This window comes from Solanum stenotomum, chromosome 4 (assembly GCF_019186545.1).
Source record: "Solanum stenotomum isolate F172 chromosome 4, ASM1918654v1, whole genome shotgun sequence".
Classification (NCBI taxonomy): domain Eukaryota; kingdom Viridiplantae; phylum Streptophyta; class Magnoliopsida; order Solanales; family Solanaceae; genus Solanum; species Solanum stenotomum.
The window spans coordinates 3,545,151-3,617,239 of NC_064285.1; the positions used below are offsets into that span (position 1 = coordinate 3,545,151).

The 72,089-nt window shown below is 32.2% G+C and overlaps 7 protein-coding genes and 1 pseudogene across 7 annotated transcripts in view; all 8 read right to left on the reverse strand.

Moving 5' to 3' along the window:
* LOC125862183 (triacylglycerol lipase OBL1-like) overlaps nucleotides 1–5,298 on the reverse strand; it is a 5,730-nt gene extending 432 nt beyond the window's left edge. The window contains exons 1-5 of the mRNA XM_049542195.1: nucleotides 4,958–5,298; nucleotides 3,065–3,258; nucleotides 2,932–2,965; nucleotides 944–1,575; nucleotides 1–51 (exon numbers count right to left, since the gene is read on the reverse strand). The exon at nucleotides 1–51 is cut by the window's left edge and continues 432 nt beyond it. Coding sequence (XP_049398152.1) covers nucleotides 1–51; nucleotides 944–1,575; nucleotides 2,932–2,965; nucleotides 3,065–3,258; nucleotides 4,958–5,273 — 1,227 coding nt within the window. The 5' untranslated portion in view covers nucleotides 5,274–5,298. The remainder of the gene's footprint in view (nucleotides 52–943; nucleotides 1,576–2,931; nucleotides 2,966–3,064; nucleotides 3,259–4,957) is intronic.
* An 8,685-nt stretch (nucleotides 5,299–13,983) lies between these two features.
* On the reverse strand, nucleotides 13,984–15,789 carry LOC125862645 (transcription factor HEC2-like). Its single transcript, XM_049542764.1, has 2 exons — nucleotides 15,115–15,789; nucleotides 13,984–14,366 (listed from the first exon to the last, which is right to left on the reverse strand). Exons 1-2 carry the CDS (start codon nucleotides 15,590–15,592, stop codon nucleotides 14,083–14,085), a joined length of 762 nt encoding a protein of 253 aa, XP_049398721.1. The 5' UTR covers nucleotides 15,593–15,789; the 3' UTR covers nucleotides 13,984–14,082.
* Nucleotides 15,790–22,170: 6,381 nt separating this feature from the next.
* On the reverse strand, nucleotides 22,171–24,836 carry LOC125862431 (subtilisin-like protease SBT3; annotated as a pseudogene).
* A 1,947-nt stretch (nucleotides 24,837–26,783) lies between these two features.
* Nucleotides 26,784–29,191, reverse strand: LOC125862201 (subtilisin-like protease SBT3). The gene has a single exon (XM_049542219.1). The coding sequence runs from the start codon at nucleotides 29,101–29,103 to the stop codon at nucleotides 26,854–26,856; it is 2,250 nt and encodes a 749-aa protein (XP_049398176.1). The 5' UTR covers nucleotides 29,104–29,191; the 3' UTR covers nucleotides 26,784–26,853.
* A 4,994-nt stretch (nucleotides 29,192–34,185) lies between these two features.
* LOC125861227 (probable serine/threonine-protein kinase At1g01540) lies at nucleotides 34,186–38,100 on the reverse strand. Its single transcript, XM_049541171.1, has 7 exons — nucleotides 37,233–38,100; nucleotides 36,437–36,541; nucleotides 36,168–36,290; nucleotides 35,887–36,057; nucleotides 35,656–35,785; nucleotides 35,351–35,560; nucleotides 34,186–34,734 (listed from the first exon to the last, which is right to left on the reverse strand). The coding sequence occupies exons 1-7, from the start codon at nucleotides 37,823–37,825 to the stop codon at nucleotides 34,552–34,554; spliced, it is 1,515 nt and encodes a 504-aa protein (XP_049397128.1). The 5' UTR covers nucleotides 37,826–38,100; the 3' UTR covers nucleotides 34,186–34,551.
* Nucleotides 38,101–44,388: 6,288 nt separating this feature from the next.
* LOC125861226 (probable E3 ubiquitin-protein ligase RHG1A) lies at nucleotides 44,389–49,715 on the reverse strand. Its single transcript, XM_049541170.1, has 7 exons — nucleotides 49,654–49,715; nucleotides 49,482–49,526; nucleotides 46,377–48,124; nucleotides 45,956–46,006; nucleotides 44,994–45,092; nucleotides 44,770–44,913; nucleotides 44,389–44,685 (listed from the first exon to the last, which is right to left on the reverse strand). The coding sequence occupies exons 3-7, from the start codon at nucleotides 48,030–48,032 to the stop codon at nucleotides 44,554–44,556; spliced, it is 2,082 nt and encodes a 693-aa protein (XP_049397127.1). The 5' UTR covers nucleotides 48,033–48,124; nucleotides 49,482–49,526; nucleotides 49,654–49,715; the 3' UTR covers nucleotides 44,389–44,553.
* Nucleotides 49,716–54,307: 4,592 nt separating this feature from the next.
* LOC125863133 (uncharacterized) lies at nucleotides 54,308–60,758 on the reverse strand. Its single transcript, XM_049543283.1, has 8 exons — nucleotides 60,508–60,758; nucleotides 59,321–59,379; nucleotides 58,957–59,083; nucleotides 56,783–56,931; nucleotides 56,142–56,249; nucleotides 55,912–56,031; nucleotides 55,110–55,283; nucleotides 54,308–54,701 (listed from the first exon to the last, which is right to left on the reverse strand). Exons 1-8 carry the CDS (start codon nucleotides 60,584–60,586, stop codon nucleotides 54,600–54,602), a joined length of 918 nt encoding a protein of 305 aa, XP_049399240.1. The 5' UTR covers nucleotides 60,587–60,758; the 3' UTR covers nucleotides 54,308–54,599.
* A 1,276-nt stretch (nucleotides 60,759–62,034) lies between these two features.
* On the reverse strand, nucleotides 62,035–66,604 carry LOC125861204 (polyadenylate-binding protein 2-like). The gene is made up of 9 exons (XM_049541149.1): nucleotides 66,007–66,604; nucleotides 64,980–65,098; nucleotides 63,966–64,622; nucleotides 63,807–63,884; nucleotides 63,631–63,720; nucleotides 63,230–63,367; nucleotides 62,866–63,042; nucleotides 62,559–62,762; nucleotides 62,035–62,482 (listed from the first exon to the last, which is right to left on the reverse strand). Exons 1-9 carry the CDS (start codon nucleotides 66,299–66,301, stop codon nucleotides 62,243–62,245), a joined length of 1,998 nt encoding a protein of 665 aa, XP_049397106.1. The 5' UTR covers nucleotides 66,302–66,604; the 3' UTR covers nucleotides 62,035–62,242.
* Nucleotides 66,605–72,089: the final 5,485 nt, after the last annotated feature.

The window sequence follows — 72,089 nt, forward strand, 5'->3', positions numbered from 1 at the left end:
TAAAACCCATAGCAATGAGAAGTAATTCTTGTTTGGTTCTTCCTCCAAAACCTGTAATTAGTAACAAATAAAGATATTTTTTTAATATTAGCTGTAAAAATATGATCTAAAATATTTTTTTATGTAGCTTCTAAATATGTAAAATTCATTTTAGAATTTTTTTTATAGTTAATGTTTGAATTAATGCAAAAAACTAAATATATTGACCCTCGTACTCTAATCTCCACTAGTTATGAATAGTGAGCGTAATGATTCTTCACACTCATTATCTTAAAATCCTAGATTCTACATTGATCGAGATCGATCATATAAGCATAGCAAGTCCTAGTTCCTTATTGATTGAGATCGATTATATAAGCATGACAAGAAAGAATAGTGAATGTAATGGTACTACTCCAAATCGATTATATTACGATTCTACACGTGTTATTGATTGAGATTGAATATAGTGACAGACTAGAAAGTTCCAATCATATAAGCATAATAACTCCTTGAAAGAAAAGTGAGTGTAATGATACATCACCAAATTCATTATCTTAAAAATCCTAGATTCCCCACTGATCGAGGTCGATCATGACTAGCTAGAAAGTTCCTATCATATAAGCATGACAAGTCTTTGAAAGATAGTGAATGTAATGGTACTACTCCAAAGTTATTATCTTAAAATCTTAGATTCATTACTGACCGAGATAGATGATTTTGAGAGACTAGAAAGTTTATGTAATATAAGAATGATAAATCCTTGAAATAATAATGATATAATGGTACTACTACTATGTATTTATTATTTAAAACTCCTAAATTGATCATACAGAGAGATTAGGAAGTTCCTACCATATAAGCATGACAAGTCCTTGCAAGAATAGTTGATATAATGGACTATATATTTATCATCTAAAACTCTTAAATCAATCATACTGTACAAACAGATTAGAAAGTTTACCTTGCCACAGTAGAGGCTATTGTAGAACAAACATGATCCAAAATGCTTGAAGAATAGAGTTTTGTCATCATAGGGCAATCTTGGCACCATATCATTGCAATAAACAAACCTATAATACTTCACATCAAATTTCTTCAATTTCTCCATCATGAATTTCCCAAATTGTTCATCTCCAACTCTTGGTTGGCCAAAAGTGTAAACTCCTTCCAATTTATCTAATAGCCACTCTTCTTCATGTAAAATTAATATTGATGCAAATAATATTGCTAATGCACCACCTAAACTATGTCCTGTTACTATAAACTTTGCTTTATCATGTTTGCTCAATATTTTCTTCAATTCTTCTCTTATTTTATAATATGCAAATTCTTTAGAATTACGATTATTTTGTTCTTGGGCTTCTTGGTTAATGTGTTTGGGCCATCCAATGGGCTTTTGTAACCCTAGGGCTTTCATAAAGCCTGCATGGATTTTACCAAGGCCTTCAAGTTCATACCATGACAAGTCTATATCTGTGATCCATGCATTTGCATTAAATGGGCTTGTCCCTCTAAATGCTACCACAATTAAATTTGGATCTTCAATTTTGTCTTGAAACATTATGGCTTGGGTTGAATATTGTTCCTCATAAGCTGCAAAAAATAATAATATATTTTAATTGTTACATCGGAGGTAAGGGAAGGGGAATAGGAGACGGGATTACGAGATGGGAGTCTAACCCTTACCAATAAGGTGAAAGGTTAGGCAGTCAATCAACTCAACTACAAAAGAAAAGTGAAAATCGAGTATGTTTGTGTTTTTGAAGAAAATATCTACATATACAGTATATCATTATAGGCAGGAATCAAAAATTCAAACAAGGGATTAAAGACTGCATTGAACAAGTTATACGTGTGCAAACTTTTTTAAAACGTATATATATGGTATATTTTTTTGTCGATGAAGGGAATTTAATTGAACTTCATTTATCGTACATAGCTTTGATAATGTATAATGATAGTATAAATAATTTTTTTTACCGTACATAATCTAATTTTGTATCCAAATTTAACTTTACTTTAGAAGAAGACCCAAACACTATTGTATTGGAAATAAAAATAAGTGAAAATCCAAAGAAGTTGGAGATTTTTAAAATAAAATCTTGATGTTCCGATCAACTCGGACGCATGATGCATCTCAACTAATTTTATGAAATACCTAACAGCTTCTATTGACAAAAAGTATCAAGTATTTTTTTTTAATAAATTAGTGTTGATCATGTCTTGACTCAAATTTAAAGTTTAATATTATTTTGAAATCAACATAGAGAGGTTGGTGGTAAAAGATCAAGGCGTTAGTTTTGGATCACTCAATAAAATATAGCAATATTTATTGTATTAAATTAATTTATGCTAGCTATTGCACATACATCAAAGTTTTGATTTCTTAATAATAACGCTAAACGTAAAAAATTAACACTAATTTTATCAAATAATTACAAGTAGCTACAACTAGATTTTAAAATTAATGTAATTAATGCACTTCGAGGACATCACTTCAAATCACCTAAAATGGAATCTTATACGTACTTAATTATATAATAAGTTTAAACTAATCACTATCTACCTAAATTACTAATTTTTTCACCAACCAGCATTTTATTTTACGTTTTCTAAGAAAAATAAAATGTTGTTTATAATTATTTTCTATTTTGAAATCTTCTTAATTAAGTTTGGTTGGTGTCTGAGCAATTTAAGAAAAAATAGAATACAAAAATACATTCACACATAAAAAAACTATTTTCATTTATCAGTATATATAAGTGAAATCTTATTCTAATTTGCACCTGAACGTAGTTGTTAAAAATACCTAATCAACTCATGAAAATAAGATTCGGTCTACTCACTGAAATTTAAACTGGTCATTTATTTGCTATGTTTATTTTCATCCATTTAAATTCAATCTTTCGTAACCATTCAATATATTTAAAGAGATAAAGATCGACTTACCATTCCAAAAATTATGCAACCCCAAGAAATGCATCTGCAGGAAAAAAGAAAAAACACAATTTGTGCACATTTTAATTAGTAAGTTTTTATTTTTTAAAAAATATTATAATTATTATAAAGAATAATAATTTACCTGCCAATGCTGTTGAATTACTGTCTTATTTAGTGCTTCATTTTCATAAGATAATTTAGCAGCCATAATTGACACGTGTCGATTATATCTTATATCCCCAATTTTTATTTTCTTGTCTAATTCCACCCTCAAATCAAGATTTCCGATCATCGACTTGAATTTTTCCGATGACTTTTCCGGCCTTACTACTTTTCCTACAATTGTACGATGAAATATACTATTTATATACACTAACAGTATTTAGAATTTATAATACTAGTGAATATTAAACAATGTATATAAAGAAAAAGATAATTAGTAGAAAATTAATTAATTATGAAATGCACGTCATGACATTTTCATTGTTCAACTTAATTTTGTTTCACTAATCTGGATTGTGGTGGGATGGTTGGAATCCCTCCACATACCCATAATCAGAAATCCCAAAATAAGAATTCAGATTTAATAGAACCCCAATACAAATATCAAATACTAGATAAAAAAAACTAAATTTTGTTTCGTAATATTTCAATTTGGTGAATTCTTTTTTCTTGTAGGATTATTGTAACATTTTGGAATCAATTACGAAGGCTAATATTATACTCTATAATTTTGCCCTACTAAAAAGAATATTACTCTAACTCTAATATTTCCATCATCGTCTATCAAAATAAAATTAAAAAATTAAGTCTAGTTTTCAGATATTATTTCCGTTTACTTTTACATATCCATTATTTCAAAAATAGATTTTCACTATTATTTGTCACTTTTAACATAAAAAAATATTATTATTTTTTCCTCTTTTGCCCTCAATGGAGTATTAATTATTTATTCCCCAAATCATTTATCAAGACTTGATATTATACATCAATTAATATAAATATTATAATAAAATATTCATATTAACTATTATTTCTTAAGAAACGTACAAACTTTAAAGTGAACAAGTAAAAATAAACTTTACGGAATATTATTCATAGCAAGTCAAAGAAGATTTATATTTTCAAACTTGTAAATGAGAATTAATGCATGTCGTGTTTAGGTACTATGCATGAATCATGCATTTTGATTTCATTTTACTTGCATGTCTATAAACTCTAAAAAAGCAATTTAATTTCTACCAGAAAAATTTAGAAAATATTCCATCATCTATGATAAATAAAAGAAGAAACAAATAAAACTTTATTAAAATTGAGAAATCTGAAAATGGAAGCATTTTAATTATGGGTACATATGATCAAACGTAAAACAAAAAAAATGGATCATTGTTTGAAAAAAAAATTAAAACGTTCAACAGTTGATATGATATGCCACATCATCTTTCCAGCACCAAAAAATCTATTTTCCAACTGAAATATAGTTCATTTTTGGGAAGATTGTATATATCAAGTGACATTGTTAATAATATAGTTTAACTAAGTTTTTTTTCTAAACCTAAGATAATCCACAGTCGCTAAATCTCTGCCCTTCGGGTGAGTACTGTGTAAACCCTCCACTATATAACAGCCTGCAAACCACACAGGGGATGTAAACCGCACTAGGCAAGCCCTATACAACAGGCTCGACTCAGAAGGCATTAAGGGGGGATTGATCCCGAATCATCCGTGTGGATAACCACCTTCCAAACCAACTGAGTCATCCCAAAGGACTAGTTTAACTAAGTTGATAAATCATCCAACACTAAAAAAAAACATGAACTTCCAAAAGGACATTCTTATGAAAATATAGTCTCAACAATGAAACTTTCGACATAAAATTCATCGCTGAAAAGACTAAATTATCGAAATTTCACCTTTTTTAATTTTTTAACAGTGACCATTTGATAACTCAACTTTGAATACCAATTGAAAGAAAATTAAAGAATATATATATATATATATATAATGATAATTAAAGTCGAAATAATGTACGTACCTTGTAATATATTGAAGAAAAGTTGAATAAAACCACCATTAAAAGAAGGATAATTCTGCAAGAGCTCAATAAAAGAACCTAAATTTTCCATAGGATTTTTGAACCAAAGCAATAATCTTTGCAACACAATGGAGATAAAAATGAGCCATCGCCGGCGAAAACCTCTTATCGTCGATGCAACTCCGATCGATGTATCGAAGAAATTTCTTTTATCTAAGTTACTAGAATAGAAAATACGAATAAAATCAAAGTAACTAGCATCTTGTGCCTTTAATTCAAAGTAATCTTTACAAAATTCTTCATTATTGTTAGCCATAGAATATAGTTTGTTGTAACTTAGAAGAAATATGTATGAATAGTTTTATATGATCATGATGTTCTCATTTGTCTATATTTATATAGTTGCATATGGTCTTAAAAGGTGTGTTTGGTAGGAAGAAGAAAAATGTTTTTGAGGAAAATAAGTCGTCATAGTTATCTTATTTATTTTCTAGTGTTTTGTAAATACATAAAAAAAAAAAAAGAATAACGGTCTAAAAAATACCCCAACTTTGGTCGGATTTGCTGTTGCGATACTAAACTTTCATAAAGACCTATTACCTCCCTAGACTATTTAATACAGTATTTTTTACCCACTGAACTATTTAATAGTGTATTTTAAAGGTATATATGTGCCCACGTGGACACATTACTATTTATGTTTTGCATTATTTTTTATATCCACGTGGGCAAATATATATGTTTAAAATACGATATTAAATAGTCTAGGGAGGTAATAGGTCCTCATGAAAGTTTAATATCGCAACAGCAAATCCGACCAAAGTTGGAGTATTTTTCAGACTCTTACCCCAAAAAAAATATTATTCTATATAAATATTTGATTATAGTTAAGGAAAATACTATGGTAGCGATGATTGTGGGGTCAGAGGCGGAGACAACATATATTGGTACATGTAACATGGTTCATCTGACTACTAAATATGAAATAATAGATGAACCAGTAACTTTAAAATATCGCGGATTCAACACCAAAAACTTTAAATACTAAACCTATAAAACTTAAATCTTGAACCAGTCGATAGAGAGTTGAAGGGTAGAGAGAAGACAATAATTAGCATGGAAAGTCATTTATGCATTTGTTTTCTCTATTTTCATTAAGGGAATTATTATTTTTTAAATATTTTAATCAACTAAATATAAGAAAATCAAAAATTATTTTCTAAAATATCATTTTTCACCATACCAAACACACCCTAATAGAGAGTTGAGATTTTCAATTAAGAAACACGGTTTACTAATTAATAATTCAAAATATAAATAATCTAATATCCACATTTATATAATTTTTAAAATACATGTTATTGTCAATTGTCAAAGTTTGAGTTAACGTAAATAAATTCCAAGTACACGCGATGTCTTACTTTGTCTTTGGTCTTGAGATTCAACTTTCAAGGACAATTTTAAATGTTCAAACTTATTGAAAAGTATATTTTATAAGAAGTGTTTTTCAAACAGAAAAAACTACTTTTTAAAAGTAGTTGTCTGCACGTATTTGGAAATTAATTTAAAGAAACATGTTTGTCAATATTACAACATTAATTTGTGCTTGGCCGAAATTTCAAAAATGCTTCTGGAAAAAAAAATTGAATTTTGTAAATCGATTTTTATTATTATTCAAAAAATAGTTTTTTTTTCTTTTGACTTAACAAATTACTCTATATAATAAATATTTCTTTAAAACTTTTTGAGAAGCCTACTATGATGATAATTCTTGATGTTTTTGAATAATGCTTTTTTGGACCGACATTTTAGAAATATAAATGTACCAAAGAAGAAAAGTAGCTGTAATATGCTAATATTAATTATGGCATTTGAAAGTTTACAATTGTAACTTTTATTTGTATATATTGATGACATATTGTAATTTAATCTTATTATTGCAAGTTGTAGCTAGCTAGATTGACCACTTCATCAAGCTATGATGATTGGTAGAATTTCAAAGGAACTCAATTGTGTATAGTGTTTCTTCTTTAATTCTTTTATGGTGGTTGACGAGTCACATATAGAATTATGATATTTTAGAGTGATTGACAAGTTTTTACTTCAATTTCATTATTATATACTATTTCTTTTCATACTTGTTTTTAGGGATAAGGATCTGAAAAATACCTCAACTTTAGTCAGATTTGTTGTTGCGATACTAAACTTTCATGAGGACCTATATACCTCTCTAGATTATTTAATACCGTATTTTAAACATATATATTTTCCCACGTGGACATAAAAATAATGCAAAATTATAAATAGTAATGTATCCATGTGGGCACATATATACCTTTCAAATACACTATTAAATAGTTCAGGGGGTAAAAAATACGGTATTAAATAGTCTAGGGAGGTAATAGGTCCTTATGAAAGTTCAGTATCGCAACAGCAAATCCGACCAAAGTTGAGATATTTTTCAGACGCTTATCCCTTGTTTTTATCATGATTTACTTGAGTAGAGCATTTATAGAAAAAAAACCTCTCAATCTTCACAAGATAAGAATAAGATTGTGTATATATCATTCTGCTCAGATTTCACTTATAGAATAATACTAAATATGTTATTATTTTTATCGACGGAATGGCCGGGACAGTGAGGTGGTTAGTGTTAATTAACTCAATATGCTTAGTTGTTAATTTCGTTGAAAAAGTTAACTTTTACCTTTGATTCTTTTTCAACTTCAATTTTCAAACTTTCATTAGAAAATTAAGTTTTAATAGGACAGAGGGATGTAACTACTTGTTAGGCATAAAAAAAAAATTGACATTTCTTATTGAATAAAAAATTCAAGATGGCTTTGGGGTTGTTAAATCGTACATGAGTTAATTGTTGACTTGTATTTTCAGATTTAATTAAAATATTTATTATTTTATCATTGGAAACATCTTGGCAATTACTAAGAAGCTAACTTGTAGTTATTGTAGGACCATTCATCCTTAATAAGATATCTCGAGTTGTAGTCCTGAAAATGAAAACTACCAAAGCTATTCTCTTTAACAAATCTTACCGTCTCTGAATTAATGAAGCTCAAAATGAATATCAAAGAAAAAAAAATCTATTGCGCCTCGTCGTAAAATATTTCCGTACGTGCACTCTTTTAAAGTAAGAAAAATAATAGCTACCAGAAAATAGACCAAAGAAGCATTCCAACTTTAATTCCAAAACAAAACAAAATAAAAGTCCTCTACCATTTTTGTTTTCAATTTAATTACTATATATAAAGTTCAAAAAATTACTATAGTAGTATTCTTTTTCTGTGTTATATTATTATCTATAAGCGACAAAATTAAAATTCTGAATCGACCTCTGATTACACGATTACATCCTCGTTTGGTCATTGGATTCTGGCCTAACACTATTTACAGGTAGATTACTTCCAATAATATAGTCACAATTTTACTTCTGGAATTCTTTTTTTTTTTCCTTCAGGTGGCAATTATAAGACTATGAAAAGAAATAGACATTGAATCTTTTTTTTCTTTCTCTTTTTTGATAAATAAACATTGAATCTAACTCAATAAAAAAAAAACTAGTTTAAAAGAAGAGAATTGTCTAGTTATACAAGGAGATTCATATCTAACGCCCCTCATATCACACACCCAAGAGTTGATATCTAGTGCGTAGACGATATGACATGAAATTCAACTTCTGATTAAGAAATTGAAATAAACCTAGGCTCTGATGCCATGATTAAAAATGAATGTTGAGTTTAACTCAACTCATAAGTTAGCTCATGATGATGTGAGGATTGCCCAAGATCATGTTAGTAGGATCACTTTGAAATTTCAAATAGTGTGGAATCGAAAAATCTAAATAAAACACGAGTTTATGATGGTTGTTCGAACTCGTGTTATCTAAAGAATACCTAATTAATTTTGGGGAACTTACATAAATCTCATTAGTTTAGGAGCTAATTATTTAAATATACTCTAGTTTGCAATATTACATATCTTACTAGATTTTGGTGTCTCCGGATACGTCCAAATACATGTATCTTGGATAAATGAGGTCAAATTTAGGTGTAATTTGTTCTAGATACATTGTTTCCATGTAGATTCGTATGTATCTGGGATATATATCATATCTCGCTTGCCAGGCTTCACCCCGCACAAGCGTAGTTCACCATCTTTCGGGCCCCGACATGTATGTTCACACTTGAACCCTTCTCAGAAGATCAAGGTCGGACAGCGGTGCACCCCTCAGGAGGATCCTACCAATCAGCTTCCTTACACCTTACGGGGTTACACGCCCGTTGATCGCAAACATGTAAGACTTCTTGGTCTGTGTTTCAAGACGGGTCGAATAGGGAGTCTGCATGCTAGTGTCTCGAGCACACATATGTTGTAGCACACCATAGGCACGCGCTCCCTACCATAATCAAGGAGACAACGTTTTACAGGCGTATCAATAGCCTGGGATTTGGCCTTCCCCCAATCCAAGCTAGTCCAAGCCCCGAGTTGATCAGTGGACCGACTCATCATTGTTCGACATCTGACCGTAGCACATCACTGGTCACCATCTGTTTCCCTCTCGACAATTACAAACACTCTTTGATTCTCTTTTCAAAGTCTTTTTCATCTTTTCCTCATGGTACTTATTTTAAGTCCCACCATTTTCTTAAGGCATACTTTCGTATTTATGAGCCAACTTTTATGAATTAATCGACTTTCTTGATTTTTTTTCGTGTGTATTAGCCTATAGATCTGGCACCTCGAAGCTTCCAAAAAAAATTTAAATTTTTTTTATGAGGACCTCTGTAATGAGTTGGGGAAGCACTGCTTATAGTTCCGCCATTTTCTTAAGGCATATTTTCTCATTTACGAGCTAGCTTTTAAGAATTAATCGAATTTCTTGGTTTTTAGTGCATATTAGTCATGGATCTGGCGCCTTGGAGCACAAAAAAAAATTCTGAAAAAATTTTATGAGGACCTCTGTTATGACTTGAGGAAGCATTGTGTATAGTCCCACCATTTTTTTTACGACATATTTTCGCATTTACGAGCCAACTTTTAGGAATTAGCCGAATTTCTTAGTTTTTCGGGTGTGTTAGCCCATGTATCTGGCACCTTGGAGCACCCAAAAAAAATTCCTGAAAAAACTTTATGAGGACCTCCATCGTGAGTTGGGGAAGCATTGCGTATAGTCCCACCATTTTTAAGGCATATTTTCGCATTTACAAGCCAACTTTTAGGAATTAGCCGGCTTTCTTGGTTTTTCGTGTGTATTAGCCCATGGATCTGGCGCTCAGATATATGTGAATCACTCCAGATACATGTATCCAGTGTGATTAACATGTATCTGAGATACATATGAATCTCGGTCTTTTCTCGCTCACCTCTCTCCTTATTTTGTGTATCTAGTAGCAAAAATACATGTATCTAAGTGTAAAATACGTAGGAAACTCTTAATTAGTGATAAGATATGTAATATATTTAAAATATAAGTAATAATAGTATAGATGGTAGTGAAGTATGTCTGTAATTTTTACTTCAATTTTTGGGCTCTCACAAGACAGGCCCATAGTAATATGTCATTTTCAAAAGGTCCAGCTTTTCTAATTGGGCTTTTTCAAGCCTTTTTATGATATTGTGCATTTAACATTTTCCTTGTGAAATAGAAAAAGGTCAAACATTAATGGGAATATCCATTTGGTAAAAATATAATTACCCAAAAATGAGAAAATAATAGTGACTTTATTTACTTCCATTGTTGTATACTCCTTCCGTTCATTCTTACTTAGCCATTTTGGNATAAGATGTTATTTAATACATATAATATGTGGTTCCTATAATTTATACAATAGAAAAAGGTCAAACATTAATGGGAATATCCATTTGGTAAAAATATAATAACCCAAAAATGAGAAAATAATAGTGACTTTATTTACTTCCATTGTTGTATACTCCTTCCGTTCATTCTTACTTAGCCATTTTGGATTTTGCATGTCTCAGAAGAAAATAAAGATTAATATGAATATTATACGTTAATAATGATGTATAGTCTTAAGTCATGACAAATGATTTGGAGAATAAGTAATTAATGTTATCGATAAAATATGAAAAGCTAATATGTCTTTTCTCTTAAGTCTTTATGATACGAGAAAAATAACAAGTAAAAGTGAATGTTTTTAGCAAGTAGGGTGTTCAAATGTACATCATCAATGTAGCATATAAACTTCTTCTTGCACATTTGATATAAGTTTCTTGTGTTCACTATTTTGCCTNATATGTCTTTTCTTTTAAGTCTTTATGATATGAGAAAAATAACAAGTAAAAGTGAATGTTTTTAGCAAGTAGGGTGTTCAAATGTGCATCATCAATGTAGCATATAAACTTCTTCATGCACATTTGATATAAGTTTCTTGTGTTCACTATTTTGCCTTTTTACTTAATAAAAAAAATTATTATTTTCTTATCTGATACTTAATAACATTAAGAATGTAGTAAATTTAATCCTAAGCTTGAAAGTTATTATTTAATTTTTCATATTTTCAACTTTGTCTAATATTTTAGAATTTTCAAATAAATTACTCAAGTCATCATATATGGCAATAAGATTTTGACAACAAGATCAATATGGTGTATTAACACAAATGCCTACCTTGAATAATACAAATGTTCAACTTGAATGATACAAATAGGTTCTTTCTTGACATGTTCAATGGCCCTACATAAATAAAGACAAAAAATATAAGAATATTTTTATTAGTCATGAATATTAAAATAAATAAATTAGAAAAAAATGCTTACCTCTTGTTGTTGTTACTGGCCAACACTAGCATACCCTTATAACCCAGAATTGTCAATCCAAAGCAAACAATACTCAAAACATAAAAAAAATGAACTCAAAGTCATTCAATAGATTAACAATAAGAGATTAGTGACAATAAAAATTTCTAATGAACACTATTATTCCTAAAGGTGGGTAAATCATATCATATAGTTTTGTTTGAACATACTTATTACGGTTAGGAATGTGTCTAGTAAGGAGTTCCTACTAAAATATTTTCAACCCAAACATTAAAGCATTAGGTTGTTGGTTAAAGTGTTGTTGACCCAAAGGAGGATTGTTATCAAAATATAAACAACATAATTTATATACTTAATTGAGGATGAATGAAATTATTCCAAATATAGTCTCTATATAATAATAATAATAATAATAATAATAATAATAATAATAATAATAATAATAAATATATTTTGGATACATGCATCAATAGTACATTATAATCATGTCAAGAGAGTGTAGACTAATATATACAATGCCTTCTTAAATATATTTTTTTTATATACAAACTCAAGAGCCATGAGGCATATACATATTAAAAGAAAATTTTGTTCATTACATAAACACACAAATCAATTTCTTTTTTGTTTTGTATTGGACTTTTTTAATTTTTAAAATCTACTTTCATTCTCTCTCTTTTTCTTTTGTTGGTGGGTGTGCATAATGAAATGATACCTTATTTAATTTATTGAACTTATTGAAATTTTAAAAAAATAAATCATTTTATTAGTTATAGTTACTAGTAAAGTTCAATTTTTATGCTTATGATTTTAGAGTGTTTTACCTTGGTTGATAAGATGCAATATAGTAGGGGCAGATTTATAATTGAATTTATTAATTCATGAAAATTCACTAATTTTGATTCAAAGTCTATATTTATTTATTAAGATCAAAGTTGTTGATGTTGGATTGTAATAACCATATTGACAAGAATTTATCTTTACTTAATATTATATAATTAATTTATTCAGAATCTAATAAGCAATGAAATTATAGTTCAAATCTATAAACTTAATAATATTAATCTATCCTTAAATTATAGCCTCTTTTGATGATTTGAACAATATATAGGATTTAGCTTGTTCAATTGTGTTGCAACATAGACCTTAAAATCACTTCTATTTTTTAAAATGTTAGATCTTCATACTATATTATTCGCGCTTCATGAGTTGATTTTTGAAGCTGAGTTAGTAACTCAGTTCATTATACTTTTTCTAATTTAACGTATGATTAAAAAATATTTCAACTATGGTATGACGGAGATATCCACGTAGGATCAATCATTGGCCACATAGATCCTGTTCATTTAGCAAACCAAATGATAAAACGACATCGTTTCATGGTTCATAAATGTTACAAAACAATATCATTAAAAAAAATTACAATATCATAAAAGACCACCGCCAAAAATGTCAGTCATTCACGTGGACTTCTTCTGCATTAACACTTATATATTAAGATTCGATTAAATTTAAATTTATTTATTGCGTAACTCATTTTTTGAACAATACCTCTAACATGATTTCTTCCATTCTCAAGAGTTCAAGCCGAGATATCCTATTAAGAATGAAAAAAAGATTAATAGTTCTTCACTTGGAATCACACCCTCCATGTTGGGTGGAATAATTGAGATTTTTTGTGGCTATTAGTATAGAATTAATATTAAGTAAATTATATTTTTATTTACTTAGTTATATTCTTAACACAAATTATTACATTCATAAACGGAAGTAGATTTACAATTTCTAGAACATACCTGCATTACTTATAAAATATGAGGAAAAAAGAAGTCTGAAGTGAGAATATATCCGTAGCTATTACTTTAAAAAAATAACTCAATATTCAATTAAGTGTATCATCAACTTTTTTGAATCATAAGGGCTATAGTAGTCTTAATAATATTAGATTAATTCTAAAAAATTCACACGTAAAAACACATTCACTATATAAAAACATGGTTATGAACTTTTATTATTTCTCTAGTAGTACAACTTGCATGCTATATATAAACTTAAACTTTATAATTATATATCATAAGAAGTGACTCTACTTTTTAAAACAAAAGTACAAGCCCAATTGGAAATGCACCATCACCGAGAGTTAGTTGAGTTATGAAAATCCCTTGAGAGAAGGAACACTTTTCTAAGCAAAGAAAACGCCTCTCTAAAAGAAAAACTTTTTCTTCTGTATTTGATATTATCCTTTCTATTTTACTACCCCACACGAATTTATACTAAAAACAAGAACTCATTATTGAATATTTGTCACTCAAACATAACTATCTAGATATCTAGGGTTGAACACTTTGATGACAAGGGTAATAATAATTACTACTTAATGACATTGGCATATGTCTATTAATTTCAACTTTTTCAAGAGATTGAACTTGCTTCTTCAAGAATTTCATGTAATGAATTGCTTCATCTAACATTGATGCTGTGTCCATTTTTGTTCCACCTGGTACTAATCTTTGTAGTATCCTTATTTTTTCACTTATCTTTTCTCTCCTATGGCGCGCCGCCACGCTTTGAGGGTCGCTCGATATCTTCACGTTCCTTCTCTTGGGCGCTTTTACTGATCGATGATCCACAAATAATATCCATGTAGAAAAAATAACCAATATTGATATCAAGATATGGTTAACAATGAGAATAAAAAAGTCAACAAATATCTCGACTTTCACATCAACGAAAAAACCACTAGTGCAAATAGAAATTGATGTTCATTGATAAAAGATTGGTTGATATATTTATGTTCCTTCTCTTGGTGCTTTTACTAATCAGCCAGAAATAATTAATATTCACCATAAATAACATGGAAAAATAACCAATATCTATCAAGATATCATTAAAAATGAGAATAAAAAAAAAAGAAACAAGTTAACATATATCTTGATTCTCACATAAATAAAAAAAAAAACCACTACTAGAAAAAACAAAAATTAATGAGGATTGACGAGAGGGAGTTGCTCGGATGGTAAGCATCCCTCACTTTCAACCCGAAGGTTGCGAGTTTGAATCACCAAGAGAGCAAAAGGGGTGGGAGCTCCTAAAGAGGAAAAAAATAATTAATGAGGGTCAAATTCAATAGTCAAACAACAAAATTTGGTGATAATCCCCAATAGTAAATTAGCAACACATTAAAAAGACAAATTAGTTAATGGCTGTTTTCATTTTTTGATAGTGGTATGAATGGAAAGATGCCATGAACTATCAAGCCTCTAAATGCAAGTTGCACCTAAAGTCATTAGCCTGAGGGCACGTTTATCTGAGCGTCACGGAAATATAGATAGAACCACACACAAGGACAACAAAATTCTTACCTGATGATGGATCGATTTGAATTGGTTGCATTGCAGCTATTCTAAAAATCATCTCTCTCATAGCCACCATAGAATTTCGCTTCAATGTATGTGAAGGAAATGTACTCAAATGCGAGGCAATGGATACTTGTTCTTTATAGTTACCTTTAACAGAAGTACTCCACTTCCCATTACTACGACTCGAATTTTCCAAAAAAGGAAGGGTTATTGAAGATTCTTGATGAATTATTTGAGGAGATCTAGAGTCATTGAATGGAATGGTAGATGATGGCACATTGTTCAAAAATGTGGATGGTGAATTATGATGATCGATAATTTCAAAGAAATTATTACGATTAATATTATTATTATTGTTGTTGTTGTTATTGCTTCGTCGTGGACTATAGTCCAACATTGGCATTTCATTTTCCATTTGCATCATGAACATTTCCATTTGATCTTCACAAGGTGAGGATTTGAGCAAGTCAATATTATCCATATATATGACTTTTTCTCCTTTATAGAGTAAAGAAAAGAAAAAGATTATTGATGTTTGTTATTGGAAAGAGCAGAATGTACGCAGATCGAAAGTTTGATGATAATTAAAGCAAAAGATCTAACAACTACTATAGTCTATTTGATTTTTTTGGAGATGAAATATTGAGAGGGAAATAAAATAGTGATATATATTGGGAACGGACTATAATAAAGCTCATTGGGAATGCTATATATAACAACTTGTAAGGAAATTATTATTATTATTGTTATTATTATGATTATTATTATTATTATTGATTATATAGTACGCTGTTTTAATATTTTATATTATATACTGATGTAGCACTACGAAAGTTGGTAAACCCTCCGTCCACTTTTACTTTTAAATTTTATATACTAAAAAAAATTGTCCACTTTTACTTGTTGAATTTGAAAAATTATATCATTTTATTCTTATTTTACCTTTTATTATTAAATATAATTCATATCATAATATTTAAATAATTTATAATAATTAATAAAAATAATATAATAAAATAATTATTTTATCTATTGCTTTGTAAGAGATATCACTACTAAAATATAAGGAATTAACGGTGGATAAAATTCTGTTGTTAAACAACAAAAATTGTATGTCAATCCATTTAGCTATGAATTAGTGATAGATTATAAAAAATTCAATTGGTTAGAAGTTTTTTAACAACGAATTAATTTAGGATTATCCATAAATTTTGTAGTTAATTTTATGTTTTTCTATAGTAAATATGTCAATTAAACATGAATAAATAATTATGGACGGAGGGGAATAAATATCTACCACACTATACTCTAAAAAGACACTATACATTCTTCTTTCATTTTAATTTATGTGATATAATTACTTTTTAGTCTGTTACACTTTATATATATATAACTTGAAATCATTTTTGAATATGTAAGTCAGAGAACATTACCTTTATAATATTCGAAGCATCTTTGACTAACTAAAAATAATTGGAAAATTACTCTCCTCTGAAGAAAATTATATTTCCAAAAAAAGAAAAGCTACTCTTTATCCCTAATTACTTGTCCACTTTTGAATTGACACAATTAAGAAAATAATTAATGACATAGTGAATTCATCATTTTACCCCTATTAATTATGAAGTGGATGAAAAGTTCTACATTTCTCAAAGTAATTAGTCATTTAATTGAGGATATAATAGGTAAAAAGAATTTATCCTTTCTTAATTTGTCAAAATGGACAAGTAATTAGGAACAACTATAAAAGAAAAAATGGACAAGTAATTAAGAACAGAGGGAGTAAAGATCACCCAGGGACGGCTCAACGTAATTGGGGGCTTAAAGCAAAATTTCAATTGAGGCCTAACAAATTTCATATATATTTATTTTAAAAATTATTTTTATAACTATTTAGATGCAAATTATTACTTAATTATTTTTATAAATGATTTTTTCGAGTACTTCTTTTTATTTAAAATGATTAGTTTTAGATAAAATTTTATCAATTAACGTTGAAAAATATTATTTTATTAAAGCAATCATTATATGAATTGTTAGCACAATTCTATAAGCAATAAGTTTGACAAACTTTAAGCAAAAATGAGTTTTAAAAAATAAATATTGTGAATGTTAAAAAAGAAATATAATATATATATATATATATATATATATATACTTTTTATTATAAATAATTAATTTTTTTAATAAAAAAATAACATATAATTTGTTCTTGATAAAAATTTGAGGCATTCCAAAATTGGAGGCCTAAGGTACATGCCTTAACTTTTATAAGGCAGAGCTGCCCTGAGATCACCTGAAAAAGGTACGAAAAATGAAAACATTTTTTTTTAATAATTTATAATAAGAAATATATAGAAGCCCACCATCTGGGATAGGTCAGATCTACATAAGTGCTTTTGATGCATTGAACGGTATAAATATTACTACCAAAATTAATCTACATTCATGGAACAATGTACAGTCTAAGTTTTTGCATTTAAGTATTACAGTTCTTGCATCTCAATTTATATGATTTTATTCGAAAAAAAGTCAAATGTTATTTAAGTCGCAACTTTTTTTCATTTGTAAAAGAAGAGTAGCTTAGTGTACAAAATATATCGTGTAAGTAAGATCTGGGGAAGGATTACACCTTAAAAGATGTGATGTAGATAATTTATCATAATACAAATATTAGTTACGGCTTTCACTACTCAAACTTATAATCTCTAAATCTTACGAAAATAACTTTTCTGAGATTGCACTTTTTACATATTTCTAATTTTAAATATTTAAATTGTCAGTAATTATAACTTATAATATAATTTTAAAATATTAATTTTACTTTTAAAAAATATAAAAATTTAACCCTTTAAATAAAACGATACAATATAAAGTGAGACGGACTTTCTTCTAACTTAAAACCCCACTCACATGAGAGAAGTCAGAGAGATCTCATGCAGTCATGTCATGCCAGGGACGGCTGGTAAGGGTTAAAAAAAAAAGCATTGGCCTTATTTTAGGGGGGGCTATTTTTTAGTTAATTAGGTAGAATTACACTTAAAAAAAATAAAAAATTTAGAACTAAGACAATAAATGAAAATGGCATTAATGAAGTGATAGATATGACAATTACTTTTTATCTTTCCAATAAAAATTGTGTACTTTTTTTTTAATGTACAAGTTATTTTATTTTATTTTTACCTTATTCTTTTTCTATATTTTTATATATTCTATCCTCATATCTTCTTCTCTTCTATTTCTTCTCACTTTCTCTTTTCTAATCTTACATCTCTCTTATTAAAGCTTAAGAATTTACTTGTTCTATGGATAGTTAATATTTTAAATTTATAATTTTTTAATATTTTTTAAGGCCTCTAAGTTGATTGTGGCCTTAGGCCACCAACGGGTTTGAGCCGCCCTTGAGTCATGCTCACCTCATGATAATATATACCCCAATGTAAATGAGTCAACTCATTGGCGATGATACCTCTGAACTTAACACAAATTATGAATTTATTTTTGAATTATCGATAGCGCTTTAAAAACACTTATTACTTAATTAACTAAACTTAAATACATTCATGATATAGCAAGTAGTCTCAAATTCTTTTAGGAACATGAGGCTCTTAATAATAAATAGTCGAGAGCAGTATTGAAAATATATACTCCTAAATTTGACGAGAATTTAAGGGTGTATTTCACTTATGTTGTAATATCAGGGTGTATTTAAGTTTAGTTAGTCAAGTAGAAAAGTGTTTTTAAAGTTGTTAATATCAAGTATAAAACTAATAATTTACATCAAATTGAGGAATATTTTCGATAAATATGTCTTATTTTTATAATGATAGATTATAGCTGGAAATTAGCTTACATTTTTGGGAACGCATTTCGTGGAGGATTATGTTTTGCCATGACTACTAGTACTCGGCTAGGGGTGTCAAATGGACGGGTTGGGTTGAAATTGAAGATATTAAAATGGGTTGAGATAGAAATCGGGTTGGGTCTTGACCCACCCAAGTTTACTTTAGACTCAAATGGGTTGGGTTCAAATGGGCTAAAAACGGGTTGGGTCTTGACCAGCCCAATTTGACCCGATTAATCTCAATAATTTTAACATAGTGATATTTAACTTTTATAATCACAATTCGAATTTCCGCTCAAGATTTTTTTTTAAAGTAACAAATGGATAGATAAATCCTAAAAGATGTTAAATATATAATAATTCATACCTTTAATATAGGAACATATCTTAGTAAAGAGTTTTAAAACGGGTTAAAATTGGAGATTGAATTGGGCTCAATTAAGGATTTTCTTAAAATTGTTAGGCTTGAATGAGTTGAGATTGAACCCAATTCAAATTATCTTGAGTCCAACCCATAAAATTTGGGCGGGTTACCTACGTTTGGGTTCATTTTTGACACCCCTAAGTACTCCTATTAACTTATGTGTANCTCAAGATTTATTTTTTTAAAGTAACAAATGGATAGATAAATCCTAAAAGATGTTAAATATATAATAATTCATACCTTTAATATAGGAACATATCTTAGTAAAGAGTTTTAAAACGGGTTGAAATTGGAGATTGAATTGGGCTCAATTGAGGATTTTCTTAAAATTGTTAGGCATGAATGAGTTGAGATTGAACCCAATTCAAATTATCTTGAGTCCAACCCATAAAATTTGGGCGGGTTACCTACGTTTGGGTTCATTTTTGACACCCCTAAGTACTCCTATTAACTTATGTGTAAAAATCAAATTGGACATGTGGACATATTAGAAAACGAACGATATATGATAAGAAGAATATAGGTTAAAAATAATTTAAAATGAAATTGATTTTGATAATTCTATACATGAAAGATTTGGAGTCGAGACATATCAGGATTAGTGTGTCATATCACGAAAATCTATCTAACTCCGATAGCACGAGTTGAAACACCAGAATGTGATCGGATAAGACAGAGTTGAGATAAGTTCAAAGGTTCAATCAATGTGGAAGAGTTCGAGATCTCTAATAAACCATCATTGATGAACATTGTATAGATACGATCAATTCAATTTAAGATCCGATGCTAACACTGTTTCAGACCATAAAGACTTTTAAAGATTCGTCTCAAAGAAAGGAAAACACTAACCTCATTTAGAAGTTACTTACTTTCCTGGCTAATCGTTAATTTTCACGTGATATATATGAGACCACAAAATTCAAAAATACTAAACACGAATAAAATATTACTATAATTTATGAATAACGACATGACTAAAGAGACGTTATGTTTTCTCTGCAAGAGAACGGGTTCGATTTGGATAAAAAGAAGTCTGAATACACAGATTTTGTTGTTGGAACGTTGATTCTTTTTATTCATAATTATTTACTTTATATTATCGCTATTGCACTACCTTATCTTATCTTCCCCACAATCTTAACTTTCAGTCTCCTTTTTAAATTTATTTAAAATTAAATATAATGTCATCGTAATATTTAACACTATTAGATCACCTTTATGTGTTGTAATATTTCGATTGACTTACACAAACTTAATAGGATTGTTAATATGAATAACATGTAGTTATCGACGATTGATATTGTAAAAATTCTATTGTGTAAATTAAATAATGATGTCACATAAATTAGAACGAACGATTTGCTATCGAAAGTCATAAGTGGTCCTATTGTCTATCTTCTTTTTCCGCATGATTTTCTTGTCTTCAATTGTGAGCTAGGGATTGAATCATTATTGACATATTGACCAATCAAACAATCACAAGAGATTATGCATGCCACTTGTCGATCNACTGACTTTTAAGCCAGTTTGACCAGCTTAAAAGCCCATCCAAACAGGCTCTTAGGTAGGTTCGCTTTGTTCACCTCAATTTGTGTCTTATTTGAGACTAAAAGTAGATGGGATAGCTTCCACGACTCTACCATCCAATTAATTTGGTGTTCTGTTTCGAATTCGAGCTTCAGGTTCAAGAAAAATGAAGTCATAATAAAGTAACATGCGATTACATTTTAAGTAGTCATATTGTGTAAATATTTGGTACACTGATAGAGGTGGCTAATTAATAGAATTGATGGCCTAAAGCCAAACCATAAAATAAAATTTTTAGGACAAACTTTAAGTTACACTCATAACAAACATTGCAATTAAAGTAATAATACATTACAATACAATAAGCTTGTCATCGCTCCCAACATGATTTTTTCTATTTTCAGAAATTCGATCCCTAGACATATAACTAAAAATAAAGAGATTTCAACCATCCCACAGTGTCGGTATATATACACTGTCCTGCCTCTCATCAGAGAATCCATTACATCCTATATGCATTGACACATCATGTTAATATATTAGAAAGTGAAAGTTAATCAATCATAATACTTGGAAGCACACGATCAGAGGCGGAATCAAGATTTGAACTTTATGAGTTCTAAACTCTATGATAGCGAAAACAGGTGTTAGTAATTGAATTCTGAATTTAATTTTTGTATATATTTAGTGAATTATTAATACAAATATTAAATTTGAACTAAAGCTACTAAGTCCGACATGTACTCCTTCTGTTCCACTTTACATGTCTTTTTTTTACTGAACACGAAGTTTTAAAAGGGAAAGAAGACTTTTAAATTTGTGGTCTTGAACTAAAGGTTACATACATACTCGTAGACTTAAACATGTGATGTTATTCCTATAAGGTAGTATCATTAAGAGAGAAATGAAATGTTGAATCAAAAAGCTACTAAGCATAGAAAAGTGATATTCTTTTTGTTTTAGACTAAAAAGAAAAGTAAGACTCGTATCAGTATCTAGAGCTTTAGTGGCTTCAACAAGAAGCAGAACTGTAGGATCCATCAACAGAGCCTGGAAAGTTACAAATCCAAGAGAGGTGTGGTCTTCTCATAAGGGAAATTACAGGCACAAGATGGTAAAAATGACATGAATTACTCCTTTGTTTCAATTTGGGTGCTTGGTTTTGACTTGGCGAGGAGTTTAAGAAATTAAAGAAGATTTTTGAATCTTGTGATCTTAAACTAAATATATGTGGAATATACCAAAACTCTCATTAATCTTGTGGTTATAAACATGCAACGTGAAAAGTTAGAGTTAAAGAATTGTCAAAAGAGGAAAGTGACATTCTTTTTGAAACAGACTAAAAAGGGAAGTAAGAGGAACAATGTTCCCCCGTTCGAGTCACACCAAAGAAGGCTATTTCCTATAAGAACTATAATTCATAAGCAGGAACTAAGTTCTCAATGGACATTAAATGTAACTCAACTCTGAAACATGCATAAGGTGACTAAACAGATTCTCTCTCAGACGAGCAATGGTCCTTTTGATGACTGAAGAAAACAGCCATGACATATGTTACTACAGAGGATCCATTCTTATGGTAGTTGCAACAATGGGACTTTTTACAACATATTTACCACTAGTTTCATCCCAACTCAAAGATCCATAAACCAGATAATTATCTACTAACAATGGACCTTCTATCCTTAGCTTATAGTTTTGTTTTTCATACTTCTCTTTGAAAACCAACTTGTGTGGTGCAACACTAACTTTATATTTATCCATTGGGGTCAATTTTGCTGTGTATGTTGACATACCATCTCCAAGATTAGTCACTGTCCTCTGGAATTCTTGTATCCGTTTAGTATTGAAATAGCCAATGAAAGATGGATAGTTTAAGTCCAATGATGGATTGGAACAGGAATATGAAGAGGATCTTGTAATGGCTTTTATCTGTTGGGATGTGAAATCTAGACCACAGAGGAGATTTATGTAGTCTTCTGGTGTATAAGTCCGGGGTCCAGTGCCTTATTTGGATTGATATGGCCAGCTCCCATGGCTAGGGGATTAGCATTGTTGTCTCTACCGATATCTCGGATGGGCCCTTGTGTACGTGTTGTCTAATGCATCGGCTGTGGTCATCATGGCCGAGGGGATCGCAGCAGGGCTCCATTTGGGGTGTACCCCTTTCAGAAGTGCTGCTACACCAGCAGCATGTGGGCATGATATCGACGTACCAGATATAATGTTGAAGTTACTGAATAGCTCTCGAGAGTTAATTTCAGTAACCGGTAATTTCTGAGGCCACAAGCTAATATCAAGGCTCCAGGAGCCATCAGGTCAGGTTTGAGGATAAAGGGGCAACTTTGTGATGGTCCCTTGAGCTGTAGCTAGCAACTTTTGATGCTGGTTTAGCACCAAGGTGTGTCACTTGAAATTCGAGTCTTGCTTTAGGCGAAGGACTATTCTTGATGTACTCCAAAACTCTATGACCATCTTGAAAGTTCATAAACATAGCCGGGAACAATCTTTGGAGGTAGAATTCCAAGTCAGTGGTGTTTGTTATGAATACGCCACCCGAAACGTTTGAGTTTCTTACATTATACACTTGATCACTTATTGATCCATTCGCGTCATAGCAGACAACGATTTTGTATGCATTTTTCTCAAGTTCCTTCTCCTCTAGGCATGTGTTGAGAAAAACGATGGAGCTATCACTTGAAGTGGAATTCCCGGGGTAGATAAACCAGTAACTGAAACTCCATTGCCTAGAGTTAGTGTCCCAAGAAAATTGCGGTCGACTGTGCCAGCAGCAACAGTGAGAACCCAAGGTGTTCCATTATGCAAACTCTCATCATCAGGCCCATCATTTCCTGCTGAAGTGGAAACAAATATACCTTTCTCCATTGCAGCAAATGCAGCAATAGCTATCGGATCATCATATAGCGGAACCCCATCTATGCCTAATGACAAGGATAATACATCCACTCCATCCTCAATTGCCTGATCAATTGCAGCCAGAATATCAGATAGCATAGAACCTTCATCCCACAAAGCCTTGTACATTGCCACATGTGCCTTTGGTGCCATGCCTGTAGCAGCACTGGGGCCATAGCCAAAATAAGATGCAGATTCAACATGACATCTTGCAGCTGTAGAAGACGTGTGAGTTCCATGCCCTGTCTGAATTCATCCCGATGGTAATATTCGGATTGCTAGCAAGTAGGCCTTTGTTGAAGTAACGCGCGCCAATGAGTTTCTTGTTGCACAAAGAGGAATTAAATTGAGTTCCACTTTCACATTCACCTTTCCATCTTGATGGAACATCAGTCATCCCATTATCATTATAACTTTTACTCTCTGGCTAAACTCCTGTGTCCACCAAACCAATTATTACATCTCTACCATAATCTGACTTTGGCCATGCACCAGAATTGGAATTCAGGCCAAAGGAATTGAGACGTATGAGTCGTGTCAATTTTAACTGTCATGTCCCTAGTTGAAGAAAGATATCCTTGAGAATTCTTGATAACTTGTAGCTCAGAAGGAGACAGAATTGCACTAAAACCATGAATGGCATTAGTGTAAGCATATACAAGGGAATTTCTGTTACTAGCATAATCAAGATTCGAACTATCTGATACCGAAGAAAGAGTGGACAAGTACCAACTATGATGACTAGAAAAAGCTTTTGGCATGGCTGACAAATCCATATGAATTATATAAGTTTCTGACTGAGACATGGAAATTGGAAACAAGATAGAGAAGAACCATAAACACAATGCTACACAATTAGCCATATTGTTGAAAAATGAAATGGAAGTTGGTATATTTTCCTGAACATAAGTTAGTTAACTTATTTAGAGAAGTGAGAAGCCAAAGTATTCCCTTTATAACAACTTCTCAATCAGTTACCATATTTTATATATATTGAACTTACAACTTGCAAGTCAAAGAAAGCTTCTAATAATTCCCAACTCTGCTTCAATCTAAAAGGAACTGTCTTTGCCATTGCCTCATCTATCATGTCAAAGTTGCTTTAGTTACACTTCCCCCCATCCCTAAGTATACGTCATACTTTTCCTTTTAGTTTGTCCCAAAAAAATATCATACTCTATTGTGGCATAATATACTCTATCCAAATTCTGCAAAAGCTATGCGTGTTTGAGGATCCGATAAATTGTGGCAATAATTTTGGAAAGTTCAAGCAACATAAGTCATACTTCCTTATTTAGAAACACTTTAACTTGAGATGATTTATAGTCATACAGATCATACGATTCAAAGTTTTTTCTTTTTTTGTTTAAATTATATATATGCTCAATCAACACCATTATATAAACTGAGACGGAGTGAGTAATAAGTTCTAAGTTAAGCATCATGATTGAAAAGAAGAGTTAAAACATTTGTGTATGATTTGAATAATCAAAATAAAACTTCATCCTTCAACCATGTAACCAAAACTGTGTTCCAAATTCTATAGATAAATAGCACCACCACCACCACCAATATCAACAACAACAACATATTCAGTAAAATCCCACCAAATAGGGTCTGGAGAATATAAAGTGTACACAGACTTTACCACTACCTTGGACTGTTTTCAAAAGTGGAATACCATATTATGAACAAAACTTAGTAGTCCACGTTCAGGGTGTCAAATGAACGGATTGGATTAAAATGGACTGATCTGATAAATGGACAGGTTAATAACTTGCACAAATTAACTTGAGCTAAAATGGATTTGGCTGAAATGAGCTAAAAACTGGATTGGGTTAATGACCCTATTATCTGAGTCATGTTGTCCACCAGTTGTAGAAAATTGAAGGGATAATATATAAGAAATGTATATATTTATATACATAATATGTCAAGTTTTAGCATTTCTAGATAGATTCATATTAAAATATTATCAAATGAATTGGTGATTAAATCTTGTTTGTTATGGTGGGAATTAGTCTTTAACTCAGTGAAAAGAAATACATAATTTTACTTCACATTTATTCATTAATCTTTAGTATTATTGTCTTACTACAGAGGATTGATTTTTATGGTAGTTGCAACAATGGGACTATTTACTACATATTTTGAACTTGCAAGTTAAAAGGAAGTCCTCAATAATTCCAACTTTGCTTCACTCTAAAAGGAACTTCCTTTACCATTGCCCCATCTATCATGTCAAAAATTTGCTTTAGTTGTATTCCTTCCGTCTCATATTATGTGTTATACTTTTCTTTTTAGTCTATCCCAAAAGAATGTCTAACTGTATTGTGTGTCGGATACTCCAAAAGCTATTCATTTTTGAGGATTTGACATGACTCCGGCAGCCATTTTGTAAGGTTCCAGCAACATAACTCATAACCCTCAATCATGAAACCAAAGATAAAGACAGGACTGTATCCTGTATCCATCGTTCGTAAAGCCATAGCCACTAAAACTAACTTCCAAATTCTATAGGTAAAAAGTATTAGTCATTCAAAGGTGCTCAACTGGTTTAAATATTGAAGGTGCTACTTTTAGATTGGATGCTCAATCAATCTCTATCTTTATATGTTATTAGTCATTTTCAATATGAATATATAATGTTTGGAGCACTGGTTGCTTGAGCACCTAGTAGCCACCATTGTAAGTCCTTCCATTGGTCATCAAAGTTTTAGAATATACATATATGTTATGCTTTACAACTTGCTTAAGGGTTATCTAGTCATCTTATTTACTGTGATATACATCCTTTTTTAATCTGTATGAACAAAATACAAATGTTTGGATTATTATTTGCCTCATTGTCAATAATTCAATCTTATATGTTTTGAGTTCAAAATTAATCCTACTGTTAAAAATGGAGAAAAATAATCATTTGAATATTTCATGCATCAATCAGCAAGTTAAGTCTTTAACTAAGTGGGGAAAAAAGGCATAATTTTACTTCACAATTATTCATTAGACAGTGTCTTAATCAGTTCTGTTCTCACAGAGGTTCCACTCTTATGGTAGTGGCAACAATAGGACTTTTTACAACATATTTACCACTAGTTTCAACCCAACTCAAAGAACCATAAACAAGATAATTATCTACTAACAATGGACCTTCTATCCTAAGCTTGTAGCTTTGTTTTTCATACTTCTCTTTGAAAACCAACTTGTCAGGTGCAACACTAACTGTATATTTACCCATTGGGGTCAATTTAGCTGTGTATGTTGACTGACCATCTCCAAGATTAGTCACTGTCCTGTTGAATTCTTGTATCCGTTTCGGATCAGACTTGCTGCTGTTGAAGTTGAAATAGCCAATGAAAGATGGATAGTTTAAGTCCAATGAAGGTTTGGAACATGAATAAGAGGAGGATCTTGTGATGGATTTTATCTGTTTGGATGTGAAATCTAGACCACAGAGGAGATTTACGTAGTCTTCTGGTGTAGCATCGTAGATAAGTCCGGGGTCCAGTGCCTTATTTGGATTGATATGGCCAGCTCCCATGGCAAGGGGAGTAGCAGCATTGTTATCTCTACCGATGTCTCGGATGGGCCCTTGTGTGTTGTCTAATGAATCGGCTGTGGTCATCATGGCCGAGCGGATGGCAGCAGGGCTCCATTTGGGGTGTACCCCTTTCAGAAGTGCTGCTACACCAGCAGCATGAGGACATGACATCGACGTACCAGATATAATATTGAAGTAACTGAATAGCTCTCGAGAGTTAATTTTAGCTACTGCTAATTTTTGAGGCCATGATGCTAATATCAAGGCGCCCGGAGCCATGAGGTCAGGTTTGAGAATAGAAGGGCAGCTTCCTGATGGTCCCCTTGAGCTGTAGCTAGCAACTTTTGGTGCTGGTTTAGCACCAAGATGAGTCACTTGAAATTCGAGTCTTGCTTTAGGCGAATGACTACTCTTGATGTACTTCAAAACTTCATCACCATCTTGAAAGTTCAAAAATATAGCTGGAAATTCACTTTGGAGGTAGAATTCCAAGTCAGTAGTGTTTGTTATGAAGACACCACCCGAAACGTTTGAATTTCTTATATTGTACACTTGATCACTTATTGATCCATTCGCATCATAGCAGACAGCGATTTTGTATGCATTTTTATTCAGCTCCTTATCATCTAGGCATGAGTTGAGGAAAACGATGGAGCTGCCGCTTGAACTTGAATTCCCGGGGTAGAGGGATAAACCTGTGACTGAAACTCCATTGCCTAGAGTTAGTGTCCCAAGAAATTCGCGATCGACTGTGCCAGCAGCCATAGTGAGAACCCAAGGTGTTCCATTATGCAAACTCTCAATATCAGGCCCTTCATTTCCTGCTGAAGTGGAAACAAATATACCTTTCTCCACTGCAGCAAATGCAGCAATAGCTATCGGATCATCATATAGCTGACGACCATCTATGCCTAATGACAACGATATTACATCCACTCCATCCTCAATTGCCTGATCAATTGCAGCCAGAATATCAGATAACATAGAACCTTCATCCCACAAAGCCTTGTACATTGCCACATGAGCCTTTGGTGCCATCCCAGTAGCAGCACCAGGGGCATATCCAAAATAAGACGCAGACTCAACACGACTTCCTGCAGCTGTGGTAGACGTATGAGTTCCATGCCCCTCCGTATCACGAGCTGAATTCATCTCAATGGTAATATTCGGATTGCTAGCAATTAGTCCTTTGTTGAAGTAACGCGCACCAATGAGCTTCTTGTTACACAAAGAGGAATTAAACTGAGTTCCACTTTCACATTCACCTTTCCATCTTGATGGAACATCAGTCATCCCATTATCATTATAACTTTTACTCTCTGGCCACACCCCTGTATCAACCAAACCAATTATAACATCTCTACCATAATCTGACTTTGGCCATGCACCAGAATTGGAATTCAGGCCAAGGAATTGTGACGTATGAGTCGTGTCGATTTTAACTGTCATGTCCTTAGTTGAAGAAAGATAACCTTGAGACTTCTTGATAACTTGTAGCTCAGAAGGAGTAAGACTTGCACTAAAACCATGAATAGCATTAGTGTAAGCATATACAAGGGAACCATGATATGAGCTATCTGATATAGAAGCAAGAGTAGACAAGTACCAACTATGATGACTAGAAAAAGCTTTTGGCATGGCTGACAAATCCATATGGATGATATAAGTTTCTGACTTAGACATAGTAAATGGAAATAAAATAGCAAGAAAACAGAAGCATAAGGCAATATAGTTAGCCATTTTTTTGAAGAAATGAAATAGAAGTTGGGATATATATTCTTGAACATAAGTTAGTTTACTTATATAGAGTATTTAGAGGAATAAGACCCTCTCATCAAACATCTCAATCAGTTTCTTTCATATATTGAAATTGCAACTTGCAAGTTATAAAGAAAGTTTGCAATAATTCCAAACTCTGCTTCACTCTAAAAGGAACTTTCTTTGCCATTCATATATCATGTCAAAATTGCTTTAGTTTTACTCCTTCCATCCTAAATTATAAATCGTATTTTTCTTTTTAGTCTGTCCTTGAATAGTATCATACTCTACATTGCTCGGAATAAATCCGATACTCTAAAAGGTATATATATTTATTAGAGAAGTATTGATGGCACAAACTATTAGTTTCCTCCCCGAACCTTAAAAACACTCTTCTACTTGACTAACTAAACTTAGATACACTCCTGATCTGTCATATGACATAGTAAGTAGTCTCAAACTCTTGTAGGAGCATGGTTGAAAGCACCCTTAAACTTGGCGAGAATTTAGGGGTGTATTTCACTCATATTGTAAGATCGAGGGTGTATTTAAGTTCAGTTAATCAAGTAAAGGGGTGTTTTAAACTTTTAAGGCTGTCAATAGTTTGGGGAAGAAACTAATAATTTGCGTCGAGTTTAGAGGTGTTTTCATCTCTTTATATTTATTGATGATCCGACACGGATGAGATGATTTATAACCACACAAACATCTAAAAGTCATTCTTTCTTTTTTAAACTACATATCCAGTTAAATACTGTCACATAAATTACGACGACAGAGTGATAAATTTTAATTATGTAGCATATGATTGATCACAAGAGTTAACATTTGTGTAATGATTTGAATAATCATTATAAATTTATTTGCAACTCAATCATAGAGCCAAATATACATAAATGAGTATATCTTGTATCCATCATAGGTAAAACCATAGCCACTAAAACTGACTTCCAAATTTCTATAGATAAAAAGTAGCACCCAAAGTATTATATTCAGTGGTCCATAAACTTAAGCTGACGATCTAGATGACAAAGGAGGGCCAATCGAAAAAATCGTAAGCAGATTCAGAATTTCAACTTTTAAAACGTTTTACTCATAAATGTGTTTGAAATTTAGTATGTAGGAATTTACTAGTTTTCTTAACACATACGTAAGGTCTAGGCTAAGTTAATGCGCCCCAGGAAATAATTGGTTACGTGGTGCTTAAACGTTTTAATTTATGTGTCCTAATTTATAGTACGAATGTCAAACTTGTTTAAAAACTGACTTTTAGTATAACTCAATCTCAAAAGCTAGTTCATGTAGTTCTAACTCGTTCCTTTTTTATCTGATACAAGACTTTTCAACAAAATTAACTAACTTTCGATGTGAATTTAGACATTAAATCCTCAACTTTTTAAAATAAAATTTTAACATTTAAAAATTACTATAAGCCATGATAGTTAAGCATTAAAAATATTTTTAAAATCTTGATGAAAGAAAATATTATTTAACTCTTCAAATAATAAACAGGACATATTATTGGAAACAGTTTGGAGTACTTTAGTTAGCTTAGCCAAACTAGCTTTTGTCCTTTAGCCAATTTATTGGACACACATTTAACAATTCTAATTCATCAACATAGGTTCTGGTCGGATATTTGTGATCTCTCCATCCATAACAAGAGATTTCATGTTCGAATCCTAAGAATGAAAATAATAATCTTGTTGAGAGAATCATCCTCAGAAACGGACCTCTTACGATGCATGAATTTGAATTTTAATTATACTCCAATACGGATATCAAACATCGTATAAAAAAACAAATAAAAACAAATGCCTATCATTTTCATGTTATATTGTTAGTTATTATTATGTTCACATGTAGAGAATGACATCAAGATTCTTGTAATGGACAAAAATAATTATAGAATTATGGCATTAATTGCCTTAATAAGACCATACAAACTAATATATTTTTTTATAAATAGAAAAATTATTGGAGACCACCCATATGTTTTTTATCTTTGATAAATATAATTCAGAGTGACTTTTTATTGGCCAAAAAATAATTAGGTACAACCAGACTTTTATCTTTCAAAAAGTTTCCACTAGTAACATGAATTTCTGTAATTTAAGAAGACTTTAAGTCAATTTGTTATAAAAGCAGTAAACAAAAAAAAGTTTTTCAACTTTTGGTAGTGATATTATTTTAGAAACTTCTTGGAGAAAAATTGGGTGTAACATAGTAAAAGGAATATTATTGGATTATGAGTCATTCAATTGTTATCATTATGAATAGAAGAAGAAAAATTGCAAAATGTTAGTCACATGTATTTTTAAAAATTGATGTATAACAAGACCCCTCAAGTCAAATCATGTCCATACATGAAGAAAAACAAAGGAAAGTTTGGCATGAATATTTGATAACTAATCAGTAGCGCGGCTCAATAAAATTGGAGGCCTGAATTCAATTTTAATAAAAGATATTTTTTTTCTGCTTAATATATTTTGAAAGAAAAAATAACATATAAATCTGTTATAAGTTTAAATTGGGTCTCATATCTTCTTTTAACTACATATTTCAGGTTCGAGCCTTAAGAATTAAAAAGATCTTGTTTGGGAGCACTTTTCTATTTAGTCGACTTTGTGTGTCTCAAAATTGAACTAATCAAACAATTCAATATAGATATCAAACATCAGCCTCCAAAATTTGGGTGCATAAATCCCTTGCTTTAGCGGCTTGACCCTCTAGACAGTCTCGGTAACAACAATAATATATTCAATGTAATCTTACAAAGTAAGATCCGAAAAGGATAGTGTGTACACAATCTTACCAGGGACGGATGCAGTTTAAATATAGCAAGTTTCATCTGAAATTAGTACTTTTAACGCAGGGTATAATTTTATGTTTGAAAAATTACAATAAATATTGGATATAAACTCATAACTTTAAGAATATGATGAGTTTGAAACTAAAAATCTATAAAACTGAATATTTTGTATGACAGAAAAATATTCTTTTAAAAGAGAAATTTTCACACATTATTATTATTATGAAATATCAATCTAATACTCAATATTTATAAAAAGGTTTGATTGTTATACACTTATCATCAATCTTTAATAAATAAAATAACTCGAGAAATACTTTTTCATTTATCAATCAAACGTCAAAAACACCAAAAAAGCAATTTCCTAAAATTGACACAACATGTGAACCTCGTCCCATTATTAAAAGCAAAGTGTGGTAATAATGCCTTCTCTTTTTCAAGAAATATCGTCAATCTTTTTCATTCATGGATTCTAACCGAGTTTCAAATTCAACTTTTATATATATATTTGGTGATTTTTATAATAATAGCAATATATAATTTGAACAAAAATTATTGGATTTAGTCCAAATGTATGTCAGCTTCTAGCTCCGCCCTTAATACTTTTTCAACCAAATTACCATTGATGAATATTGACACCTCTCTACCCTAATCAAAGTCATTTCATTCAACAATCATAACTAGTATTTTTGAAATTGCTAATTAAAAGATTCATAGAATTACCACAACTAATTTCCAATTAAGTTGTTGGTGATTGAAGCTTTACCAACCTTGGTGAATAGTTTCATCTTCCTAATAATGGAAGGAAAATGAAAAATAAGAAAAAGCGCAAAACACAAATGAAGATGATGTTAACTCAATAAGATATTTGAAGATACAACTCCCTCTTGTTTGGAAAGGAGTGCAAATGTTACCACAGACAAAAAGCTCTAAGATCCATCGGGGCTTTAATGAAGAAATACACAAATAGAGAAAAAAAACAAAAATATGAAGTGTAGTACAGGACTAAACAAAGGAAAGAAAGATACAATAAAAGTGAAATATCAATTGTTTAGTGTCATCTAAAACATCTGCTAAGTGAGGCAAAACGGTCAACATGTTTTTGCACCTGCTTAGGCCGCTTTAAGTACGCCTTTGACAACACTGGTGAATTTCAAGATAAAAGAAAAAAAACCAAAGCAGAAAATGACAACAAAATAAGAACAACTCGCCATGTTGATTAGACAAACCCAGAGAAATATATTTCTAAAGCAATTGAAACTCAGCTTACATCTTCACTACAAACTATCTACATTCTTTTTCACATGCAGAGAGTCAAAACAATCATTGATTTGTAGGGCCTTTAATGTAGTAAGTAAATGAATATTGCCCCTATGACCTTTTCCATAGAGACAACACTAAAAAACACAATAAGTGAGTGAGGGGTCCAAAATGCACAATGTGTGCCCAACTCTAGCTGTCAAACAGGATCTCTAGTCACAGCCAAGCAAAACACACCTACCTGTTTTCCTACTTTGTAGCATCCTGGAGACTATTGTAATCATTGGACCCCCCCCTCCCTCTCCAGCATCAATATCCCAACACATAAGCCAAATCATTAAAGCAAACACTCATGGTGTTTGAATAGGCACGGCGAATAAGAAAGAAAGGCTATCGGCACATATCAAAAGTATACATAGTACTTGTATTGCATGTCATATGGTTACAAAAGCATAGTATTTAAGGTCTTAAACATGTCCTCTGTGGTCTATGGTTACAAGAGCATGTCGTTAAGAGAAATGACGACAACAACAACATACCTAGTGAAATCCCACAAAGTGAGGTCTGGGGAGGGTGGAGAGTACGCAGTCCTTACCACTACCTCTCTGAGGTAGAGAGGCTATTTCCGAAAGACCCTCGGCTCAAGCAAATCAAAGTAGTAATAAAACAAAACAAAAAACAGGTGGTGGGGAGAAACAAAAAGCAGTTACAACTATATGCAAGGAACCATAACAACAACAACAACAAGGTGCGATCACTAAAACACAGTAAACCACATATGAATACCAAAAGCTAAAGACTAAATGAATAGGCTAATACTACAACCGACACGATGAAGAGTAAAATGAAAAGTTAAAATTTAAAGAGATTCCAAATATATAAATGTGTCGTGCTTTTTGAGAATAGACTAAAAAGGAAAGAGTAACATGTAAAATAGAATAGGTGGTGTATTCACTTTCTTGAACATGGTAAAATCCATACAAGGCAAAACATAAGGTACATCTTACTGCTACTTTCTCCTTATATCCAAATCAATTCCATCATTTCTTCACATGAAGACATAACTGATCCAAGGGAGTGAAAGGAGATAGCTACATAGGTTTAAGGAAATACAATTTGATAATTTCTTTTCATTTTGGAAAGTGCATCCAACTAGAAGAGTGAAATGGTAATTTAATTAATATACTACTAAAGAGAGCTATGCTCTTAACAAAATTGAAAGCAATTACATATAACGACAACAAGAGCTACTCTACAAAACCTTAAGAGAGTGCTGAATTTGCACCAGTGAATTTTATGTACATTCGCCAGCTTCAAAATGAATGGTAGAGGAAACGAGGGGGTTTGAATTTGACCTTTTAGCCCACTTGGCCAGGATGCTCCTCATCATCAATTTCTTTCTTCAGCAACAAAGATCGGTTGGTTTCAACAGTACTTTCAAATCCATTGCTATCACCTGTATCAATTATGCGCTTATCCATTACCTTCTCTTTCATTTCATCATGATGTGAACGTTCATTTTCTCTTACAGTTCTTCGCTCCTGTATGAATCACACGGTTAAGCAATGTATTGTCATATAAGGATTGATAGAAAATGTTATAGGTGATTCAATTACATGACGGCTTCCCGGCAAAAGTTCCAACTAGTGTTGGTTCATAATACTGAACTCAATATCAGATCATTGATCAGATTTCTAAAATTAGTTTGTAAAACAATCAATTTGATTTCTACTATAAAATGAGAAGGAGATTCATTCAAGTTTCAGTATCCAAATAACAAGTTACTCAATATATGGTGTAACAAGCATCATCCAGTAGAGGAGAGATGGGGCATGTATTGAATGCTCATTCCGAGAAAGCAGATACATGAACCTTCATTACATCACATATAACTAAACACTCTAAAGCAACCACAATTGCACCATAGTTTAGTACTTATTAAACTCAATTCTCATTCCATTTCCCAGAGGATATGTTTCAGAGGTTGCTTCACTAGATAAATAAGAGAGAAGAAGTTGAGTTCTTTTATAAGACGGAGGTTTCCATACATCAAGTAATTAAAGATACCAGGAACCAAAATGCATGCTAAGCCATCATGACTAATAAAATATGATAGTTAAGAGCATGTGGTTCTAAATAGGAAAAGCTCAAACTTACATCACGGAAGGGAAAATCATCAACCTCAAGCATGTGTATAACATGCCCCATCTTTGGCCTCTTCTGAGCATTGGGGTCTACACAGCGCAATGCTACCAAAAGGGCACGTTTCAATGCTCTTGAAGAAGGCTTCTCCCGCATCTTGGGATCCAAAACACCCTCGGAATTACGGTTAGAAACCATTGTCTTAAGCCAATCAACCAGATTGACCTGAGAGTTAGATCCACTGCAAAAGTTAGAACTAAACAAGACGCAATATTCAAGATGCTACTTAAAACAAGACGGTTTAGGTAATTGGAACAAACCTCTCCAGGAGCACGGCTATAATCCACAGGATTCCTTCCAGAAATAATCTCCATAAGAAGAATTCCAAAACTATAAACATCACTTCTATCATTCAACATGCCAGTGCTAGCATATTCTGGAGCAACATAGCTGATAAGAGAAACAAGAAGTTTGGCAATTCAGTTTACATGGTTGCTTCAACATTAGAAACAACAGAAAATTCTAGTGGATTTGAGACATCTAGCACTAACCCAAACGTTCCCATAACCCGAGTAGTTATATAGCTCCTCTCTGAGCCCAAAAGCTTAGCTAAACCAAAGTCAGATACTTTCGAATTCCACTGCTTATCAATCAAAATATTGCTCGACTTGATGTCACGGTGAACAACTTTGGGTTCGAGGCCCTCATGCAGATAGGTCAACCTGCATTCATTGTCAAGTTTAGTTTTCCATTTAACACAATCTAGTTAACAATGACTGCCGAAAATAAAAAAATTAGAAGCTTATACATCCCAAAAAAACAGAGTTTATACCCTTTTGCTGTTCCAAGGATAATATTCATCCGAATTTCCCATGTAAGAGGACTGTATGGCCCTACATCTCCATGGAGCCACTGCTCTAAGTTCCCATTGTCCACATACTCGTACACAAGCATCCTGAAAACAGCATTGAAAGTATCTTGAGTAATCCCAACACTAAAATCAGCATAATTATAGGTCTTAACAATCCTAATAGACTACAAGTACACAAATGTAACAGCAATCAATCAAATCAAACTGCAGACCGCTGAAACGAAAAATACCTGTGAGCTCCCTCAGCACAGTAACCAAGTAGCCTTACTAAATTCTTGTGCCGTACTCTACCAATTGCTTCCACTTCAACCTTAAATTCCCTCTCTGCCTGTCCCCTGAAAAGAATGTCACGTGAAATAAATTAAAGAACAAAAAGGGACATGTTTCTCATCAAATAAACCTATAAGGCTATACACTACCCATCAAACTTCAGCTTGCATTCAACTAATTAAGGACCAAAATCTAGAGGGCAGATCTAGCCCTTCACAGCTAGTTCAACCAAACCCAATACTTTCAGCTCAGACCAATGACTATGTACATTTGTAACAACAACATACCCAATGTAATCCCAAAAGTGGGGTCTGGAGAGGTTCTTTCCGATAGAAACTCCACTCAAAAGAAATGTTCCCAAAACAGAATTGTAAGAATAAAACGACAATGAAATAGCAAGATACAAAGCAAATGAGACAACATGTAGCAATACACAATGCAAACTTCGTGAAGTAGTAAGGCTGTTTCCGATAGACCATGTACATTTACGAAGTTTTAAAAATGTATACATACACAATAAACAGCAGTCACTCAGAGCTTACTGAATCTAATGTTTAATAGGATGCATAACTATGGAACAACACACACAAGATGAATATAATGGCATGCAGACATTCATGCTAAAACCATGTAATATACCTAAACAACACAACATGTTAGCATCTATATATAAGCAATTGAACTATGCATACACAAAAAGCACAAAGAACAGAACTTTAATCAGTAGCACAAATCAAACAATTTTAAATGCCGCACCTGTTGTTAAGCAAATTCTTAACAGCAACATAACTATTATCTTCCATAACTCCGCGGTAAACAATGCCATAGCCACCCTCACCAATAACATTCTCATGAGCAAAAAAATTAGTAGCAATTTCAAGCTCCCTCAGAGTATACCAATGACCCCACCCTAAATGTGAAACCTCAGGTGCAGTAATTCCACCTTGTTCACCCGAACGCACCTCCCCACTACCATGACCCGACCCACCACCCGATCCGACCCGATCAGGCTTAACCATATGCTCCTTCCCCATCTCAATTTGAATTCTTTGATACCCACCTGAGTTCTGGGTCGTTTCTTTTTCAGGTTCCGGTAGCGGGTCTGCTACCGGAACCGAATTGGGGTTTTCCGGTAGAGTCCGAGATGGGTCAATTCGGATCTCTTTGATCTCCGTAGAGATGTTTTTTATTTGGGGGTTGCTGGAATTCCGCTTAGCAGTGTACCAAAGTGAGATTAAGAAGAGAACAAGAACAATTGCTGCTCCAACGCAAATTCCAACAACGACCCACAAGTGTAAACCAAAAATTGATGTTTTCTTGGACATCTCATCATTCAAAAATGCTGACATTTTTTTTTTACTTAAACAATATGGGGTTAGCTGAAAATGGAAGACATGAAAAAATAAAAAAACAAAGAGGTGTTTTCTGTTTGAAGATAAAGGAAAGTACACTACAATAAAGCTTATTAATGGATGAATATGGTGAGATGAGATGATAGCTAGTGTTACAGAGTACAGACAGCTGCCTGTAGAGCAGCTGAAGATGGAGCTTAGTGATATTTTGGACCAAAACAGGGCAAGTGAGTGGTTAAGGGTTGGGGGGTGGGGGAGGAGAAGCAGCTGTAATGATGGGACTGCTGAAAAGGAAGAAATTGTTTAAGCGTGCCAAACGAATGGTATTATTATAGTCAAATTTGAAGAAATGATATCTATCATTTTTTTATTTTCGTTGTGTCCGGATCATCTTATATTCGATAAAAGGAAGTTGTTCTGATGATAAGTATTTTTTACTTTCAATTTGAAGATCGTGAGTTTGAGTTATCAAGATAGCAACATGGTAACCATTCTTTATTTCCAATTGGAAAGTTGTGAGTTTGAGTCATCGAAGAAGCAGGATAAGTAAGTATTCTTCAATTCCAATCTGAAGATCGTGAGTTTGAGTCACCGAAGAAGCAAGATAGTAAGCATTCTTCAATTTCAATCTGGAGATCGTAAGTTTGACTCACCAAGGAAGGAAGATGGTAAGCATTCTTCAATTTCAATTAGAAGATCGTAAGTTTGAGTTATCAAGGGAGGAAGATGGTAAGTATTCTTTAATTCCAATTTGAAGGTTCTGAGTTTGAGTCACCGAACAAGATGAAAAGCACTCTTCAATTTCAATATGAAGATCGTGAGTTTGATTCATCAAGAGAGCAAAAAGGATGGACTCCTAAGGAACGGTTAAATATTTTTAAATAAAGAAGATTATTTTATACTCATCTCATAATTTTATGAGAGGTGTGTTATCGGTCAAACCTAATTTTTTTGAGTAACTTTATTTATTAAAATTCTAGCTAATAAGAAAAAATTATCTTGTAATTTACTTTTATTAAATTTTAGCTTAACTTGCTTTATTGACCTGAGAAAATAATGCTAAAAGATTATTTTATTTATGAATTTTAAGTGTTACCTTATACTCTCTTTGGTCCAAAATAATGGTTTTTTTTGTTTGGATATATCTTTTAAGAAACTATTTATTTCTAGTGTTACTGTTAACTTACTCCTAATTAAAGAAAAACTAATTAATAATTCTTGATGATGTATATAGGGGTAACACCAGATGAATTAAGATTAATTTCTCTTTTTAATTTTAAAATATCATTTATTTTGAAATAGAGGAAGTATGTACTTAATTGTAGAAAAAAGGGTTATACAATCAGAGTAATATTTATAATTAACTATAAATTCAAGTCACCCATCAAATTTAAACGAATTAAAAAGAATCGAAATAATAATTTGTGTAACATTGTTTGGTGCTTTAATTGAATTAAATATGCACCATCAAATATTGTGATAAATATCTCTTATTTTTAATTAAAAATCTTTAATTCATAAGAATTGAATTATCTTTGATAGAAGGCATTGTACTTGAACTGATTGGATTAAAGAGAGGTATTGAATACTGAATTGAAAACAAAAGAAATAAATCAATGAATCATGTTGGAAAGATTTATATTTATAGTTCATCACAAATATTATTGTAATAATATAACTCTTTCCACAAAAATAAATAAATAAAGACACAAAAAATAGTTAAAATACTAAAAAGATTAAGTTTCCTCTATTCATATCAAAAGTTACTTTTTCCAAAAAAATAAGTTTATCTTAAAATTTTGGATATGAATTTTTTTTTGAGAGCATCACCCTCCAATAGATCTTGTAGTGCATGATTTAAATCTAATTGATGCTTTAATGTGGACTTTAAACACCAAATAAAAAAAACAATTAAACAACAAGTCAAACTCAATTTGTTAAAATCAAAGCTAAGATATAAGTCGATGTAAGTATTTACTTCAAAATGATATATTAATATATAGTAATTTGATCCGTCTAATTTAAAATTATAAACTTAGCAAATTGAACATGTTACACTTTTATGAATCAAAAAGGAAACTTCCATTGATTCTTAATTACCTTGAATCTTTAAATTATACCTTATATTGATCTACTGATGGATCTAAATACTCCATCTATAGATTTAAATTGTAAGTTTTGGAGAATATTATAGGATTAGATCCCCACTAATTAGCCATTAGCTCATTAATAAATCTTTCATTTAAATTATAATTGATTGCTTATAAACAAATAGCAGATACGATAAATATTGTGATATAATCTTTACAATTTAGATGGTGGAAATCAAAGTATCTTTCGTCTTTTTTAAAACTCTTATCAATCTACAATACTAATTATAATTATTGCAAATTCGCTTTCGTACTAATATTCATTTTTACATATTACTATTTGTTTTTTCGCGAGTTAAATTATATGGATTTTGATTAATATTTTGAGATATCTATATATTTTATCATATTAATATAAGAAGAAATGACAACTTCTGTATTTTGTATAGTTTTTAAATATTTTTATAATATTAAATTAAACTAATTCAACTTAGCTTTAAAATTATTCAAATTATTTCTCAAAAAATAAAATATGACAAATAAAAGTGAACGAAATATGAGAAGGTATGCCTGCTTTTAACTTTATCTTTGTCCTATTTCATTGCTCTTTGGCTCATTTGCTTTATTATTTTATTAGAATTTGCTGGTTAAAAAAATCTTTTGAAGATGTCAGATTTTGTTTGGCTCCATTTTTTATGATTGATAGTGATGCATCCCTATTTTCTTTCACTTTCTGTTTATCTATTTAATTAAATTATAAATGTAGTTCTTTTACTTTTCTTTTAATGAGAAGAAATGGGAATTGAAGATTGAAGAATTTTGTTGATATAGTGATCTAGTTAATTTCCTTTTTTTTTTATCGAGTTTTTATTGGAAATAATTTATGTATTTTATAAGTATAGAAATAAAATTTGTGTATATCGTATTATTTTCAGATTTTATTTATAAGTATAATTATAGTGATATAATTAGTTTGTTTTGTTTAATTATTCCATTAAGAAATTGGAATACTTTCTTGTTAATAATTTTGTTATATGTAAACATCACCCTTAGTTCTAATTTTAAACGTGAACCAGGTGAATTTTATATGTCAAAATATTTTGGGAAAAAGATCAGATTTACTTTTTTACTTTTGATTATAGTTTAAAATCATCTTCCGTTATACTTTAGGTTAGTGGTTCATTACGATCAAGACAACTACGAAAAGATTTGCTAATGATCGATAAGGATATAAATTCAAATAATAATAGAAGATAAAAAGAACAGTTTGATACACTAAGTTTTTATTATACATGTATTTTAGGAAGAATCAACTTACAACGATACGTTAATTATATTGTTATACATATATCCCATATTTCTTTTTTTTTCACAACTCGAATTCGTGACAGGTGTTAGTATATAACAAAAAAACATTAGTGTACCGACGAGTGGTTGAGATTTTCGTCAGCAATTAAAATAGATAAATCCATCCACCTTCTTTTTTGTAATCTTGTAAGTATTATATAGTTGGTTGAGCTCGGTGCACGAATTTGATATTGAAATTTTTTTTTTAACCATAATTGATTTGATTTTAACTAAAGAAAAAAAGTATCTTTGTCTATACTTCGTAATTCGTACTACTTAAATGAACATTGCAGTGCGTGATTCGACTTTAGTCGAACTTCAATTCGAGGTTCGAACAGGTGGGAAATAAGAAAAATTATTTTAAAAATCTTCTTTATACAAGTAATAGACATTATAAAACTATAGGCTAAGAAATTAGTCATTTAAATGAAAGATATGCTCTGTAACTTTTGAAAGACTCATCACGGGAAATAACCCCACTAATTAGCCATTAGCTCATTAATAAATCTTTCATTTAAATTCTAATTGATTGCTTATAAACAAATAAGAGACATGTTAAATATCGCGATAGAATCTTTACAATTTAGATTGTGGAAATTAAAATATCTTTCGCCTTTTTAAAAACTCTTATCAATCGACAATAATAATTATAATTATTGCAAATTCTCTTTCGTACTTATATTCATCTGTTCATTGTTACATATTATTACTATTTGTTTTTTTGAGAGTTAAATTACATGGATTTTAATTAACATTTTGAGATATCTATACATTTTATCATATTAATATAAGAAGCAATGACAACTTCTGTATTTTATGTAATTTTCAAATATCTCTATAATATTAAATTAATCTAATTCAACTTAGCTTCAAAATCATTTAAATTAATTCTCGAAAAGTAAAATGTAACAAATAAAAGTGAACGAATAGAGTTACAAGGTATGCCTGCTTTTTAACTTTATCTTTGTCCTATTTCATTGCTCTTTGGCTCATTTGCTTTATTATTTGATTACAATTTGCTGGTTAAAGAATTCTTTTGAAGATGTCAGATTTTGTTTGGCACCATTTTTTATGATTGATAGTGATGCATCCCTATTTTCTTTNCCAACAGAGTTACAAGGTATGGCTGCTTTTTAACTTTATCTTTGTCCTATTTGATTGCTCTTTGGCTCATTTGCTTTATTATTTGATTACAATTTGCTGGTTAAAGAATTCTTTTGAAGATGTCAGATTTTGTTTGGCACCATTTTTTATGATTGATAGTGATGCATCCCTATTTTCTTTCACTTTCTCTTTATCTATTTAATTAAATTATAAATGTAGTTCTTTTACTTTTCTTTTAATGAGAAATGGGAAATTAAAGATTGAAGAATTTTGTAGATATAGTGATCTAATTAATTTTGAATTCTTTTGAATTGAGTATTTATTGGAAATAATCTATGTATTTTATAAGCATGGAAATAAGATTTGTGTATATTGTATCATTTTCAGATTTAATTTATAAAATTATACTAAATATATTATTGTTATAGTGATATAATTAGTTTGTTTTGTTTAATTATTCCATTAAGAAATTGGAATCCTTTCATGCTAATAGTTTTGTTATACGTATACATCATCATTAGTTCTAATTTTAAACGTGAACCAGGTGAATTTTATATGTCAAAATATTTTGGGAAAAAAATTCAGATTCTTTTTTAATTTTGATTATAGTTTAAAATCATCTTCCATTATACTTTAGGTTAGTGGTTCATTACGATCAAGACAAATACGAAAAGATTTGCTAATGATCGATAAGGATATAAATTCAAATAATAATAGAAGATAAAAAAAAATAGTTTGATACATTAAGCTTTTGTTATACACGTATTTTAGAAAGAATCAACCTACAACGATACGTAAATCATACCATCATACATATTTTCCATATTTTTATTTGTTTTCACAACTCAAATTCGTAACAGTTGTTTTGATAGATATAACAAAAAAACATAGTATACCGACGAGTGGTTGAGAATTTCGTCAGCAATTAAAATAGATAAATCCATCCACCTTTTTGTAATCCTATATTATATAGTTGGTTGAGCTCGGTGCACGGATTTATATCGATAGAATTAGGGGTGTAAGTCTCGTCCATACTACGTAAAATGTCTCGTCTTACGCTTTTGCCTTTTAAAACATTAATCGTATTAAATCAATAAATCAAATTAAATTGGAAAAAAAATTATTAGTGATTTGGTATTGAAAAAAAATAATCAATTTGATTTGATTTCAACTAAACAAAAAAGTATCTTTGTCTATACTTCGTCCTGCTTATAACGAATGGGTGTTGTAATGCGTGATTCAAATTTAGTCGAGATTCAATACGAGTTTCGAACACGGAAATAAGAAAAAATATTTCAAAAAAATTCTTTTGATAAGTAATACGTTAAAAAAGTATAGGCTAAAAAACTAGTCATTTAAATGAAAGATATTTAATAGCAGAAATGAAATCTCTTGACCTCTTACAAAATAAATAGAAGAAAATAATTTTTTTTTAATTTCTCACCTGCAAAAATGAAGATCTCTTCTATATAAAAATGAAAAATCTCTTGCATGAGGATACAATGAAAATAATAATAATCATAGTTTTAAACAAATAAAGTATAACCAAGTTCTTTATGTAATATTTTATATTTGTTATATCCTCCTCACCCACCCAACACCCTCAACCCCACTCCCTACCCCATTCTATGTAGTGTTTTACTAAATTACATATAAATGCTCACGAGATAACATTTTTTGTTTACTTATTGAGCACTAAAAAATAAATAAAACAACTTATTTTTCAAGTATACATTTTCTACTAAAATCATTCTCCTTCATACCAAACTTAATCCTTAATATCTCACATATCACATCAAACTTGATGTTATTTTATCCCACCTTTCAGGTGAGGTAGGATAAGTAAGTCCGAAGGATTATAATCCCAAGATAACTTAGTCATCAAACCAAATGAGAGTAATAACTACATCTCAATCCGAAACTAGCTGGAGACAGCTATGGCAAAACTTTAAAGGCATGCATAGGGATAACCAAGCATTTTGTTCAAAAAAGTAAAGCAATGACAATGAACCAAATAAATATTCCAAAAGGTGATTCAATTAATTGTAAAAGCAAATGTAAAATTCCAGAAAACCATAATGTAAATTTTGTTCTAAATAAATGTCTAATGCAGCTAGCGCTAATTTCATCTCTAGAACAAACTCCCCTTCCAATTCAAATATTTTCAAAGAATATGGTTCTTTCTCATGTAGTAAGCCCCGTCGTCTTGCATACCGGGCATAAATTCTTCTGCATGAGCCATTGCTTAATGCAGTCTGTATGGAAATCATGTCCACACTCTAGTGTTCCAAGACCATCTCCGTTGTTATATTCCTCCTGCAAATGATCGAATACACGTTATAACTCTACTTTACGAGGTTCAATGATAGAGTTAATAGTAGAGAAGGTCAAATTGAGTACCCGGCATATGCAGCATGGTTCTGCTTCCTCGGGTTGTTCTCTTTTTATGCTAATAAAGTTGCGCTGCTTCAAACGACTTGAAATAGTTTCCTCACTTAGCCCGGTGCAAACATCCCCAATGCGCTCTCCGAGTGCCAATAACTCCTGGAAACACATCACATAGGCAGAGTTTTAGCACATCATTTCCCCATAGGATGTAGTGTGATTCTGTTTAGACCACTAACCTCGTATGACATATTATCAACATCAAGACGCATATCCCTGTGGCGATCTCGAATATCCGGCATCCCAAAGAAGACCGACTGATCAAGGATCATTACATCCTGGAATATGAGGAAGAGATATTATGATAGCTAATTCTATCGGTTCAACTTTTTGCTAAGACAAGAAAAGAACAGATTTAAAACATCTTCATGTCGTATCATTTTAACATGCCTCTAACTTCCATTGTTAACAACAATATACCCAATATACTCCCACAAGTGAGGTCTGGGAAGGGTAGAGCGTACGCAGACCTTACCACTACCTCATAGAGGAAGAGAGATCGTTTACAAAACACCCTCGGCAATAACGAAAAGGGGAATAGGTACAAAGTCCAAAAGTGTGCCCGCCCATCTCTTTCTACCTGATGATTATCAAAAAAGAAATTTTCCCCAAAACAAATACATTCAAGTCCAGGACCCAGATGGGTGGAGGTAAAATGAATTGATGCGGCTTGTTCCCTTTAAAGACGTACTAGACATTCATGCAGAGAAAGAGCTAATAAGATTTCAGTTACTGCACATGCTTTCTAGTTTCTAGAATAGCCATGTACTTCGTTCATGCTTTTGTTTAAAGAAATTTCTTCAACTGTAGCCCCTCTACCACATATCACGTGGTTCAGCTTAACTATTCTTTTCACAAAGAGAAAAGAAACAGAATTGTGTTTGACTTACCTTATATGAAGTAGTCAGCCAAAAGTAAAAGGTCCGAAGGCCAGAACTTTCGTGTTATATTACATTATTACTGTCGCTGCTATATACCAGGTCATAAAAGATTACTGAAAAAGATTTTATCTCTAATCGAGCATATAACACAAAGACATGCAAAATTGGGACATATAAGCCATCATTCAACTGAAAGGACATTAAGACTCTGACCTCAAAATATTTTAATTTTTCTGATAAGGCAATAGTAAGAATCTTACCTCAACACTTAGCCCTTCCCCCCTGCGCATAAGATCTAACACATGGCGAATCTGTTCAATAAAAAGAAATTTAGTTGGTCGGTAATTTTTAAATATAAGGCTTCAACAATGCAAACTAAATCGCATCACAAAAGCCTTCAGTGAAGCCAAAATTTTGGTAAAACATTTGTGGCACCTATAAATTAGATGCATATCCTCCCTAATTTGGATTGATTGATCAAATTAGGGACAGGTATGCATGTATAACAGTTGACAGGCCACCAGTTTTATCCCTGATGAAACCCACTGCTTAATTTAATCACTAAAGAAAATCTAATGGCATTGGAATGATTGGATATAACACCTGGCCCACACAAAAATTTATGCTGAATGAGCCAATAAGGAGGTGATAACTACAACATGATCAGTGAACTGAATATACCTCAGTGACTAGCCTACTTCTTCCTTCCCGTGCAGCAGCCAAAGTCCTCGAGGAATTGGAGAGTCCTATAGCATCATCAAGATGTCGCTCCACTGAACTCGATGTACGATGCTCATGGTTTCCAGGAAGTGCCATCTCCTGTGAGATAGGAGAACTCAAACGTAGTGGACGACTATTACTATTAACACCTCCAGATCCAGTGCTAGCTGGAGACAACAAAGATCTACGAACTAATTCTGACAGCCTCCGGTGATATTGAGGAGATCTGTGGAGAACTCTATTAGGAGAAGAAGCGTGGACCCCTGAACTGGATGCGACATTTCCAGCAACAGAAACATTTCTTCCAGCTAAATTCAAGCTGGCAGGATTTTGGTTCAAGTTTCTCCCATTAGTTGAAGGTATGAACATAGGATGTTGTGAGATGTTTCTTGACACACTTCTTGAGTTAGGCTCTTCAAATGTTGCTGAATTTCTCTCTCGAGCAGAACTTGATGAACTGCCAGTTCTGGAACTTGATGCTGAACTCCACCTAGTCTGTGCACCTCGATGCAGAGAAGAAACATGCATTACAACAGGCTGCCTTTGAGTATTTCCACTGTCTGCAGCAGGCACAGACCTCAAATCCAAAGGGGTATTAGGAAGTAGCTCTGGTAATTGCTGTTCAGATGACCGATTAACATTTCCAACATTATCCACATCAGGAAAGATATTACTGGGAAGATAATCTTGCTGAAGTGAGCCATCAAACCTCACCCTGAAATTTCTATGAGAACTTTCTGCACTTCTTGAAGCCGGAGTACCAACAGGAGTTACCGCAGCGGCTCCTCCCATGGTAAGCCCAAGTCTTGGGATCACATGCTCTGACATATTGATGCTTCTGACACTTTCTGTTGGAGCAGAGATATTTGCACCTGTACTCATACTATGTGATGCAGGTCCAGAATGCCATATGCTATTTTCAGCAAGAGGAATATAATCAGAACTTCCACTTCCTGAAGATTGTGCTAGATATCCTTCAAGTGTTTTTCTCTTACAAAAGCGCCTAGAATCCGGAGAACTTTCTAGCCTGCCATCACCACTATCATCCGTCGAACACCCATTACCTAAATAAGTACAAGCAGATGACATTCGCTCTTTTCCTGGTCTAACAGAATTGTATGGAGTACACTCCATCACTTGACAGCCATCGTCATCGTTGTCACTGCACCCCTCAAATGCTGGATTCCTGTTGATTTCATGAGGAATGGTGCTAGAACTAGAACCTTGAGAAAAAAAATCATTCAATGACATAATGTTAGAAGACCCACATTGCTGTTCGTTACAGATCAGTGAAGGTCCATGATATGTAGTCATTGCGGATGACCATCCATGATCTGCTTTCTGTTCACTCTGACTTGCACAATTCGGTGCAATAGAGGAGCTGGATTCTCCTAAACTCCCCCTGGTTACATTCTGTCTCTCTTGGCTCATAGGATTGAACAATGGAATATTAGTCGCATTAGAAGAAACCATATAATCTGGCAGGTGATTCTGTGCAGAATTTTGCAAATTATTCCAACATATCTGCTGATCTACACCACCTTCACTAGGCGTCGAACCATGATTAAAGCCTAAAGTTTCTTGGAGGGAACCAACGGTATTCTGTTTCCCCTGCATTAGGGCTATAGTATACCAAGCTTACAATCTCAAAGAGGGTTTGAGATAGTATTGTAGTGTGAGAAGATTCACACACTTTTTCCTTAGCAAACCTGGAAAATTTAAGGTTAAACCATACTTAGTCAAATTCAGGAAGCTAACCTACGAGAGCAGTAGAATATAACTATTATCAACATATTATGATCTATGATGTAAGAAATGCAGCTCCAATGCCAACACAAGAAAGATTGGTGGATAATATCACTTCATTCCACTAAAGCAAATATTTTCATACCAACTGTTGGCTGATAAGCATGCATATTAGCATGCCTTCACAACCAAATTCAGATACAATTACATCTAGTCGATGCATACGCATCATGCTCTCAAAGGCATTCTCATTCTCTTCTCAGAAACAAAATTTACCCAAAAGAAGGCAGATAAAGACACCTCTATGTCAACCAATAAATTGTAACAAAAACATGAAGCCCCAGCATTGGTGTACATGTTTATCCGGCATCATAGAAGATTTTACATTGAATCAAACATCAGCAAGCCAAAAAATGATTGAACCTTTAAATCAGAAAACTATCAAAATTTTCAAGAAAACTCCCCACTGAAAACCCCATCTCAGACAAAAACAAATTCACAGATAACACCAGAACAAAAAACCTTGCAGATAAAGGGGGAAAGCCCAATTAACAGTAGTAAAAACATGAATCCCTAATCCCTAGCATTGGTGTACATGTTTATCCAGTATCAAAGAACTTTGTGCATTGAATCAAACATCAGCAAACCAAAAAAGATTGAACCTTTACACCAGAAACCCATCAAAAGTCTCAAGAAAACTCCCCATTAAAAACCCCATCTCAGACAAAGACAAATTTACAGATAACACCATAACTTAAAAGCTTGCAGATATAGGGGGAAAAGCCCAATAAACAGTAACAAAAACATGAATCCCCAGCATTGGTGTATATGTTTGTCCAATACCAAAGAACTTTTTACATTGAAATAAACATATCAGTAAACCATTAAAGATTGAACCTTTGAATCAAGAACCCATCAAAATTCTCAAGAAAGCTCCCCATTAAAAACCCCATCTCAGACAAAAACAAATTCACACATAACACCAGAACTAAAAAGCTTGCAGATAAATGGGGAAAATCCCAGCAAACAGCATTGTACATGTTTATCCAACATCAAAGAACTCTTTACATTGAATCAAACATCAGCAAACCAAAAAAGATTGAACCTTTACATCAGAAACTCATCAAAAATCTCAAGAAAACTCCCCATCAAAAACCCCATCTCAAACAAAAACAAAAATTCACAGATAACATCAGAACTAAAAAGCTTGCAGACAAAATGGGAAAAACCCAATAAACAGTAACAAAAAAACAAGAATCCCCAGCATTGGTGTAAAAATAGTCCAAAAAATTCATAGAAAATCAAAATCTAAGAATTTACCAGTGAAACAGCAACCAGAAGAAACATCAAATCTATCTAACCAACCTGAAATATCAAAAAAAAATGTCAGACAAAAATCTTGAAAAAATGATCAAAAATTTTGAGCTGTTTGTATAGCTGTTTAGATTGAAATTTCACATGTTTTAAACAGAGAAAAACATACAGAACTCACTGCTTAACAGAAGAGAGAGAGAGATAGGGGATTTGGAGAGATGGGGTGGAGAAAGAGGAAATGAAAGAATACATACACACACAGAGGGAGAGGAGAGAGAGAAGAGGAAACACCAAGCAATCTTGAATTTATTTATGTAAAAAACAACTCTTCTTGTCCACAAGGCAACTAATAAGGCAAAATAAGAAGTTCCATAAGAGAATTATTCTTTTGTCCTAAAAAGAATGGCTAAGTTCGGGCTATAGATTTTGAAATTAAAATTTAAAATTAAAATTTTTGAAATTATGATTTTTAGAATTTAAAAATTATGTTTGACTATGTATTTTAGTGGAAGTTTTTCGGAAATAATTTTTTTATTTTTTATGAGGTATTCTCTCTGGACTTCATTTGTGAGATTTCATTAAATATGTTATTATTGATGTTTGAATATGTATTTTATTGAATTTGCAACATTTTATACCCTCAATATATGCATCATCTTTTGATTTGCACACTCTAACCTCTTATTATTTACTAATTTGTCCCTTAATCTATTGATCTTTTTGCAAGAATAGGGTGCAAATCAAAAATTGGTGCATATATTGGGGGTATAAAATACTAAGAATTTCATTTTATTAAAAAGAATTTTAAGTTTTGTAAATGAAAATCTTAATTAAAAAATTGAAAAAAAAAAGTGAAACACAAATTTTCAAAATCTAATTCAGAATGTTGGTCAAACGCTAGCTAAGTTTGAAATTTAAAATTATAAATTTCCAAAAAAGTAAGGTGTATACTACTATTATGTTGGAATACATTATACATGTAATTAAAGAAATGGAAAAAAATAAATCAGCATCTTATGAATTGTTATACATTTATTGATTTAGTGAAAATATTTTTTATTAATTACCTTATATAATAAATTTGTATATTTAGTCAAATATTGTGTATTTATTGTATTAGTAAAAGTACTAGATCTAGATAAATTTTTACTACTAGTGATTGAACATATTTATTGAAAAATTACATTATTTATATTAGTAATAAATAAAATTAAACATAAATTAGCTTTAAATTTTTTGTGTACTAACTTTTCAAAAGTAGATGAGATTTCTTTTTCTTTATTTATTTTTCATGGTAAAAAGTACTTGTTGACTAGTAATTTATTTATTTTTTCGTACCAAAGTGATGAAATGGAGAAGAGTAAATGAATTTTGTAAATTAGGTAAAGGAAAGTGAAAGTAAAAAACATTATAATAAGTATACAATAAATAAAGATGAGTAGGTTGTCACTGCAGTTGCAGCTGCTTGCTGGCTAATTGGTTTTCCCTCGATATTAGATATTCATATTAGAATCCGATGAAATTTAAATTTATTAAAAATTTATTTTGAAGAATAAAACACTCTCTAATAAAAAAATGACATGATATCTATAATCTGTATTGACCCTAAAATTTATAATTATATATATTAAAAAATATATATATTTATCACTCCATTACGATCTTTCGTATACCTCTAAAATGAAATTTGCCTAATTTGCGCCGAATGAAAACAGTACTTTGCAATAACAAAAAAAAAGTTTATATCTTTATGTCTCTTTTCATGACATTTGTTCATAATGAAAACAAACACACTTCTATTTTTATTTTATTTATATATATATATAAAGACAAAATAAATACTTGACACTATTTTGTACTTATTTTTTTTGTAAAGACACTATTTTGTACTCACTTATTTTAAACAGTCCGATTGTGTTTGTTTTGAATTGATTAGGCTTATGCAATGTTGATGTCAATGAAGAATATTTAAATGTCACTTATGGGATTACACTGTGTAGGTTACTGTCATTTTAAAAATAATTCTACTTCTATTTAGATTTATTTTTCTTCATATCATCTGACATTTTATTTGAAATAGTTGAACTATTGATTTATTTTGTATTAATAATATTTGCCTAAAGGTAGAAGAATACCTCATTAGTTAGAACTTATGATAAATCATTCCACAAAATTATAGAAATGTTATAACATATTTAAGATCACAATCAAAATTCTTCTTTTTTATTTCTTCTTAAATTTTGCATAATCAAATTATCTCATATAAATTAAAATAAGTGCTTACTTTTCTGGCTAATCCAATAATGTGTTCGCCTATTTTAAAAAAACAAATTTCAAATTTTCAAATTGATATATATATATATATATATATATATATATATATATATAGCATTTCACAACTCATATATTATCTCAAAATTTTGATTAAATTCAAAGTACAATAAAAAAAATAATTAGTTGTCACATTGTCACACTCCTTCCTTCACGCCAACTATTGTACTTACCTATAGTTACATTTCCAATTATAAATATCTTTATTACTATACTTATATGACTTTTTTTTCGTTACATTTACTTATTCAACTTTAACGTTTTTTAAGAAATAATAATTGATATAAAAATTTTATTATAATATGTATTACTAGTAATATTTAATATTAGGTTTTTAAAAATAATTTACACAATAAGTAATTAATGATTTAAAAAATAAGGATTTTTTTTATTGATATGTTAGAAATATACAAATAAAAACCAAAATTCTTTTTTTTTTTTACAATAATTAACTAGTAAAAATAAACGACATCATATCACTTTGACTATTTTCATGTTATTTTAGTAACTTCTGATAGAGAAGAAGTGAGGGGTCAGTTCACATTTATATTTTTATAATATTAAAATAAAATAATTTATACACATCACCCAATATTTTCTGGTAAACGTATTTATCATATTTTGGAAACTTGTGCTTCATGCTCATTATCCACTTTTAAAAAAATAGGCAACCTCTCCTTCAACATCTTTTTCTACCTTTTCAAATTGGATTTATTCAATTATTTTGTTCCAAATATTTTTTCCACAATTTTTTTTGGTATTTGTGGGCTTTGTGATAATGGAAAATAAAGATAAAGAAGATAGAAAATGGAGGGTCTTTTTTTCCCTGAGGGTTTTTCGAAAACGAACTCTCTACCTTGCGAAGATAGTAGTAAGATTTACGAACATTCTATTCCTCTCAAATTTCACTTTGTGAAATTTTATTGAATTTTTATTATTGTACTAGTCTAATCAATGGTGAAGCCACAATTCGTGTCATCTAAAACTACTATTGTATAAAATTTATGTATACGTATACAATATATCAATAATCATACAAAATATACATCAATTTGGAATATGATTCATACCTTTGCAACCTCATATGCACAAACTAAAAAATAAATTGTGTTCTACATATGATAATAGAGTGGCTTTCAAACAATACAACACCTAATATATTTTGACGATCCAATACGATTTATAAACGATCCAACGGAACATCTAAGTTGGCATGCAAAAGTATTTTAATTGTTGTCTGAGCCTTTAGACATTTGCTTTTACTACTCATTTGCATGCCTATTTTATTCTTCTTTTTTTCTTAAAGAAAATAAATAGAATAGAATACAGTATGTAGAAAGAGGACAGGAACATTCAATCATATAGTAAAAAAAAGAAAAAAGGAAAGCATCAAAGATATCATGACATTTGTATATTTTTTTTTCTGTTAATTATTCATTTATTTACTTAATTTGACAAATCTTCAGTTCAATTTGGATCGATTTTTCAGAAAATCAAATCAATTAAGCCAATTTTTCAAATATTGAAATCAAACAAAGATTTTTTTTTACAATTTATTTTTCAATTTGATTTGATTTTTCGAAAAACTGCTAGTTGCCACCCTATTACAAGTCTTTTCAATTACTCTTACACATAAAAGGAGGCAGAACTTTGTGACTTTTTGCTTGGAAGATGGGTCCTTGATTTTGAAATGGTCCTCAATGATTATTACCTCATGTAATTACTTACTTAAATAAATTTCATACAGCTGTTTTAGTGAGACAATGATCTATTAATTTTGGTTGATTCAAGTTGATCCAAGGCTTTTTCGAATTTATATTTTGGATCTTTTTTTAGTTGTCAAATGTATGAGATTAAAAAGACTTGGTTCTATCGAAGAGCTAGCACACTTTCTAAGCGTTCATCCTGAAGGGGAGACAAATTTCTAGGTTAATATAAGAATATTCATCGTTTCAAGGCCATCTTAACAAAGATTGATTGCAACTCTTAATAGTTAATTAAGAAAAATGGGTAATTAATGGCGTTGGATATGGATGATCTTGAACTTTTGACCCTATTTGCCATATGGACAAAACTTCAAGGTCAACCAAGTTTTGCTTTTTAACCTTGAAGGTTAGCCTATAAGGCAAGCAAGGGTTGAACTTACCACGCATTTTCAAGATTATCGAATGTAATTTCTTGGTTGCTTGTTAACTATGTGGTCAAAAGTTCAAAACCACCCATCCTCTATCTAGTTTTGTCATGTATAAGAATCGAAGACAATTTAACATCAATGGTAAGAGAAAGAATGAGTCTTTCGGAAATGTCTCTACCTCTACGAGGTAGGAGTAAGATATGTGTACATTCTTGATTCTACCTTGCCCAGACCCCACCGCTAGTGTGATTACACTGGGTATGTTGTTGGTGAGAAAAAAGAATGAACAGACTAGCTCAAAGATCAGGACTAGCTAATATACAATTTATATATCCAGAAGAAAATCTATACAAGAATAATTAGTAATGAAGAAAAGATCAAGAATTCCATGTCAAGGTTAAACAAGAAGTGCATTAGAAAGGCAGTGTAATGTTCTCCTAAACCAGGAAATATGTTATCTGAACAGAATCTTAAGTAGTACCTCAATTACTTGCATGAAGCAATGCAAATGTTGATTGTACTTTCAAGGAAAATAAGAAAAATGACCAGCCCTATGATTTTAAAATTAACGAAAAACAATACAAGAAATATTTTCTATGTTTTTATCTTTGCTGACAAAAACTAACAAGATCCATTCCCTTTTAACCCCAGATGCTCCCTTAGCGATTGATAGGAGTGTGCATCCTCTCGACTATCTTATTCACTGCATCACGGGACATGACTAGTGTATCATGTAGCAAAATACTGTAGACGTTTAGACCCTGGCATGGAGCAAAGAGGATAAAAGATCAGCCTTTTGCAGTCATTTGTTTAATTTTTTCACTTGTGATGGTTAAGTGGTTGGGGGCAGTAGGAGGAGTCACAGTAAAAAAGCATGCAAAAATCTCAGGTAATGAATATGTAAGAAGTTTGATGCTTTAGCGATGAACTCAAATAAATTCTGTAGCTTTTCCATATTGTAGCCAATAGTTTCACCAAAAAAATGCAGCATACTAGAGGAATGATGAGGCAAAAGCAAATCATGCATACCAAAATCAAGAAAATGGAAGTCATCTTAACAAAACTCCCATGACCTGGATCCTCATATAGAAAAGCCCAAACACGTTGTCGTGGAAACATATGCTTATATGCACACTGTTGCAATGATGTTAATAGAATTGGAAACTTACAATTGAAGGCAACACATTGACATAGTGTACATTCTGAGTAGCCAACTTTAGTTTTTCACTGATTGGGCCACCATCCACCACCAGAAGCTTCTTGGTATTCTCCAATTGGTTGAAATAGTTCACCACGTTTTTTGTTTTGTGCGAAGGAATCTCTAAATCCTCAAAAACCAGAAGCTGCATGCAGTGCAATTGAGATAACTAAATCAATGAATGAAAACGAAGAAAAGTTCATATCATTTATTGTGAAGGAAAGCAGGATGTTGCACCACAAAACAGATGACCAGTGTTGATGCAAAAAAGGAAAATGCCACTCGTATAAACCAAAGCACGTTAATTCTGGAAGCTTATCAAGGTTAATGATTAAAACTGACCAACTCTTCTCGTGAAGAGGTCATGAAATTATGTTTCATTGTTCAAAAAATGTATTCACTTTTCAAAATATTTTGGTTGATTCAATTTGATGACAAATAATAGATTAAAAAACCGAGGAAACATTTGTTTCTATTAAATGTATTTTCAAAAACCAAAAGAATGAGAGTTCCAAGAGAAAGGAAGAAAATGAGACAGCAAGTTTTGGCCTTTGTTTTTACTTTTTTGATAGCTTGATCTCAGATTGTTGTTTGATTTCAAAACACAAAACCCAAAGAGAAAGTGTTTGAAACCAAACAATACAAATATCTCAACGACTCATCTATACTCTTTGAGTTTCCATTTTCTTTTTTGCTTTCTTTTAGTTCCAAGTTTCTTTTGGGAGAAAAGTTCCCAAACAAAAAAATGCATGCATGGAATGGATGTTGCTTGCCTTTCCTTCAGCTGCACGAGCTGATAGTGCAATCTTCAATCCTAGCCGCCGAACCTTCTTGTTCAGTTTGATTGCGTGACTTCGTGGTTTTGGACCGTGCATAGTGGCACCACCTCGAAACTGCATTGATCGCAATAACACATTTTATTTTTTCTGATGTGATATCAAATAATCATAAAACGTAATAAATTCAAGACAATCTGAACAGGAAAAAGGCAAGATAATGTAACCTGAGGACCACGGAGTGTTCCATGCCTCGCTCGCCCTGTGCCCTTCTGATTCCACGGTTTTCTCCCAGTCCCACTAACTTCACTAATAGTTTTAGTTGAATGGGTCCCCTGCAAAGTTCACCAAGAGTAGGTCTTAAAATACCTATTGAATCCTCTACTGCCTTGGCAAGTAACTATAGTTTACAAAGAAGTGGTAGAATCAAGGGAACAAGCATAAATGTAGAAAGCAGGTAGGAGAATAGGAGGGCCTGATTTGATTCAAAAGATCCACAGTAGATCATTTTTTGTCTGCAACATTTTCCTTTTTCAAGTCAACTTTGTTTATCAGCAACATTACAAAAAAAACAGTTGTCCCCAAAGGCATATAAGTTTTGTTGGTTTTCATATGCCTCAAAATATTCATCTTGATTCTTTTTTTCTTTTTCTTTTTTTGAGAATGAAAATCAGAGTGTCAAAAAATATTCCTGGTACCTCCCCCCCACACACACAAAAAAATCTCTTAATTTCCCACAGAAGCAATAGACAGAAATATAAATGGAAAATGATAAATGCTCTAAAGCGCGGAAAACACAGAGTAAGGAGTAGCATATGCATAATGTCTACAACTTAAATTTTGGGATTCAAAATAACCGTGCGCGCACCTGCTGCCGTTTTGCAAGCTGCCATCTAACAACCCGATGAATAATATCTTTCCTGATTGGCACATCAAAGACATCACCAGCCAAACACATAAAGCCCTTGTCTTCATTATTGAAGTTCGTTACTGGAATGACCAGGTCCTGAAGGAGCCCTACCACATACAGTAATCAATAAGATAGTTACACAAAGTCAAACAATATAGACTCATCCATTCCGAATAAATTTTCAGTGTAAATGAGGAAAGAAATTATACGGAGAAAAAATTAGACCAACTCTCTTTTGTACTATCAATTTGAGGTGATCATCCTTACAAAGGACAATATATGATGACCTAGAAAGTGTTCATTCATAGTTGGTGAAATGCTGCGCAAGCAACAAAGATTTTTAACTATTACTTCTTGTTACTTCACAAGACAAGGGGAAAAGATTAGCAGATTGTACTTAAACCAGCATGTCGCAACCAAAAAAACACATTTCCATGAAGCATGATAACTAACTTTGTTTTCATTAAATTCCTTCAGTTTCTAAGTTAGTCATGGCAATATGAGGAACTATAATTCCACTAATCAATATTATATAATAATTTTGTGCCATATAGCAGACCCTATCTTGCTTGGGATTGAGGTATAGTTATTTTAGTGCCAAATATTAAAAAATACACAAGCCTCATTCTCCAAAAATCTAATAAGGAGAAATGGAACTTCCCCAAAAATGCTATTGAAGCCAAAGACATGTTTTCTGCAAGAAGTGATACTTTAAGCTATCCTGTAAAACCTGTGGGGATCATAAAAATATTACTGATCGAATATGATGATCATATGGTCACCCATTAACACTTGTTGCAATTACAAGATGATTGATCTATACAAAGCTATTAACATTCTGTTCAAACTACTGTTCTTAGATGTTTGCCACTCTTTTGGATTAGGACGAACATTCTTATCCCAGTGAGCAGGATATGCATAGGGTTAGATATTATTATTACTATCCTATCCAAGAGCTCTCAAAGCACATCGAGTCATTGACCAAGTAACTAAACAGCACACATTTTTGCCTGCTTGCAGTTTGGACTTCAGTGCTTCAGATATTTGAGAAGAAGCTAGTAGGTTGAAAAAATTCTCACAATGGGGTAGATTGGCATTGATTAGTAGCACACACCCATGCTTGCAAACGTATTACATCCCAAATGTAGACAATAAGATAGTCGTGGAAAAGATGTATCTTCCAGATGCTAGTTTACTTTATTAATTGTCACCAGATAGAGGCTTTACATCTTTTACAGTTGGTTTTAGTTTCCAATTACCAGAATATTTATTGTCACCAGAATACTAGAACTTGTAATATTTTGTCACCAGAATACTAAAACTTGAGCCTAATACCATGCAAAGAATATGCATATCCAATCCAAAACAGTAAGGCAATGGGTTAACTTTCGCACTCCATAATTAACCTTCTAGAAACCCTACACAATGAGGGACAAGTGTATGCTCTTACGGGAGTGATAATTAGACACCTGTGGACTTGAAGAAAGAAAGAGAATCATGTGGCCGGTGCTTTATGAGCAGAGAGATAGGGGTGGAAACGATCATTTTGTCATGCAACGCAAAAGTTTGTGACGAAGTTATGGAACCTGCTGCTAAATCTTTTTGGCACTGATGCTTACAGAGAAGGGGAACAAGAAGGAAAAGAACATGGAAGTGACTCCCCAGGGAGTTGTGGACCACATGGAGAAAATGGAACTGAAAACGTTTGGAAGTAAATAGATCGCTTTGGAAATGCAACTGGTTGTGTAATTTTTTGTATATTGCTGAACTCATGATACCCAACATGTATTGATGATTGGATTACTTTTATAAAAATGAACTCACTTTAGATAGTAATCCTTTTACCTGTTCTTTACATAGTCTTTCCCTTTTTGTTAATACAATTCCTTCACTTATAAAAAAATAAAAACCTTTTTTCTTCCCGGTCCTATCCTGTCCCATGCTTGTGATTGAGGCATAGAAGTAGTAGTTATTGTTTCTTGATCCAAGTATTCAAAGACTGCCAACATTTCCAAGCAAAGCATTACACAAACAGGTTTTAACTATTAATGGTCAGCATACACAACGATGAATAATAAAACTTCTAGCAGAAGTGACAGACCTAGACAGTTAATGAAAATGTCAAATTATACCTATCTCACGCTCTGGAGTTGAGAAACGTTTCTTGGATAATAAATCCGAGGGAAATGAACCATCACTGGAATCAGGAGTCAGCAAAGAAGTTGAATATCTTCGACACGCGAGGAACAATGATTCATCCTGCATTGAGAAATTCGAAACAGGCTTAAAATACTCATATCAAACTCGTCTTTTTTCAATCCTGGTAAGCTTAAGTAGCACCTTCAAGTTAAGAGAACCTCACTTAATAGTGCCTAATGCACATAAAAAGATACTACTCTAAACTCTAAAGGATATCAAATTATCAATAGACAACATCTCACTGCAAATAAACGCAAAATATTAGGGAAAACAGAATTCTCAGCGATAAGAATTTACCTTTCTGAAGACCGAAGATTCCACACAAGACACTCCATCCCCAAGAATATTAGCCTTCACTGTTTCACAAAATTATAAAATAAAACAAAAAATATAAATAAATAAACCATGCATCTATAGAAGACAGGCAGATCCAATTTTTAACCAGAGGATTCTGCACAAACTATACATACATATATATCATCAACATCCAATGTCTAGGGAGGGTAAAGTGTACGCAAACCTTCCTCCTACCTTGAGAGGTTAAGAGGTTGTTTCTCATAGACCCTTGGCTCAAGGAAAAGCAGAACAAAAAGAATTAACGAAAGTAGAGAATACAATAGAAAGCATGACAAAAAGCATTCTGAAAAAAAAATAACATTGATTACAAGCGCGAATTTCCTGAGAAACGAAGTCATAAGCACGTAGGTTCAGAGCTAGACCAACTACTCCAAGAGCACTCATCCATAAACCGGTTGTAGGTACAAATAACATAAAGAAATGTAACCAACGTTTATTGGAAAAAGTAACCCCAAAGATTTGGGACCCAAAAGCGGTTAGCAGTGACCTTTGAATAGGTTTCTTCGGCTTGAGTTGGGTTAAAAGCATGGAATGTATTTGCACCATCACCGTCTTCAAATAAAGTATTTTCTACAGTAGCACCATGAATGGCGCATAGCAAAGCAGCACCCAATACACCGGCAACTCCCATCATATGAAAGGGATTAAAGGTCCAACTATGAAACCCTTGAAAAAATAGGATGAATCGAAATATAGTTGCTACACCAAAACTAGGTGCAAAGAACCAACCAACTGACCTAGTGGATAAATCAGAAATACATAAACAAAAACAGCAATCGGAGATAGTGTGATAATCGAAGTACAACAGCAGTAACTGAAATTGAAGGACAAGCAACTACGACAAATTACTACAGCTACCGGTATGAAAAGACAAGCAAGACAATGCTATACCCTAACATGTGTTCTCCACAACCTCGTATCTAAGGTTAGATCCTCAGTAAGCTGCAACACGTATAAAACTTGAAAATGCCTGTCTTTTTATTAAACTAGCCTCCATTTTCACAAAAACATATACATCTATATCACTACATGGATCTAGGATCCACCTGAAGATTGAATTTACAATAAAGATTTCATTTTTTCAATAGAATCATCAAAACCCAGAAATAATCGAGAAAAAGGGATACCATTAGAAGCAGAAAGTGGTCGAAGTGAGTTCAAAGAAGCAAAAGAACGCAAAACCCTCCTCGAAATGGACAAAGCCATGCTCCAAATCCTCCAGATTATATGAATGTGAACAGCTTCAGCACAACAGGAAACTAATTCATAAGCTCCACCAGAGGAGAGAATGAAATTGAGCTACTCCAATGGAAGAGAAAGTAGTAGTGTTAAACCTGCTAAAAACCCTAGGGTCCCATTTGGGAATTTTGTGAAAAATTACAATGCAATATTTTATTTTATTTTTGGTCCAATGATCAAATATTGTATTTTACCTCAAATCAATGAATTCATTCCATTCTAATATTGATTTAGCAATTTAAAGAAAATGATTAATTTATTTTATTAGTTGAAAATAACTCAATGAATTATTTTTGTGCTTATTGTTTTGTTAATGAATGTGGAATGAGTTAAAGTTGGGGTGGGCGTTTGGGTCATTTAAATTAGATTATGAAAATTTTGATAATCTAGATGAAGATATTATGATCCAATCTAGACACAGGTTTGATTCCCACAATGGATAGATACTCATTTCCAACAATTTTCGATCAGTGTTCATTGCTAAGTGATCACTCGCAATCTAGTTAGAAAAGATGGTTCAAATACTTTTTCTCTCCCAACAAACAAGACGAGATCACCACTTTCTCTCAGTAATGAACTTACTTTACCACGAATAACCTCAAATTAGTTTTGAATTTCTTAAGTTCAAATTTGAATATATATTATTTTTAGTACTTTTTACAAGTCATGATAATTAACAACCTCAAATGACCCAATAATTTGCTCGCTAGAATATACAACTTCTACTATTAATAAAAATTGAGATGCCGCAGTAGACTAATATATTGGACATTTGAAAAATTGAACTGGCTAGTATTTGACATATGATGTGAATTGGGCTGAATAAACAACACAAAAAGTTCAATCCGAAAATCAATTATTGAATATGATATCCATTCTAAAATTCATAAATATATTATATATAAAATTCAAAGTAAAATACCTATAGATGGAGTACATAATATGCCTTCATACAAGGTTTTTGCAGTAATTTCATGGTAAAAAAGATGTTCTTTTGGCGTAGTATTAACAAAAGGATAATCTTAAACACTATACCACAAGATCTCTGACTTCCCAAATAGACTAAAGGAAAACACACAATTAGGTTCGTTCCAAATTCAATAACCCATACTGGATAAAAATGAGCTAGAAGAAAAACAGTGGGTTCACCAGCAATGGCCACAACTATAAGCAGAAACCAGAGTCTCAAAATTCATCATCGAAGACAAACAGATGCACAGCCAATAAGCCATTTTCAAGACTGCAGTAGATCAACCTCACTTCAGATGAGGGACGATGGGTTTAAAACGGTGGCGACCTCATGCCAACGTAGGCACTTAGCTGCTTCATTGAGAACGTATGTCTCATAAAGGCACAACTAAACGAAACAACATTCACAAACATGTAAAGGGGAGGGATGAAGCAACACAGTAAAGTATTAAAAACTCAGGACCACATAACATAAAACATAATCTTAAGAATCCAAAAAAAAAATTCATATCCAAGATAAAACATCTTGAGATAGCAAAACCCTAGCAGTTTTTCAAAACTCATCCCTGCAAAATCTGTTTTATCCTCACTACAGAGGAGATCATCCATCAAAAAACGCCGCATTCGGCATTCACTTGGACAAGCTTGACTTCACTAAGAAACAAGGTTGTCATTGAGGGAAAGCGAGGCAAGTTGGTCAGCCGGGCTGCTGGTTGCCTGTTGAACATTCCTCAGGACATCCATAGCCTCAGAAACTTTAGCCTTCAAAGCCTCCGGTGATTCAAGCAGATGCAAAACCTCGGTCTGGTCCATTTCAAGAAGCATGCCCGTAACCTTCGCAGCATGCTCGTGCTCTAGCTGATCAACAAGTGGGTACAAACTTTCACCCAACATCTGCCAAGAGAACAATGAGAGCATTAGCAACCTAATTCAGTCAACAAGAGATTCCTGTAATGTCAAAAGAACTCACCGTCCTCTGCTGCTCAGGTGGTGCATTTGCAAGGGCAGTAGCCAATGTAGAAATTGGCACAGGCTGTCCCATAGCAGCATCACGAGGAAGCATACCACCCATATCATATGGAACAGAGAGCATACCACCAGCAACACCTGGCATTGGCCCATCTGGCACATTACGTCCAGGTGGATAGCGGTACATTCTTCCTCTTGGCATCATCTGAAAGATAGAATCTTTCATCATTAGTTTACTAGTCTTTCAACAAAACAAAAAAATATAGCTGGATACCCAAAAAGATTGTAGAGAGTAAGCAGAACTCCACCTGCTGCTGCATCAAGGGCATAGGCTGTTGAGATTGTTGCACAGGCCCTGCTCCTCGTCGACCACCTGGGCGCTGGCCCTGTTGTCCTTGTTGAACCATCGGCATGAAGAAGTTTGGCATAGGAGCTCCTCCAGGGCGCATTCCAGGAACAAGCTGTTGTTGATAGCCAAACCCAGCCTGGAAAACAAGATTATGCATCAGCACGAAACCCGTTTATATACATCTGGTGCAATCTTTCCAACATCATGTGTAGCCATTTATAAATTAAACATGAATTAGCCCAACCATATAGTATCAAGAGCATGTGCAAAATACTGAAGATCTAAATAAATAGACAACTATGGATAAGAACTAACAAAGTTACCTGGGGAGGAATAAGAGCGGGGGGACCTTGCCCATAAAATAGTTGCTGTCCAATCCCAGGAGCACCAGGAGGGTAAATTGGCATGCGAGGAGCAAGTGATGGGGGCATTGCCACTGGTCGCAGTTGTGAAAATTGTGCCTGTACCAACTAGTGCATTCATCAATATATATTACTAGGTAACTATTTGAGCAGATCAAAAGTTATCAGCAACAGACTCATGGCGTCAAGGCCACATTGAAACATACATTAGTCAAGACCCACTCTAGATGGGCCTTTTGCATCTAAACTAAGGCTGAGAGCATAAACTATGGACAAAGTATTCAGTGGTCCACTTAACAAGTAAAGCAGTATGATGCAAAATTCCTCCAGCGCTGCCACACTATTGGGATAGTAATTATTACCTGCAACTTTGCTCTTCTCTCCTCTTTCCGCTGTGCTAGTGCAACATAGAGTGGTTTGCTAACTATCATTTTGCCGTTCATCTCAGAAAGCTTAAAGAAAGAAGAAAAAATGAGTTACAAGTTACGACTTAATGAGCACAATGTAACAATAGAGTTGGCATATAAATTATACTTACAGCTCTGGAAGCTTCTTCAGGAGTAGAGAAGGCAACAAATCCAGAACCCCTGCTGATTCCACTTGGATCACGCATAACCTGAACGAACAAGAATAGAATATCTAAGCTTAAATGAATCAATACAGCCACCTAAAAGTTCATTCACAAGAAATAGTATACCTTGCATGAGGTAATTGTACCAAACTCTGCAAAAAGCTCCTTAAGCTTTTCATCATCAATGGTGTCATCCAAATTTTTTACATACAAATTAACACCTTGGTATTTATCAACAGCCTCCTTGGCAGTTTGCTCGAACTTGTTTTTCAATTCTTGCTCTCTTTCAGATTTTTTCTGTGCTTTCCCAACATACCACTCTTTTTCATCAAATTTCTTTCCATTTAATGCTTCAACAGCCTTAGCAGCATCATCTGCATCCTCAAAATTGACAAACCCAAAGCCCTTGGATTTACCATCTGCATCCCTCATCACTACTGCACTAGTAATACTTCCGAACTCACCAAAAACATTCTTCAACTCATCATCAGTAGCAGATTCAGCCAAATTTTTCACATAGACATTGTTAAATTTTATCATGCCAGTTGTAGATTCTCGTTCCTGTTTGCGAAGAAAGTGTCCAACATACACTTGCTTATCATTCATCAACATACCATTTAACTTATCTATGGCACCTTGAGCAGATTCTTCATTGTCATATTGTACAAAACCATAACCCTTTGACTGACCATTAGAATCAGTAGCTATCTTGCAAGAAAGAATGTTGCCAAAGCTTGAAAAGGTGTCATGTAAAGCTTTGTTGTCAATTGACTTGTCCAAATTCTATGTAAATAATTCAAACAAATGCATTAGGATAAAAAATATACATAGATAACCAGCACCAATACATATTGCAGGTCCCTAAAAATAAAAATATGTGTGTGTCCAACTAGAACTTTTTAAAGATGGAGAAAAACTGGATTAACCAGATGTGAGCATCATTTATTTGGTGCCATGTTATAGAACCAATTATATACATGACACAATAACTCTGATACTTAAGACGACAACAAGAACTCAACAGATGTCTCACAATAGATAAGTGTCCAGTATATGTCCATGACTAAAAATATGAAGGAACAAGAGAAGCTCTGAAATGACAAATCACATCATACAAGATCAGGGTTTCAATAATAATACCTTAATAAATATATTTGCTGATCCACTCTTACGAAGAGTGGGATCCCTATGAGAATACATCACCCTAATGGACTTCCCATTGACAGGAGTGAAGTTCAACAACTCCATTGCCCTTGCAGCTGTGACCAAATATTTAGAGCAAAAACAAGTCAGAAAACAATTTGCAAAGCAGGTGATAAAAAATATAGACATACAACATCATTCCAAGTTAAACAGAATATTGAGCATTATCCATTCGATCAAATATGTAATGAAACATTAGTTGGACACAAAAGGGAGTTGAATTACGCATGCAACACCTTCATGAAGACTTGAACTTCCCAACACGCCCTCATCGTAACCAATAAAATATACTCAAGATTAACAATATACTGGGCAAAACCACACAAGCTGAACCTTTTTTGTTCAAACCAATTATTTAGGCAGAATAAGCCAAATGCACATAAGAAATCACACTACTGCTAGGGGTGTCAAATCTCATAATGTGTTACAACAGGGAAAAGAACAAATTTTTTCCAAAATTAGTAATTTCACAAAATATGAGGCATTAATTTTAATTATACCCATGATATCAAAAAACCCAAATTCATCAAAAATAAAGACTGTTAAACATGCAATCACACTAAAAAAGATACCAAAATCCCAAATTCATTAAAAACAAAGACTGAAAATCATGCAATCACACTATTATAGGTAACAAAATCCCAAATTCATCAAAAATAAAGACTGTTAAGCATGCAATCTCACTACTAAAGATACCAAAATCCTACATTCATCAAAATAAAGACTGTTAAACATACAATCACACAACTATAGATACCAAAATCCCAAATTCATCAAAAATAAAGACTGTTACTACTCAAGATACCAAAATATCAAATTCATCAAAGCTAAAGACTGCTAAACATACAATCACACGACAAAAGATACCAAAATCCCAGATTCATCAAAAACAAAAGACTGTTAAACATGCAATCACACTACTAAAGAAATCAAAATCCAAATTTATGAAATAAAAACTACTAACCATCGGATGGGTTACTGTAGTTAACATAGCCATATCCAAGAGATCTCCGAGTACTAAGATCCCTACAAACCCTAACAGAAACAACCTGACCCACATGGTTGAACAGATCATACAGCTGTGAATCAGTTATGTTAAAGTCCAAGTCTCCAACATACAACGACGTGGACGTGAACTGATTCGACACACCTCCACCGGGCGCCGCTACAGCAGCGGCAGCACCGGCGGCAGCAGCAGCAACCGCCACACCATTTCCTCCGGCCACTGGAGTTTGATGCTGAACCTGAATCTGTGCCATAAGAACAAACAAAAATATATAGACTTTTCTGGAACAAATAAAGAGATACCCTCCTTTTTTTTTCCTTTTTTCAGTTGCCCCTTTCTCTGTGATGTGTTGTTATTGATAAGAAAACCCAATGGAGGAAAAAGTAAGCGAAAATTTAGGGATTTTTTGGGTTTTTTGAGATGTAAAATAGAGGAATAATGGAGATAGAAATCGTCGGAGATCCGAGAGAAACTGAAGAGAGAATTTTTCGGTTTTTTAGGGTTGAGGAGGGCAGAGAAAACTGCACCGCAACACCCGATTTGGGGAAAACTGTAAGCTTTATATATATCGGCGTTTTTATACACAAACCCTAACTTTGTTTGTGACGATTTAATCACAGCCGTTCATTTCATCATCAAAGATCAAGCCGGTTTATTATTGGACCGGGTCGGTCTTTTTTGGAACTAGACCGGTTTAAGATTAAGATTAGTGTTAAATCGGGCCACGTGCTTTGGAAAGGAGGAGATTTCGGGCCACGTGTGCACGGAGTTCGAGGAGTTTTTAGTAGGAGGCTTTATTCGATAATTGGTGTATGCAATAACGCATAATACTAAAAATCAAATTAAATTAAGACTAGGAATCTTCTTAACTGATAAATCCTAAATTAAATATAATTAACTAAATATTATAAATAACAAATTCTAAACTAATAAGGATTTTTATAATTAAATTACCATAAATAATAAATTCTAAACTATTAAGGAATCATATTTTTGGTTTATTCTACATAGTCTCTCTTAAATCAAGATTTTCAAATGTGACCATGCATTATCTTCTTCAACTTTATGAACAACTCCATGAGTAATACCAGATGGGCATGATATGGTACGGTAGAATATTGAAATTTTCGATATCATAATTTTGATATTCGGCTTTTAAAATATTATACCATTATCATACTAATTTAATTCGGTATATTGAAGTTCGGTTTCAGTAATTTACGGTATGGTAAATCGGTAACCATAATTTGTTCAATTTCGACTAATCTATATTCGTGTAATAGAGTATTATGACTTTGACAATTAAAAAATAGGGTCTCAATTGTATCATACTAACACATTACACATGTCAAAATATATATGTAAAACAAAGTATAAACAACTCCTTTTGTTAATCAATTACAATTCAAATACATTTCAATCAAAATAGAGTAGTCAAAATTTTAACTTCTAAACATATAGTTTATACTAATACTAGGTTGCATATTTGTTTTTTGTTAGTACTTTAATATATATATATATATGTGTGTGTGTGTAACTATATACTTCGGTATGGTATTCGGTATTTCGGTATGTTATATCAAAATATCAAATACCGTATCGAATACCCAAAAAAATTAAAATGTATACCATATACCATAAATTTGATATGATATGGTATTTCGGTATATACCATACCATGTCCACCCCTAATATCACGTCTTGTAGAAGTCAAGTATCTTAGACTTCCTATCAATTTTCTAAAATATGTAGCATCGATAAAAATGTGTCGTACATCTTTAGTCAACTTCAATCTTTCTTCAGCATAATTCAAGGTCAATTTGACTTGCTTCATATTTAACTTTTCTGAACAAGCATCTTGGATTGTGCAAAGGATCCTAAAAGCTTCAAAGTATCTAGTGAACGCAGCATGTAACATGAATGATTTGTACAACTTAACATAATGTTCAACCAAACAAGTCTATCTTATGATCAAAGGTAATTTTCAGAAGGTTGAGTGGAGGAAATTAGTGTGTAATAATCTAGGGGATCCTCAATGGATAATCATTCTTATTTGTTCTTCTCCTACCTTATGTCTTCTTAAATATGGTTCAAGGTGTTAGGACCGAAATAAGCAGGTGTAATGCGGAAACTAGCAAAGCAAACCTCGAAAGACCATGAGTAAGAAGACAAACGAGAAATATACCAAAAGAGACAGATTTAACGTGGTTCAGTCAATCGACCTACGTCCACAAAGGAGATGAGCAATCCACTATAAATATGAGAGTACAAAATATGGAGAGAAACAACCTCAAACAATTCACTCTGAATACAAGGAGGTACACAAAACTCTCCCCCATAACCGCAATTCTCAAAACCCTAGGACTACATTGTGAATGCTAATTAAGTTAGAAGGAACAAGCCTATATTTATAGAGTCCTAAACCTTTCCTACAAGAAAAGGACTAGTAAAATATTAAAACCTTTTCCTAAAAGGAAAACCTATTTATGGTAAGAAATCAGGGCAAATAAACCCCAACAAATCTCCCCCTTGGCCTGAATTTCTAACAAAATAAATTTGTCCACCTTCTTCACATAATCTTTAGAATCTTGCATCTCTTCTCCATAATCTCCTCCATCAAATCTACGTCTCGACACAGAGAACCTCTCTGAAACAATTTCTCCAACAAAGATCTTTATTACTGTCAAAAAGGTTGCGACTAGAACTACACCCGCCAAGATGAACACCCATCTGTAACCTAGTTCCATCATTGAACCATGACTCTGATACCAACTGTTAGGACCGAAATAAGCAGGTGTAATGCGGAAACTAGCAAAGCAAACCTCGAAAGACCATGAGTAAGAAGACAAACGAGAAATATACCAAAAGAGACAGATTTAACGTGGTTCAGTCAATCGACCTACGTCCACAAAGGAGATGAGCAATCCACTATAAATATGAGAGTACAAAATATGGAGAGAAACAACCTCAAACAATTCACTCTGAACACAAGGAGGTACACAAAACTCTCCCCCATAACCGCAACTCTCAAAACCCTAGGACTACATTGTGAATGCTTAAGTTAGAAGGAACAAGCATATATTTATAGAGTCCTAAACCTTTCATACAAGAAAAGGACTAGTAAAATATTATAACCTTTTTCTAAAAGGAAAACCTATTTATAGTAAGAAATCAGGGCAAATAAACCCCAACACAAGGTACTGCAATGGCATGGGGTAGTCAGAACACCTAGAAATTGGGAGTTTGAATTAGCATGGAGTCATGGACTAGTACACATGCAAATGGGTAGGAGTGTTAGAGATGAGATCTACTAATTATCCTTAAGTGCAACAATTTATCACGTATGAAGGGAAAGAAACCTTTGAAAACATTATAAAGTTGATCATACAAAAGGTTCATATAAGGGGAAGCTCATACGGGCTAGTGGCAAGGTGGCTGCACAGTTACAATTACTACCCTACCTGGCCAACAAATCTTGAATCTCATGAAGTGGATGATCTAATGCAAATGTTATAAAATGTGACTTGTAAATGTTGGGATAGATAGCAGTGATGTAGTGACCTGAAAGTATTGGGGCAGTTTGTCCAGCCCTCAGGCCTATTGACCATGTACTCAAATGCTTACTTTGGAAATAAATTTTATTTATTTACCAAAAAATATTTTAAAAATATCGTCATGTTTTTTCCTCTTCTTGTATTCTTGAATAACTATTTTTGTCTTAAAATTGTCTGCTTTTCTAATTGATTTGTACTTGGTTTTGCATGTCCATTCAACTTCAGTTGATTGTGTATGTGGTAGAGTAAGATCATCAACAAATAATTTTTCATGTTCTTCAAAACTTATAGTTTTGAATAATGATTCAAAAGTGATTGTATCTTCACTATTTAAAGTCATGCACTTCAATTGTGGATCTAGAACTTCAAGGATTTTTGCTTCGATTTTGGGTAGATCATAAAAAATTTACTCTTGGGGAATACTGCTGATTCTTTTATTACTAACTTCATCTTCAAAAGTTTCAAACAATTTTTTTTTGTGAGACAATAGTGAATATTTTTATGTCTTTTCCGATAGCTTAACTTTGTATAGACCAATCATGTCTATCACATGTCTCGTGGCTTAAATTACTAGCCTCTATCGAAGCAACATCAGTTTCAACCAAATTATCCTTTTTAGTCATTCAAAAAATTGTTGGCTTATTAAATTGACTATTATTGAAGTCCTCTTTGCAATAAAAGGCATCTATAGCACAATGAAAATTATCTCTACCTTCCCGTACTTCCTCCACAATTTTTAAACTCTAACCTTCTTCATTTATTTATGTCAAATTTGATGATTCTTATTTTTCTTTTAATTGATCATCCTTTTTTTTGGTCTTCTTTATTTATTTCTATCAGATCTGATGGCTCTTCTTTTTCTTCTAATTGATAATCATTTTTTTCTTTTGCAAAATATCCTCCTCTATCACATATGTTTGTTGATTAAGATACATCTCATATGACAAATTCATCTTCTAGATCATCAAGTCTTGCGGTAGCTCTAAATGATTCACTTAGATCAATAAATAATTTCTTATCTCTAAATATATGATTGCTAAAATTAGAATCTATAAACCATTTATTTCCTTTATTTTCCTCTATTTCCGAGCTAGAAAATAATAAAGTTTCTTGTTTATCTTTATAATTTTCAGCCAATTTTGCATGTAATTCTCTATTTTCATATTTTATAACCAACAATCTCTTTGATAGTGTCCAAATTTTCTACAGTTATGACATTAAACTGTTGATTTGTCACGTCTCTCAAAATTTTGGTTATTTTGTTGTTCCTTCCTAAGGTTATTATTATTTCTCTGTTGGTAAGAAAAATTGCCTCTACCACGACATGAAAAATTACCTCTGTTCCCTTATCTTCTACCTTTGAATTTTTGTCCTCTTTGATTTGTCTCAGCCAAGTTTGATATCTCTTCTTTTGAATTAGGTTGCTTCACCTTTGCTTGCAACACTATCAAATATATCCGACGTCTATTGATTCAAGGACATCTCGTATGTAATCAATTTATCTTCTAAATCATTAAGTGTCAAAGTACTAAGGTCTTTGGTGGCCTCAAGGACCGTTTTCTTGGTGTGAAATTTTGTACTTAATGATCGCAATACTTTTTCAACAATTTTAACTTGATCTAAGTCTTTTTCATTAGTTCTCATATCATAGACTTAGCATGTAAAATTTTTATTATATACATGTACATATGGTAAATAATTCATAAGGAATGGGTTTTTGATGTATCAAATTTCAAAGTTTAATTTTGATAATCAAAAGTAAATATCAAATATATCGTTAAAGTTCGATTCAATACAATAATCAAACTTTGATATGGTGAATGTCGGTTATATTCAGTGATTTATGCCCACCCTTAGATGCAATCACATCAAATTGAACATTACATAAAATGAGATTTTTTGTTGTTACATAACGATAGGATATAATAATTTCTATTTAGTAATAACCGAAATGAATATTTTACATATAAAAAGGAAAAAGATTAAGTGTCCTTAACGTATTAAAAATAACTCAAAAAAATGTTATTCTACCTGTTTGATTAAATTTGTCTTTTCTTCCACCTATTCAAATATAAAAAATTAGCATATTAGAAATGATTCAAAAACTACTCTCCCTTTAACTATTGGATCAAATTTATCGCTAACGTCATTTTCAAACTTAAAATTATCCTATCATCACCACAATTATATGATATTTACTTAAGTTATAATTAAACTTGCACCTTTTTTATTATTATTATGATGTTTCACAAAAATTCTAGTCCAACCCAAAATGACCTGAGCCATTCATGATACAAACTAACATAAAAATCATTTTAAATTAAGGCATTTAAACCCAACAAAATCCTTCTTGTTAAGCCCTTTCATTTAGTGAGTTTGGATAACTATTTTATTCCACCTCTCTATTTGAACTATTCCAATAACGGAAAATGAGACACATTTTTTAAAAAATAAAGGACGTATGTTTAGTTAAAATTAAATAATTTC

Bases quoted from the DNA above. Each gene is read 5' to 3' on its own strand.
- LOC125862645 (XM_049542764.1), bottom strand. From the start codon at position 15,592: ATGGATAATATTGACTTGCTCAAATCCTCACCTTGTGAAGATCAAATG. The intron at 14,367-15,114 runs GTAAGAATTTTG...ATCATCGATCAG, and splicing joins TCAAATCGATCCATCATCAG to TAAAAGCGCCCAAGAGAAGG.
- LOC125862201 (XM_049542219.1), bottom strand. From the start codon at position 29,103: ATGGCTAACTATATTGCCTTATGCTTCTGTTTTCTTGCTATTTTATTT.
- LOC125861227 (XM_049541171.1), bottom strand. From the start codon at position 37,825: ATGTCAGCATTTTTGAATGATGAGATGTCCAAGAAAACATCAATTTTT. The intron at 36,291-36,436 runs GTATTTTTCGTT...TGCTGTTTTCAG, and splicing joins TGTGCTGAGGGAGCTCACAG to GATGCTTGTGTACGAGTATG. The intron at 34,735-35,350 runs GTAAGTTTGAGC...TGATTCATACAG, and splicing joins ATGATTTTCCCTTCCGTGAT to GAGCGAAGAACTGTAAGAGA.
- LOC125861226 (XM_049541170.1), bottom strand. From the start codon at position 48,032: ATGCAGGGGAAACAGAATACCGTTGGTTCCCTCCAAGAAACTTTAGGC. The intron at 44,914-44,993 runs GTTAGTGGTCTA...ATGTGTTTCCAG, and splicing joins TTGATAATATGTCATACGAG to GAGTTATTGGCACTCGGAGA. The intron at 44,686-44,769 runs GTACTCAATTTG...GATCATTTGCAG, and splicing joins AACCATGCTGCATATGCCGG to GAGGAATATAACAACGGAGA.
- LOC125863133 (XM_049543283.1), bottom strand. From the start codon at position 60,586: ATGGCTTTGTCCATTTCGAGGAGGGTTTTGCGTTCTTTTGCTTCTTTG. The intron at 59,380-60,507 runs GTATCCCTTTTT...TTTGTGAAACAG, and splicing joins ACCACTTTCTGCTTCTAATG to TGAAGGCTAATATTCTTGGG. The intron at 56,250-56,782 runs GTGCGCGCACGG...TGAACTTTGCAG, and splicing joins AGCTTGCAAAACGGCAGCAG to GGGACCCATTCAACTAAAAC.
- LOC125861204 (XM_049541149.1), bottom strand. From the start codon at position 66,301: ATGGCACAGATTCAGGTTCAGCATCAAACTCCAGTGGCCGGAGGAAAT. The intron at 65,099-66,006 runs GTTAGTAGTTTT...ATTTGGTCACAG, and splicing joins CTACAGTAACCCATCCGATG to CTGCAAGGGCAATGGAGTTG. The intron at 64,623-64,979 runs GTATTATTATTG...TTATTTACATAG, and splicing joins CAGCAAATATATTTATTAAG to AATTTGGACAAGTCAATTGA.